Source organism: Garra rufa, chromosome 14 (genome assembly GCF_049309525.1).
Source record: "Garra rufa chromosome 14, GarRuf1.0, whole genome shotgun sequence".
Lineage (NCBI taxonomy): Eukaryota > Metazoa > Chordata > Actinopteri > Cypriniformes > Cyprinidae > Garra > Garra rufa.
The window spans coordinates 32,319,841-32,391,929 of NC_133374.1; the positions used below are offsets into that span (position 1 = coordinate 32,319,841).

Sequence of the window (72,089 nt, forward strand, 5' to 3'; positions counted from 1 at the left end):
AAAGGTTCTTCTATGGCATCGTGAAGCATCTTTAATTATAAGAGCAATGTGCAATTGCTACCTCAAGGAGCTGGATTTACCTGAGTTGACTGTTAAAATGTATTTCGTTTTTGCAAAAGAATGTCCTAAGGTTTATTCAGTCATATAAAATATTTGAAAATCCAAATTATCCAAACACATGCTCTCTACAATGAAGATACCTTTCTGTGAAAACACATCTGCCACTAACAAGCAATAGCAAACTAAACAGCTATGAATTAAAATAAAGCCTACAGGCTATTTAAAACAGTAGACAATGTATGCTGCTCTAATTTCCTGTTTTGATATGAATACATTTGCACAGGAAAAGAAGAAAAGTGATAATCAGATGCTTCATTGAACAACTCTGGGTGGGGTCTGTGATAGACATATTGATTCTGAAGAAATGCTTTCTGTTTTTTCAGATTCTCTGAGAAAAGAAACTGCAAGTCTTTCACAATAGACAAAGTCGCTATTGCCCGATCCCTGTGCTTGAGCTCAGGGTTCAAGGGCAGGACCGTCTGAACATGCTTTCCAACAAGTCATGCGAGAACATCACCAATATCGATGTGAACGGGAATCCGGTGATGAGCACTGTGATGTTCATCGCTGGGGTGGTTGGCAACCTAATAGCCTTGGCTATCCTGGGAGTCCATCAGAAAGAGCGTCGGACCAAGTCTTCAGTTTTCTGCATTCTCGTCACAGGCCTGGCTTTGACAGATCTGCTAGGAACGTGTTTACTCAGTCCACCGGTTTTCATTTGCTACGCCCAGCGAAAATCACTGGTAGGTCTTACGGGAGATTTGTGGCTGTGCGAAGTCTTCGCCTTCGCCATGACGTTCTTCGGCTTGGCCTCTATGCTCATACTGTGCGCCATGGCAGTGGAGCGATGCCTCGCCATCAGTCACCCGTATTTCTACTCCAAACACGTACGGCGCAGCTTCGCTAAGATCGTCCTTTTCCTCATCTATCTCTTTACCTTCATTTTCTGCTTGCTGCCGTTCTTTGGATACGGACGGCACAAGCAGTACTGCCCAGGCACGTGGTGCTTCATCAAGATGGAGGCGGAAGGAGAGGGTGAGGATGAAGAAAGGAGAACATTGCTCTTCTCGCTGTCCTACGCCGTGCTCATGGCACTGCTCATCGCCATTGTGTTCTTGTGCAACGGTTCGGTTATCGTCAGCCTGTGCCGTATGCACCGGAGCCAGCTGACGCGTCGGGGTTCGGTGGTGTCGGCTGGACGAAAGAGGAGGCTGAGCACCTGGTTTGGACAAGGAGAAGAGGAAATGGACCATTTACTTCTGTTGGCCTGCATGACCTTCATCTTCGTCATTTGCTCCTTGCCACTGACTGTGAGTATGACACTTTTTCTAGTGTTTTATATCACTCTGTTTTAGCTCAAAGCTTTTCCAGAGACTTATTTTACAGTGGTTCGGGTCTTCTTAATTTTATTGGTCAAGCGCTTTCCAAGGGTGCGGATCTTTAATAAAACGGTCCAGACCAGAGTATGTGAGTGGTATGTGTTCTCATTTTCATTTTTAGGAAATCTTTCGGTCCCACTTTATATTAGGTGGCCTCAACTACTACACTGTACTTACATTTAAATGAATCTTTTAATATGAATACATGTTTTTACATTGTACTTGTATTTTAAAGAATGCCTGCATGCAGTTACATATGTAATTAATTTCTGTTATAACATTTATAATTACACTGTTGACCCATCCCTTAAACCTCTTAAAAATACACTCTTAAAAATAAAAGTTCCAAAAGGGTGTTTTTGCCGTGATGCCATAGAAGAACCTTTTTTGGTTCCCCAAAGAACCTTTCAGTGAACAGTTCTTAAAAGAACCATTTTGAAGGACATTTTAAAAATCTAAAGAACCGTTTTCGACTATAAAGAACCTTTCTGCATTTGAAAGGCTCCATGGATGTTTATGGTTCTTCATGGAACCATTGATGGCAATAAAGAATCTTTATTTTTCGCCAAACCTGTCCCTAACCTTACCAGTATCCCACCTCAGTAGCAGCAAAAGTGTTTTGCGATAAAATAAGAAGATTGTACTTATTTTTTGATGTAAGTTAAGGTCACCTAATATAAAGTGGGACCAATATTTCTGTCCTGTGAGGCTTTACAGCGCTCATAGTCCAAAATTTGACAACATTGTGCAATAAAGATTCTATGTCAGAAACCACAGAAGAGCATTCCTGAAGTCAAACAACATCAGGTTGGTTAAAACATGGGAGAAAATAAGCTTTACGAAATTTTGAATCTGCTCGCCAAATGATTCATTGTTTTGAAGTATAAAACTGCTGCTGGTTAAAACAGTGTAAATGCAACAAAAAAAAAAAAAAAAACCTAAACATGTTTAACTATACCTTTTACAAACCGATTACAAATGATTTATACTATTATACTACAAGTATTGAAATGAACGTTTAAGTATAATAAAAATGAACCTTAATAAAAAAAAAAAAAAACTGGCACAATTTTTGGTTAAAAACCATTAGCCTTTTTTACTTTTCCAGAGACTTTTTTTTTTTTTTTTACAGCAATTAGGTTCTGGTCCTCTTAATTTTATTGGTCAAGTGCTTTCCAAGGGTGCAGATCTTTAATAAAATGGTCCAGACCAGTGTTTGTGAGTGGTATGAGTTCAAATTTTCTCGAGAGTAAATAAACTAACTGCTTACCAAATGGTTCAGTGGTTTGAAGCACTTAAAACACCTGCTGGTTAAAACGGTGTAAATGCAGCCAAAAAAAACAAAAAAACAACCTAAACATGTTTAACTATACCTTTTACAAACCGATTACAAATGATTTATACTATTATACTACAAGTTTTGAAATTAAAATTTAAGTATAATAAAAATGAACCTTAATAAAAACTGGCACAATTTTTGGTTAAAAACCATTAGCCTTTTTTACTTTTCCAGGGACTTTTTTTTTTTTACAACAATTAGGTTCTGGTCCTCTTAATTTTATTGGTCAAGTGCTTTCCAAGGGTGCAGATCTTTAATAAAATGGTCCAGACCAGAGTTTGTGAGTGGTATGGTTTCTCATTTCCTCTATAGTAAATAAACTAACAGTGTTGTAAGAAAATCTTTCTGTCCTGTAAAGTTTTACAGCGCTCATAATCTAAAATTTGACAACATTGTGCCATGAAGCTATTATGTCAAAAACCACAGGAGAGCATTATGGGCAATGCCAGTTTTAGTTCCTTTTTTCTGAAGTCAAACAACATATGGTTGGTTAAAAAATGGGAGAAACTGAGCTTTTCAAAACTTTGAAACAACTGAACCATTTGCTTACCAAATGATTCAGTGTTTTGAAGCACTTAAAACACCTGCTGGTTAAAACGGTGTAAATGCAGCCAAAGAAAAAAGCAACCCAAACATGTATAACTAACACAGTTAGGTTCTGGTCCTCTTAATTTTGTTGGTCAAGTGCTTTCCAAGAGTGTGGATCTTTAAAAAAATGGTCCAGACCAGAGTATGTGAGTGGTATGGTTTCTCATTTCCTCTATAGTAAAGAAACTAACAGCGTTTTAGGAAAATCTTTCTGTCCTGTGAGGCTTTACAGCGCTCATAATCCAATATTTGACAACATTGTGTCATAAAGCGTTTATGTAAAAACCCACAGAAGAGCATTTTGGGCAATGTTAACTAGTCAATTACACACAAATGCTTTTTATTAAATTAAAATGTAATTAAAATAAAAAAAAATAACTCTTAATTAATAAACTGACACATTTTTGGCTAAAAACGATTAGCACTCTTCCATCAGTTTACCAGATCAATGCCATCTGAACGTTTTGAACCATCAAAGTTCGAAACTGACATGACAAAGCCTCATTTGCTAAAATCATGTTACTTGGCAATTCTGAAACAAACTTCAAAACACAAATTTAAAACAAAAGACTTGTAAATGTTTTGAAGCTTCGTGAAGCATTGTTTTGAAAACGCCCATCACTACAAAAGGCATTCTTTAATGATGATACATGACGAGGTAGAATAAGCTGTTGTTATAATAATAACCATTACTGATATATTCCAACACATACTTAAAACAACCATTACCATGCACAGACTCTGTTCATGATGTCACTAGATTCGACCCTGGACCACAAAACCAGTCCTAAAGGTCAGTTTGACCTTTGGCCGAGATACAACTATTTGAAAATCTGGAATCTGAGGGTGCAAAACAATCAAAATATTGAGAAATTCACCTTTAAAGCTGTCTAAAAGTTCTTAGAAATGCATATTGCCAATCAAAAATAAAGCTTTGACATATTTGCTGTAGGCGATATACAAAGTATCTTCAAGGAACATAATCTTATTTAATATCCTAATGATTTTTGGCATAAAAGAAAAATCTATAATTTTGACCCACTGCAACAAATATACCCATGCTACTTATGACTAGTTTTGTGGTACAGGGTCACATATGTGACCTTGGACCACAAAACCAGTCTTAAGTCGCTGGGGTATATTTGTAGCAATAACCAAAAATACATGGTGTGGGTCAAAATTATTGATTTTCCTTTTATGCCAAAAATCATTAGGAAATTAAGTAAAGATCATGTTCCATGAAGATTTTTTATAAAATTCCTACTGTAAACCTATCCAAATGTAATTTTTGATTAGTAATATGCATTGTTAAGAACTTAATTTGGACAACTTTAAAGGTGATTTTCTCAGTATTTTGATTTTTTTGCACCCTCAGATTCCAGATTTTCAAATAGATGTATCTCGGCCAAATATTGTCCTATCCTAACAAACCATATATCAATAGAAAGCTTATTTATTGAGCGTTCATATGATGTATATATCTCAGTTTTGTAAAATTTTACCTTATGACTGGTTTTGTGGTCCAGGGTCACATATTCTAACACACATCATGGAAAATTTTGTTTCCTTTTTTTTTTTAAGCTTTTGTTTTCAAAAAAACATTTTGAGTGACCTTTCAATGAGTCACTTTGCTGGTGACTTTGAGCCAATGCATGCATTTAAGCATTTCCAGCAAATGCATTTAAGTCAACTAGATGCAAATTGCATTGGTAGTTATTGCATTTATGTCACTGCTCATTTGCATAAAGTTGAACTTTGATTAACTTTGTCACATCACCAATAGTCGTGTGGTGTTGGAAATCAGCACCTCATTAAAATGATGATGTCTGCTGTCTTTGTTGCTGTAAATCTCTGTCCATGTGAATGCACTTTCCCAGCCCTTGTCATCATTTTAAATGGATGCGGTAGATTGCAAATAGTCATGCTTGAGCTGTAATTGCTTTTAAAACAAATGATTCTGCTTTAAAAGGTCATGTAGGCTATCTTTGCAATTTAGCAGCAAAGTATTCACAGTTGTTTAGTCTAAGCTCTCAGAGTTAAAGATCCCCATAAGACACAAAATCTTTTGCCTTTACATCGCCTCATGCTATCACATACTAATCATTTATTTTATGTGAGTGACTAAACAAGAGTCTGCATTTTACAAATCAGCCACCTGCAGTGAAACATAACACATATTTACCTTCTTTAACCCATTCATTGAGCTGTAGGTGAGGTTTTGTTGTAGTCTTTGAATTGCCTCTAGCAATTACTGGGCGTGTACCTGCTGCGGGGGAGCTGGGACATGTATTACATAACAAAGGCTATTATTTTTGGATTGTATTCCAAATGCCGGTTGATGTGTTATTTTACCAGTTGTCGTCGTTGGCTTTTAATTTTGATGCACGTTTCGAACTTGACAACCCTGGAAGACTGGATTAGACTAACCCTGTTTTTTTCTCTACAGCAGTTTAAAATAGATTGGTAGTGTTTTTTGAATAGACAAAATCAGTTTTGTTTTTCTAAATCGTTTTAGGTATAATACCCTAATTATCTGTATTTTAGTAAGTGATGCTAGCTTGCTCATATTTGCATTAGGATTTACAAAGATTACCTCTAATGAAAGTTATAGCTAAGGCTGTCAAGCGATGGCCAGAGAATATTATTAAAGGAACACTCCACTTTTTTTGGAAATAGGCTCATTCTCCAACTCCCCCCGAGTTAATAAGTTGAGTTTTACCGTTTTGAAATCCATTCAGCCGTTCTCCTGTTCTGGCGATATCACTTTTAGCATAGCTTAGCATAGATCATTGAATCCTATTAGACCAATAGCATCGCGTTCAAAAATGACCAACGAGTTTCGATATTTGTCCTATTTAAAACTTGACTCTTCTGTAGTTATATCGTGTACTAAGACCAATGGAGATGCAAAGCTTCAATTTTCTAGGCTGATAAGATTAGGAACTACACTCCCATTCCGGCGTAATAGTCATATGGCTGAATATGGCTGAAGCAGGAGCAGTAATACCACGCAGCACATGTGCAAATGCTAAACTAGCTCCTTGACTATTACGCCGGAATGGAAGTGTAGTTCCTAATCTTATCAGCCTAGAAACTCGCAGCTTTGCATTTCCACCGGTCTTAGTACACGATATAACTACAGAAGAGTCAAGTTTTAAATAGAACAAATATGGAAACTCGTTGGTCATTTTTGAGCGCGATGCTACTGGTCTAATAGGATTCAATGATCTATGCTAAGCTATGCTAAAAGTGATATCGCCAGAACAGGAGAACGGCTGAATGGATTTCAAAACGGTAAAACTCAACTTATTAACTCGGGGGGAGTTGGAGAATGAGCCTATTTCCAAAAAAAGTGGAGTGTTCCTTTAAATGTATGCATTTTTTTTTATAATTAATCACATTATGAGCCAGATTTACTAACAGATTGTGTCATCGCAAACCTGTTTGGCATTAAAAAACTGCTTTTAGGATTTACTGAACACACTATTAAAAATTTGCGATGAAAAGGCATGGACAGAGTTATTTTTACAGCTGACCTTATCACAAATGCATTTGTAAGAGATTCCTGTTAGATGCTAAATACAGTGGCATGCAAAAGTTTGGGAACCCCTTGTGAAAATGTGAATAATTTAAAATAAGAGAGATCATACAAAATGCATGTTATTTTTTATTTAGTACTGTCCTGAGTAAGATATTTTACATAAAAGATGTTTACATATAGTCCACAAGACAAAAAAAAATAGCTGAAATTTTTAAAACAACGCCCTTCAAAAGTTTGGGAACCCTTGGTTCTTAATACTGTGTGTGGTTGCCTGGATGATCTACAACTGTTTTTTGTTTTGTTTTGTTTTGTTTTGTTTTGTGATGGTTGTTTGTTCTGAACAGTTAAACTGAGCACTGTTCTTCAGAAAAAGCCTCCAGGTCCTGCAGATTCTTCAGCTTTCCAGCATCTTTTGCATATTTAAACCCTTTCCAGCAGTGACTATATGATTTTGAGATCCATCTTTTCAAACTGAGGACAACTAAGAGACTCAAACACTATTAAAAAAGGTTCAAACATTCACTGATGCTCCAAAAGAAAACACAATGTACAAATGGAAGTACAATTTAAATATATTGTACTTAATTTGTCTTCTGGGAAACTTGCAAGTATCTTCCAAAGGGCAGTACTAAATGGAAAAAAAAAAATTTCAACAAAATAAGAAAAATTTTGGCATCTTCATCCTGTTCAAAAGTTTTCACCCCTGGCTCTTAATGCATTGTGATTTTTTCTGGAGCATCAGTGAATGTTTGAACCTTTTTTAATAGTTATGTTTGAGTCCCTTATGCCGAGTTCAGACTGCATGATTTTAGCCCCGATTTTGACTCGCCGACAGGTTTTGAGAAATCGCCGACAAATGCCCGAAATCACAGGCAAATCGGTGCTCGTTCACGTGAGTGACAATCACACAGAGTGAACTATCAAAGACGCGATCTGAGAGAATCATGCCGTGTGAAAGGTGATCTGACTGAAAATCACATGGGCGATTACCTACAGCCAATGAGACAGCAACATCCAGGCCAGCGGGAAGTTGGGGGAGGAGTTACGAAGGTATTAGACCACAATATCAACAAGCATAGCTTCGCTTCTTTTCTTTTCGCTGCAAATGAGTGCACATGCAATTTGTATGACAAGCTTCTTGCGGGCTACCATTTTTTTATATAATAATCCCAGTCTCACGTGAGAACTTGCACGCCTGACCTCGCGTTGTTTCTATGTCACTTCTCGCGTGTGTTTGGTTGTGAGACGTAGTTTGCAGAACGGGACAAAGTTGTCGGCGATTCTTCCTATTGTAAAGTCCATCACAGCAGTGAACACAGCAGTGACGGAATGCTACCCCAGATAGTCATGCAGTGTGAAAACATCTGTGACGCCATTGCTTTGAAAATCGTGCAGTCTGAGCTCGGCATTAGTTGTCATCAGTGTGAAAAGATGGATCTAAAAATCACACAGTCACTGCTAGAAAGGGTTCAAATATGCAAAATATGCTGGAAAACGGAAGAATCTGCAGGACCTGGAGGATTTTTCTGAAGAAAAGTGCTCAGGTGAACTGTTCAGAACAAACAAGGGACTCATGAACAACCATCACAAAACAAAAAAACAGTCATAGATCATCCAGGTAACCACACCTGCAGTTTTAAGAACCAAGGGTTCACAAACTTTTGGGTTTGTGAAAGGGGGTTATTTTAATAATTTCAGCTTCTTGTAGACTATATGTAAACAGATTTTATGTAAAATATCTTACCCAGGACAATACTAAATAAAAAATAACATGCATATTGTATGATCACTCTAATCTTTTTTTTTAATTATTCAAATTTTCACAGATTCTTTCGCATGCAAATGTATGGTAGGGGAGTATTTAAATAAAGCATGCAATTTACTGGTATTTGTGCCAAAATTGAATGGCCAAAAAAGCATTTATAGTTGACATGGCTTCAATAGTTGCTTATATGCACTGCTCTTGGTAGATTGCGTTGATTATTATGGAAAAGCGCTGGCTGCGTCTGTTTTCTTTCTTTTGCGCATTGTCACTAAATCAATCACCCATAGAAATTTCCACTCCCATCGGCACTTCTATGGGATTACGATCTCAGGCTAATTTGCCCTGTTTAGTAAATTTGGCCCTAATGCATTAAATTGACAGCCCACTTTAAACTCTTTTTCTCTTGTATTTTGCATCTTTGTCGTGACCTCCCAGCCGTTTTGTAGACTTCGGCATACACTCTCTGCAGTATATTGAAAGATGACAGATCACACTAATGGTATTTCCTTTATCTCATGAGATGCTTTGTTTGTCGCCTGAAATAAACACTAGATACTTTATCCAAAGCAAATAGTTTACACAACCCGACCATTGTGATTTTCTTTCCATACACACAGACTCAGAATGACATGTATTTGCACCCACCCAAATGTCATATATAACCTCTGTAACATTAAACGGCAATGCACGTCTCAATTCAAAACAAGCACAGGGTACAGCTGGACATTTTCTGTTAGAGAGGCTGCATGCAGAAGGAGATAAAGGAGGAAGGAACTGTCACAATATCGGACAAGAGCTGGTTGATGTATTTTGCTGATTTAGTAGACGACAAGGGCCAGTGTGTATGGGTTTATATGATATTTTATTTATATAGATTATATATTAGAACATTTAAACCCTAATAAGTGGGAGTTTTTCAACTGCAGACACTTATATTTCAGAGGGAAACTAAAAGATATCAAATATTTTTTCTAATTGCTACACACAGCTGCCTTTATATATATATATATATATATATATATATATATATATATATATATATATGTGACCCTGGACCACAAAACCAGTCTTAAGTCGCTGGGGTATATTTGTAGCAATAGCCAAAAATACATTGCATGGGTCAAAATTTTTGATTTTTCTTTTATGCCAAAAATCATTAAGAAATTAAGTAAAGTTCATGTTCCATGAAGATTTTTTGTAAAATTCCAACTGTACACATATCAAAATGTAATTTTTGATTTGTAATATGCATTGTTAAGAACCTAATTTGGACAACTTTAACGGTGATTTTCTCAGTCTTTATGATTTTTTTGCATCCTCAGATTTCTGATTTCAAATAGATGTATCTCGACCAAATATTGTCCTATCCTAACAAACCATACATCAATAGAAAGCTTATTTATTGAGCGTTCATATGATGTATAAATCTCAGTTTTGTCAAATTTAACCTTATGACTGGTTTTGTGGTCCAGGGTCACACTCCATACACCATAATAATGACAAAGATTACAATAAAAACAGATTGGCAAATTTTACAAATTTATTAAAAATAAAACACTGAAATAAGTACATTGCATAAGTATTCATACCCTTAACTCAGTGCATAGTTGAAGCACCTTTACAGCCTCAAGTGTTTTTGGGTATGATGTGACAAGCTTTGCACATCTGCATTTGGCAATTATCTGCCATTCTTTGCCTCACCTTTTCACCTCTCAAGCTCTGTCAGCTTGGATGGGGGCTGGCAGACATTTTCTAGAGTCCTAGTTGTTCCAATCGTCTTCCATTATGGATAATGGAGGCGACATGCTTCTGTGAACCTTCAGTGCAGCAGATTTTTTTCTGAACTCTTCTCTAGATCATTGCCTTAACGCAAGTCTGTCAATGAGCTCTACAGGCAGTTATCTTGACCTCAGGACTTGGTTTTTGCTCTGATATGCATTTTCAGCTGTTAGACCTTTTCTGAGAGGTGTGTGCCTTTCTAAATCATACTCATTCAAATGAATTTGCCACAGTTTAACTCCACTCGAAGTGTAGTAACATCTAGAAGCAATATGAATGCTCCTGAGCTAAATTTCGAGTGTCCCAGAAATACTTGGGTATGAATACTTATGCAACGGTATTTTTTCAGTTTTTTATTTCTAATAAATTTGCAAAGTTGTTTTGTGCTTTGTCATTATGGTGTGTGAAATGTAGATTGATGTGGAAAAAAAGTAATTTAAAGCAGTTTAACATAATGCTGCAACAAAACAAAATGTGAAAAAAATGAAGGGGTATGAATATTTTTGCAAGGCACTGTATATATATATATATATATGCCATTCAAAACTTTGGGATCAGTAAAATTTTTACATTTTTTAAGAAGTTTTTTCTGCTCTGCTGGATTTATTTGATTAAAAAATCTAAAATTAAAAATAGCGATTTTCCATTTTAAAATATAATTCTGATATGCTGATTTTTTTATCAGTGTTGGAAACAGTTGTGCTGCTTAATATATATTTTTTGGAGCATGTGATGCTTTTTTTTAGGATTCTTTGATGAACAAAAAATGAAAAAGAACAGCATTTATTTAAAATAGAAATCTTTTGTAACAATATACACTACTGTCTTTGAAAGAAATCAATACCTTTATTCAGCAAGGATGTATTAAATTGATAAAAAGTGATAGTAAAGTGATTTCTACAGTATTTTGAATAAACGCTGTTCTTTTTAACATGCTAATTATCAAAGAATCCTGAAAAAGTATTACAGGTTCCAAAAAATATTAAGCAGCACAACTGTTTCCAATATTAATAATATATCAGCATATTAGAATGATTTCTGAAGAATTACGTGATCACTTTTTGTATTTTTGATCAAATAAACTTGATGAGCATAAGATACTTTTTTAATAAGCATTAAAAATATTACTGATGCCAAACTTTTTAACAACAGTGTATATATCTGTCATTTCCAAAAAAAAGCAATAATTTGTTGGCTGCATAAAAGTCTAGCTAGAAAATTAGCTAGAAAATTTATTTTACTGTTTTACTGTAAAATTTCCATCAGTGCATATAAACTCATTTATAAACGGTTGAATATTGTTAGTGTTAAAATTAAATGTGAAAGTGTAAAGAGTGTGTTTAAAAGGGGTTTATTTTCTAAAAGTACAAAAGGTCACATAGTAGAAGAAACCCCCACGTGTGTCTATATGAGCAGTTTTAACAGTAATCTAGTCGTGGCATTGGGCATTGCCAAAGCTGGTGATATCTACCACATCACACAGAACAGGAAATGACACGCTGCCTTTGATCACTCTGTCATCTGAATTTAATTTATTGTGCAACTGCTGTCAGACCTAAGTGTTTGCTCAATAAAGATACAGTAGACCTTGAATTTCATTTACACGCAATATTTCAGCACTGTAACTGTAAGCCACCACCTGTTTAAAAGGTTTAGGCTCAAGTATGTTTTTTTCCCTCTTTTATCGTTTATAGCTTTTGCAGTCATCATCAGTCTTATTGCATTATTGCGTGACTCATTATTGTGTGCAGAAATGTCACGAAGTTAAACAGACAAACTGTGTTTGTTTGAGTTCTCTTTGACCTTTATCCAATGTGCTTTTAAAACTCCAGTAGGAGGAAATTTTGGATCTGGCTGAGTAATTGTATATTTTATTATACAGAGGTACTATAATTTCCCTTCCTTTTATGAGAAAAGAATTAATTTCGATTTTATTAAATATAAGGCCATGTGCTCAATCTGTCTTTCTTGAACCGTGTGCAGATGGAGCTGCTCAAAATGTGTCTGCAAGCGCATTGTTATGACCGTTTTTGGGTATGACACAAGTGGGTTTGTCAATAAACATTCACGTTTGATATCTCAAGAGGAACGATAACACTTTTCAATAACAGTACATAATTAATCATGAACTAATACCTAAATTAAATATTACTGTTAATATGACCTAATGGTGAGTACTAATCAAAAACAAACCATACTATGACATGAGTAAGATGAATTCATGTGGGAAAACTTTCCCCTAAGTGTTAAATGGTACATTACATAACAAACATGTAGTCAAGGTGGGTGTTATTCTCACATAAATTCATATGATTCTTGATTAGCACATACCTTAAATCATTATTAGTTCATAAAAAAGTAATATTTGATTTAGCTATTAGTACATGATTATTCACATACTGTTATTGTAAGGTGCTACCAAGAAAAGACAATAAAATAAGACAATGTGACAACTTTTTTTTAAATATTTTAGAATAATCAGTACAGTAGGACTTGAAACCTGTATTCTGAAAGTAAGTTAAATTGATTTTAATGTCATGTTGACCTTAAAGCAATATTGCTGGTTCAATTCTAGTTAAGCTGAATTGACAGCACTTACAATGTTGATTACCACAAAACTTAATTTTCACTGATTCCTCTTTTGGGTTACAAATTTAACCTTTGAATCTTTCAAATAAAGCATTGTTTCCATCCCATGTGTTCAAGAGAACAATACCATCAAAGAATCAATAATAAAAATTAAAGTTGCTGGAACTGCGAAGGCTGCTGTGACTGTTTTTTCCAACATAATAAATTACTTGCGCCTCAAAGAAAACAGATGAAGCGCATTGACAAATGCAGTCATGTTATCTAGCATTTGGAGACAGATATTTGATGTTTGGGAATAGGGTTGGGCTCTATTCCCGCCACCTGCCAAATCCGAATACCACATTAGGAAAGAAAATGACATGCACTGTACTTCGGAACCCCTAAAAGGAATAAATACCAGATGGCAGAAAAATATATATACTTATATTTAATACTTTCTCTCACAATTATATCATTGGGTAATTACACTGTATATAAATTGTGGGCATCAGGGAGCCGCTATTAAAGCGTCATATGACACTTCTAAAAAGGACATTATTTTGTGTATTTGGTTTAATTCAATGCGTTTAAGCAGTTTGAGGTTCAAAAAACAATATTTTCCACATACGTACATTATTGTTGCTACTCTATGCCATGCCTTTCTGAAATGCGCTTTTAAAAGCTCACCGTTTTGAAAAGCACAGTGTGCTCTGATTGGCCAGCTATCCAGTGCATTGTGATTGGTCAAATACCTCAAGCGTGTGCCGGAAATGTTACGCCCCTAACCCATATTTGGAATATCAGCTTCCAAAGCAATACTGACAACCATTATAAACAAGAAATTTGTTGCATCCAGTAGAAACATAATTACTGATATTAATGACTTATACTGTCATTTTACGCATTGCGTCGTGTCGCGGTGACAATACTATGTAAACATAACATTATGGCCCTGTTTACACTGCAGGTCTTGATGCCCAATTCTGATTTGATGTCTATATCCGATTTTTTGGGCTGTCCGTTTACAAGTTCTTTCAGTTGTAACCCATATGCGATTCATGCGTTTACACTTGCCATACCATCTTAAACATCGCGCATGCGTTGTTGTCGTTTACCTCCTTCGCACGTGCTTCCTCCTGAGAATAATACGTGATCAGTGCTGATCAAACGAGTCACAATTAACACATTTTTAAAAATATGATGCATGATTTGTTGGACTACGCTACACCCGTTTGAACACTGCAAAAAATGCTTTTCTAGCTTAGATTTTTTGTCTTGTTTCCAGCCAAAATATCTAAAAATTCTTAAATCAAGAAGGATTTTTTAGATGAATAAAAATAATGGTCTTATTTTCAGAAAAAAAAGTCAAAATTAAGTGCATTTTTGCTTGAAACAAGAAGTGCAGCGAGCGATTCTCTCTTACTTTTATGGTTAGATTAACATTAATGAGAGCGACTACTGTACAGATATACTGTAATGCACGAATCTGGTGTATAGTGGAGGGGCTTTGCGTATACCCACTTCTAAATCCCCTCTGATGTGTATCATTCAGTAGTGTCCTGCATTAGTCAAAATCATGACAGTCCACCACATCCGGTCATATGTGAATACATGTAAATATTCGCTAAAAACATACAATAAAAACAGTGATGATGCAGTCAGGACCGTGGCGCCGGCTTGCTTTGAAATATATTTGATGATTGCGCTTGATGCGCATGTGTTCGCTCCGTCTCCCGCACCCCATCATAATAACGGAAACAATACCTTACAAATAAAAAGAACAGATTATGTTTTTAATTCTGATTATGTTTGCGCGCCGTCAGAAGCACGTTATGCGCACACTTTGGATGACAGTCAGCGCAAGAAGTGAGCAGAGAAAAGGTAATCCTCTCAGTAATTGTACAAACAAAGAAATATTTAAATGTCTAATCACTATCTGGAGCACTTGGGATCACTAGACGGGGGCTTATTAAACTAATTTTTGTAAAAAACCTCAACAGATATTTTTCACTTTTTCACGATTTTGCCTGTACCTAAAAATATCCTGTGCGTATTAATACACTCATTTTTGCCAGCAAGGATAACATAAGACGTCATTAAACCGTGGAGAATTACCAAATTGTAGCAATTTTAATGACGTACAGAACGCAATGCCTCAGAAGATCCGATCTGCCTGTTTACATGACAGTCACATTGGCACATATCAGATTTATATCCGATTTATTTCCACATATGAATGAGGCCTGAAACCGATCTCTAAATATCCAAATGCATGCGTTTTTTACCCTTTACACTGTCATAGAACAGATCCGATCTGTGTCACATATGAGCAAAAAATCGGAATTGGGTCGCATTTTACTGACAGTGTAAACAGGGCCTATGTCTGCATTCGTGATAGCAGAAATGATAAACAACAAGTGCTACACTACACTGCTCAAAACATGCGTTTGAATAGTCACTTGCAAATTCTTTAAACATGAAAAAGTACTTACAGGTTGCGAGTCAGAAGTGCCAGACTGCCCTTGCAAATTGGAATTGCCTCACTTTTTAGAAACAACCTTTGTGCACAGCCAGCATTGTACTCTCCTAAGTTCAGGAAACAGTCCTCCGAAAAATGTGCTGCACACACTCAAATATTTGGGTTGTATGTTCTGGATAGGGGTGGGAATCTTTCGGTACCTCACGATTTGATTCAAACCAATTCTTGGGGTCACAGTTTGATTAAAAATCTGGTCACGATTTTTACATTTTCAACCACGATTCACAATTTTTCAACTTTTTTATTGCATGCTAGACATCAAACGCACCAGTATTTTAATACAAACAACAAACCAGTCTGTAGTATGGATTAGTGTTGCTTTCATCAACGAAAATTATGACTAAATATCGTCGTCAACGAACCTTTGTCACGTGACGAAAACTAGACGAGATGAAACGAAAATGCTGGTCATGTGACGATGACTATAATTAAATGTTTAATGCAATATCTTTGATGAATAAAAACGAGACTAAATGTGGTTTACAAAATAAAAACAATGCTAAAATGTCTCTTCATTTTTGTTGATGAAAACGAGACGAAACGAAATGTTATATCGTTAGATTGATGTGTGCATGCCCAGTAGCCAGAGCTGTATCCCTTCTAGCCTAAACCGCAGGCGACGTCACTTTCTCAAGCCCCACTCGCGTAATTATCTAGAAGACGACTACAAACAAAGTTAAGTCTGACACAGATAAACGGACCGATGGCCGGCCAGCTGGGGTTAGTTTTTGGGATAAAAAGAAGAAACGACATTTCTTCGAAGCGTTGTGACTAAATGTAATCAGTTTTCGTCGACTAAAACTAGACTAAAATGTCATCAGTTTTCGTCGACTAAAACTAGACGAAAATAGTCATGGGTAATTCTGACTAAAATAAGACTAAAATGCTCAGACTTTTAGTTGACTAAAACTTGACTAGACTAAAAAGAGTATGAACGTGACTAAAACTAATAAAAACTAAAATGACAGCTTCACACAAAGACAAGACTAAAACTAAAATTAAAACCGGCCGCCAAAAACAACACTATATGGATAGTCCTGACTCAAGAAATCAGTGTTTCCTATTAACTATTAACTTCCTAATAAATCAAAAATATTTACACTTCCAATTAGAGATGTGTCCGTATCATACCATGTTTATAAAGGAAATGACATGTACTATGCTCTTAAAAATAAAGGTTCTTTATTGGCATCAGTGGAACATACATGGAACGTTTCAAATGCAGAAAAGCATTTAGATTTTTAGATCTTTAGATTTTTTAAATTCTCTTCAAAATGGTTCTTTTAGGAACTGCTCACTGAAAGGTTCTTTGGGGAACCAAAAATGTTTTTTTTCTATGGCATCACTGCAAAAACACTCCTTTGGAACCTTTACTTTTAAAAGTGTACAAAACCCCTAAATACAAGATGGGAAAATATATTTCAATGCTTTCTCTCACAATTATATCGCTGGGTAATTATACAGTACATAAATTGTGATCATCAGGGATCCGTTAAAACATCCCAAAATGCCTGTCATTGGAATCTTGTCGCTTCGTGTGTATTTAGGACACTGCGTAACACTTTCGAAGACAAAGGAAAACGTGAAATCGTGTCATATGACCGCTTTAAGATTATGTGCGCTGCACAATGCAATATCCTAAAATTCACACAAAAATTTAAGAATTGAGACATTGTTACTGTAACCTCCTTTCAAAAAAACAGAGACAAGTGCTAATCATGTTTTGTGTTCATCAACATTATCAAGTGCTCTCATTTGTGCAGTCAATAAATTGTATTGAACCAGGAATATTCCTTTAAGGTCAACAGACATCAACATTGATTCAGTTTTCTTTTAATGGGTTTAATGTGATTGCATAAGCGACAGGAATGTCTTTACAGCTCATACTGTATATAGCTTTGTAACCCTTTTAATGACTTTTCAACCCCATTAATGTAAGTGCTTTTAGAAAACTCTAAGCTTCACATTTCTGCTTTTACGTCCTCCAAAAATTGGCCACATTCACTTCCTTTGTAATAACCGTTACAAAGCAAATGAGGGATGAGCCAAAATACATTTTTGTGGTTATCAACAATATGCTGATGATTGAGCTTACCTTGTACTGAACCAGGAATATTTCTTATAATATGTTTTGTCTGTGGTTTGCATTCTTGGGCTGTTTGCTGCTTTTGGACACATGTTGTCCAGGCATTTAAAGTGATGGATTATAATTGCTGGAAGTCCCACTTTTCCTAATTAGTAATTACCATCTTTAAACCATCTTTGAATTCTTCTCGGCTCTTGATTATCTGAGCTGAAGGAAGTAAAGGCCACCTGATCAATACTGAGATCAATAGTGAGGTAAACTTGTACATTACTGAGTCTCCAGAGTTGCTGATCTGGAGTCAGTGAAGAACACGATGATACCTGAAACTAACTGTGGAATCAAAATCAAATAATGTCAGCATGTCTATGCAGACCAAACAGGGTCATATGAAACCCACGTTATCATGGTTATTCATGGATCGCAGATATTCAACCAGGCCTGAGATAGAACCATTAAGTACAAGCCCAGTGATAAATTACACAAATCTTTGTCAAGATTATCGACTGAAACCTTTGAAGGAAAGGTGACCCAAACACAATGCTCAAGTCTCCTTTGGGAAAAGGTCTAGATTTAATAGCCAAACCAACTTTTGGATTACTTTGTAGGCACTGTTGTTGCTTTTTATCCAAGAATAATTCTCTCTCAAGCTCTTGGAAAGAAGTTGTTTAGAAATCCCCATGTATTTGGGCGTGCCCATGTTCCACAGGAAGCTTTTGATTGCAGTTTGGGTTGTGTAAGTACTTTATGGAGAGAGTTTGATGAAAAGCGGGATGCCTTTTTGCTCCGGCCAATAATGCCGTCAGGACAGATTTATGTATTACTGGTTTTCATTGCACCACAACCCATAATACACAGATGGGCGATGAGAAATGAATACTGTTGCATGGCTGAATTGGTCTGGGTATTCCTGTTTGTCTCTTCAGGCCTTCAAACCAGCCATTTTATTAATAATCAATTATTAAAGTACCACCGGTATTAGTTACCATGAGCTTATCTGGCTCCCTTTGGTCTGAGGGATATATCGGGATGAGCTGTTCATTAAAGATAAACTATAAGTACAGCCCTAATTAGACAAGGAGAAACGAGATGTTTTAAGATCATACACTGTAAAAAGTGACGTTGGACACTTTTTGTTAAAGTTGTAATTTATATACCCAGTTGTTTAAATTTTCTTAGGTAGCTAGGGTCCTATTATGCTCTTTTACAAAGTCTTTATTTTGTTTTGGGTGCACTAGAACATGCTCTCATGCTTGGTGGTTCGAAAAACGCATTTTTTTTTTTTCACATAATTTACATTATTACAATAGCTTTCTCCCCAGGCTGGCACAAATGGCTCGATTAGTTCCCGGTTTGATGGAGGTCCGCCTTAGGAAAAACAAAATGTGTTGTGATTCCATGTAAGTTCCATGTACAGCTGCGCAAGCTAGGTTAAAGTGATTCTTACGTTTTAAATATGGATATTTTTCTTACAAAAACACATCGGATGACTAAAGAAGGCTTTTTACTTACTGAGAATGTCTTATTTGGAAGGTATATACCAATTAACATTTTGAGAAAGTGGACCATCTTTGATTTACCAAAAATGGTTAGATATTTCAGAAACTTGTAATATAAAACAATTGCCTTAATAATATATAAGTTAAAAGTTTCACCCAACCAAAGTGCAATCGTAATTGTAATATTTACTATAATTACACCGGAAACACATTTTTACATTTTGAATGTGTATTAGCAAACAAACATGTTCAACAACATATCTAACAAACCCAAAAAAGCAACTAATAAAGTGACATGTTGTTTTGACATTAAATTTGAAATTGTTTACTACAAATGGAAAATGCGTGCGCAGATGAAAAAACTGAGGAACATTTCAAATGTAATGTCTTGTAAATGTTTTCTTTAAATTAACTTTCGTTTTTCATTCTAAAGCTTACCTTCCTTTCATATTTAAACATAATATTTCAGTAAACATACTGTATACAACAATGGTCTTTTTTCCATGGTGTCTTTCCTTAATAAAATAAAAGCAATGCTTTTTTTTTGTGTAATTACTTTACTTAATTATCTCTTATCTTATCTCTTGACCGAACTTGATGATTCAAAACATTCTATGTAAATTGTTCCCATTTAGATTTAAATGATTTGTTTCCTCTGAAAAATGTACTTTACATGTCTGAGAGGAAAATGTCTAATAGTCAAACACTTATTCATGCCCCTTTGCATGCTGGGTAGAGGGGAAGTGAAAGTCAAAACCACAAAACCATTTTTCAGTTTTTCAGTTGTTTGAACTTAAACAAAAGCATTAATCCAGCTCACCTGCTGATCTGAACGTTGTAAGTTCTAGAAACTTTCAAAGTGTGTAGTACATGAAACAAAATTGCATTTTCTTGATTTTTTCTCAACATTTACTTGAGGAGCTTATTTACAGTACGATGGATGCTCCATGTAAAAGAATGAAACATTAACGTCAGCTTATGATTAATGGTCATATTTTCAAAAGATGTGTTTCCTGTCCTCCCCAGCTGAAAGAATCGCAAAGTAAACTTTATTGTACTCTGATTGCTTGTGATTTTCAAATATTGTGGCTTGTGGTGTTGTGGCTCAATGCTCAATGCCTGAATGCTCTAAAGTCTTGAAGGATGAGTCTCGAAGGCTTCATAAAGTGCTTTCAATTACTGCCAAACCCAGAGCCAACTAAACATATGTCCAACTCCAGATCACTTGAGTATCTATAGTTATTTTGATGAGACTTATTTTGTTTGTAGACACCAGAGACCTGCAAATCTTCAAAGACCCTAAAAATGAGTGTCTTTGCCAAGAAAAGCTATTAATGTATGTAATTATGTCCTTGCTTGCGTACAAAATGAAAACATTCAAGTGGCTTAACGGATAAGCAAATTCAAGAAATGCATCAGTGGTAAAATTAATAGCAACAAATAGGATATTCATTTGGTTAGCAAACTGTTACTTGTGTTTGAAACCCTTAAGGGCATCCGAAGTGTACATATCTCTGCGTGAGTCTCACAGTACACAGGAAAAGCAGGTCTGTGGCCTTATCTTCGACAAAGATCATGAGCTGACTCTCATTGTAATTCAAATGATTTATCAAATTAAAAATCTGACTCTATAGCCAGCAGCCTTGTGTACCTACAACAGACTTTCCAAATTTATAGTCTCTTGTGGCACTGCACCAGCTGTTGTTACAAACCACAACAACAAAACTGAATAATGTGCTCTTGCTGTCTTATGCAAATATGTTTCTCATGAATTTTGATGGAGTGATCTCAAATGTTAGATATTTGTCTTGGATTCTGTGAGGAGGATTAATTCATTCATTTTTTTTAATTAATGTGTTTCTGTTTAGGACTCTGTGTGTGGTGCGCTTGACCTCATGATCACGACCCCTGTAAGATCACGAATGCATGAAACTAGAAGAGAACCTCTTGGGAGTTGAAACATTTATTATTTTTCCTAATCTTTTATGATTTAAAATATAAAGACCTATAAATTAAATGTTACATTTGAAAGGTTTATGTTCTGCCCTACATTTATCTGAAATACTGCCCACAGCCCAGTACTCCCTGATCTTTATCAGGATGCAGTTTTTTCTTTCAGAATGACAGTCTCAGTAGTTTGCAGAAACAAAAATAGCCATGAGAAACCATACTGAGGGAGGTTGTGGACTTTTTTAATATTTAAATCAAAGGCGATAGCTTTAGAGGAAATCCATTTGCTACTGAAACTCTATCCTGCAAGATAGATTTCGTCATTTAAATTATCTAAACTTTCTACTCCCTCACACATTGTTTTACTTTGCATTGTAGCATATCTTTCTAAAAACAGTTGGCAGAGCTTTCATCTGCTTTGGCTACTATTATAACAACCAACTAAGAGAGAAATAAACATTAGAATTTGAACATATACTAAGCAGACGCAACATTAAAACCACCTGCTCAATATTGTGTAGATCCTCCTTGTGCTGCCAAAACAGCTTTAATGCATTGAGACATGGACTCCGCAAGACCTCTCAAGACATTAGCAGCAGATCTTCTAAAGGTCTAAAGATCTTCACTTTCAGAACAAAAATGTACAGATAATGTACACTTTTCATCCAAGATGTTCATGTCTTTCTTTTTTTCAGTCGTAAAGAAATTCTAGAAATCTCCATATAATGGATATATGGTGCCCCCAAGTTTGAACTTCCAAAATGCAGTTTAAATGCAGCTTTAAAGGGCTCTAAACAATCCCAGTCGAGAAAGAAGGGTCTTATCTAGCAAAACGATTGGTTATTTTCAAAACAAATTGATGCTTTTTAACCTCAAATGCTCGTCTTGTCTCGTCTCTGCGATGCGCATGTGTAGTCTCTGTGATCCGGGTCAATACAGTTAGGGTATATTGAAAAACTCCCATCTTGTTTTTTCCCCAACTTCAAAATCACCCTACACCGCTGCAGAAGTGCTGACCCAGTGTTTACAAAGTGAACATACAAAGAAGATCAACGCCCTTTAAAAAAAAAAAAAAAAACAGCATTGTAGAATGATTTTAAAGTTGAAGTTGAAGACGAAAACGAGATGGAAGTTTTTCGACATACCCTAACTGTATTGACCTGAATCACACAGACCGCATGCGCATCACAAAGACGAGACTTGAGGTTAAAAAGTATATAAATTGTCAATTTGTTTAGAAAATAACCAATCATTTCACAAGATAAGACCTTTCTTTCTTGGCTGGGATCATTTAGAGCCCTTTGAAGCTGTGTTTTTGAACTGCATTTTGGAAGTTCAAACTTAAGGGGCATCATAGAAGTCCATTATATTGAGAGAAATCCTGAAATGTTTTCCTCGACAACAAAAAAAAAAAAAAATCTTTACAACTGAAGAAAGAAAGACAAGAACATTTTGGAAGACAAGGGGGTGAGTACATTATCTGTACATTTTTGTTCTGGAATCCTTTAAATCCTGTAAGTTGCGAGGTGTGGCCTGTCAAAGTAATATCCACATGAATGACATGACTCAAGGTTTCTCAGCAGAACATTGAAGAGAGCATTACTGTATACTGCCTTCGCCGGCCTGCCATCTTCTTCCCATGATGCCATCTCTTCTCTACGAAAACAACGCACATGCACCTGGCCATCCACTAGGTCTACAAGCTCACGCAGTTCATCGGGCAATCTTTTTCCAGGTTCCATGTTCCAACTCTGAAGCTCATGTGCCCAATGTAGCCACTTTCTGTGGTGGACAAGGGTCATCATGGACACTCTGATGGTCTACAGCAGGGATCCTCAAATCTGGCCCACGAGATCCACTTTCCTGTTAAGAGTTTAACTCTAACCCTAATCAAACACACCTGAGAATGCTAATCAATGTCTTCAGGATCATTAGAGTTTGAACTCTAGCACATTGGCCCTCCAGAGTAAGATTTGAGGAACCCTGGTCCCAAGTCCATACACTGTCTTCGGACACCTTTCTATCAGGGCCAGCTTTATGTTTTTCAGCAATTCGAGCTATAATATCTCTTCTGTGTGATCAGTCACATGTGCATCGGTGTTAGCACTGCTGTTGACCTATTTTGCACTGCATTGGGTACTAACCAAATCAAACTGGAAACACTTCAGAGACAAGTCATTTTGGCTAACCAACTGACCTAGTTGGCAAACTCAAGCCAAGTTCAAATCAAAAATCAAATCAAAATTTATTTGTTAAAAAAACATAGATAATAATAATATAGAAAAGCAGATAAAACGCAATGAAATAAGATAAAACAGAATAAAATACAAAATCGACAAAAATAAAAATATAGGAAAGCAGATAGAAGTAGATCAAAAACTAAATATATCTCATTTGAATTAATAGTCCTTACTCAGCCGTCAAACAGATAAGTCTTAAGACGGATTTTAAACACGCTAACAGAGGTAGACAGTCTGATAGATGCTGGTAATGCATTCCACAACTTTGGAGCAGCCACGGAGAAGGCACGATCTCCGTTAGTTTTTAGACGTGACCGAGGAATTTCAAGGAGCAGCTGGCCTTGAGATCTTAAAGATCTCTGTGGATAATGAAAATTTATGAGTTCAGAAATATTGAGGAACCCTGGTCTACAGCTACGCAAGTTTTGATCTACTTCTAAGTCGGCAAACTCAAGCTTGAGTGCTTAGAACAAAGCAGAAAAGCGCTTTGTCAGAGTCACTCAAATCAGATCTTTTCCGTCTGCTTTCAACACATGAAATTCAAGAACTGACTGTTCGCTGGCTACCTAATATATTCCACCCATTCATGGGTGCCATTATCCAATATGATCTCATGAGAATTTGTATGTATTTTATGTATAATGTGGTTGTACAGACACTAAAACGTACATATTTACAGCATCTTAACATACAATACTGACATATTTTCAGAATTTTAACGTACAATACTGACATACTGACAACACCTAAAATTATTTACATAAGAACAACTTTAATGACTTAATCCTTATGAATATTGAAATTGCGGCATTCATTTTATTATTATTATATTTAGTTGTCAAATCAATGGCATTATGTCATTAGCATCAAAACCCATGCTGACAGACTCATTACATATTCAAAATTTTGCCTCTTCAAGAAACTTTATGACAGGGTTTACCTGCTTCATCACAGATTGCGACATGCCATGTTTCTGGTGACGTGTGTTTAAATGAGAAATGCATGCCTTCAAGGTGTGGATCGCGATAATAATCTGGATTATATTTTTAGTGATTAACAATTTAAATCGTGCTCTGCACCTCCTGCAGAACTATTGTATTCGAATAGAGAGGACTAATGCTGCAACACATTGTCATTTGGATTACTTTTGGTGGGGTACAACAGGCCTAAAGGCACCCCCTAAGAAACAAATGTGCTTTTCACTGTGCCCAAAGTGTATGATTGCAAAAATATACATACGTTTGTATTGAACATTTATGGAGCAAGATTACAAGTTGTTTATTTTGCTTAATGCTTTTACCCCCCACACAGAGTAAAGGGCACAAAGTATTGATACAAATACTTTAGCTAAAATAATGTTTTTTTAATAATGCATAAGTTAATACTTGTTCAAAACTAATCACTTTAGCAAAGTTTGTACTATTTTCTGCTTATTTTGATAAATAAAATTAGTTTTTGTTCAATAAAATATGCTAATATAAAACATATTTTAAAATACAGAAACTAAATCATTTTAAAATGTAAAGATTCTGAAAGCACTGAAGGAGATCCCATAGCAATTTAATATAGATTTACAGTAGTAACAACAAATGATATTTTATTATATGATATGATTAATAGCTTGTTTTTAAAGATGATGGTTTCATTCCAAACGCGGTGATTATCTTTAAGATGGACACCCAACATAATATATGATATTTACCATCTAAATCTAACAATGTCATGTCAACAAATGGAAAAGTCAGCCTTCTATTAATTAATATGTTAATTATTGTGCCTTTTAGCCCCAACAGCAGGGCGCTTTTTACCCCAAATACCATACTTTTACATATCATTTTGCAATTTAAAAACTGCTGTTTTATCTTAAACAAAACTGAAAATCATTAAGAAGACCTTTGTCTCAAGATATATTGAATAATTTTAGCGATTTAGCTACTTAAATTCACATTTTTAAAAACGTCAAATAGGATCAGATAAATTTGCATGTGTATGTTGAAAAGCGGATGTTTTGGAAAGTGCTACGCCACAATTTTCTGCCATCTAGAGGTTTAGAGGAAAATAATATCAAAGGCGCCTTTTACCCTGGTGCGCCTTTAGCCCCGTTCTACCCTACTGCTTTTGACATTTTTGCAATAAATAAACTATTGTGATTGCACTTTATACTGTACAGAAATAGTTGGGTTAAGTTTAGAGGTAGGAGTGGGATTAGCAACTATAAAAAATATCTTTTTAATTCTATATTGTTATTGTTATCTTTTTATATTCACTAAAATGGGTAGCTTTAGGAGTCAGTTAAGGGGTGTAAAAACAAAATTGCTCAATACCAATAAAATTCTAAAAGTGCATTGATTCAAATATCTTAGTGATATAAAAGATTCGTAAATATTTAGTTTTTTAGCTAAAAATACATAGCCATTTGACGATTTAAACATTTAAATACGTCCAAATTGTACGTTTGAGCATCAATAAAAACTTCTAAACTTTACGTACTAAAACCTATGTATAAACAATGAGACCAGGCTGCATTATCACAATATAATCAATGTTATTCAGCTCATTTGTCAGCGGTTTTAATCTTGTGGCTGATTAGTGTCCACTATAGCGCACCCTGTGGCGACACTGAGCATGCAAAGCATACTTGCGTTGGATTGTAAATTGCAACCTGACACGTTTCAAAACACAAGAACGCATGGAATTGAAAGCCTGTTTCAGGTCAACAGCAACAGTTTCTCTGATCTCTCATTCTCTGGAAAAAAATAAACATACATACAGCCATAAATTCTGTAGGTGTGACTGCATACTTGCTTTGATCTGATGTGTCAGCTGCGCTAAACAGTCTTCAGTGCGCACGATTCAAGACATTCATACTTCAGGAACACTAATAACATAAAATAAAAAAGGAAAGTTCATCTAAACAGACTTTGAATTTTGGCTTGCCTGAACGTTACAAAAGACTGAAAGCTGAACATTAAAGGTTTGTGTGTGATGCAGATGCATGGATAGATGAATGTGCATAGTGTAGTTCCGATTATTTGGTCTATTACTCACATTTGCGACTGCAAACTACTGCGTGCGACTATGAAAAAAAATATTTAGGAGCACTATGTGTTTGCGCTAAGGGGAGCTTCAAAGGTTTCTACGTGTTTTTGCAACGTTGAGTAATGTATCACGGACATATCTCACAAATCCTTTTATAAACAAAGTGTAGAGAGAGTGTAAATAAGAGTTTCATTGTGCAGTGTAGAGAGCTTTGTTGATTTATAATAGAACTTTATGAGATCGCAATGAACTAAGAATAAGAAGAGTGACAGCTTTTAATCATTTTTAAGGGACTTTGTAAATGAGATATTGATTTAATACAAAAGTTAAATAAACAAGAAGTTTTATTAAGTAACTAACATTGTCTGACTATAACACTATTATCTCTATTTTATTGTCTGAAACAAGTCACAACTGATCCGCTGTGCATTTCGTTGAAACAGTGGTGTTTTGTTTATGAATGAATGTGCATTTTTAAACAAATCTAGTGAAATGATTAAATTTCCCATTTATAAAGACTGAATGAATCAGCCGTTCGAATCAAATGAATGTGACTTGGCGCCATCTACTGGCAGATTTTGTTTCATTTTTAAAGTATCTTTTCAGTTATTTAAATCATTTCATATTTCAGTATTCAAATTTTTATATTTAAAACATTAACATTTGATTGCACTCATGCCACCTCTTTAATTCATTAAACATTTAAATACACCTACAAGCCACTTTTGTTTATTTGGTAACTTATTCTTATCCTACTTGTTCGTATTCTGTTGTTTTAATTCAAAATTTTAAAAAGCTCCAAAAATATAATTTGTTAAATATTTGACATAGAGGGGACATACTTTTTTAAAGTTAAAAAAAGCCATTGCGGAGGTAAAAGCAAAATTCCTCTTAAATCGTTTTAAGGAGTCAATTATCACCTCGTAATAGGAAGGCAAATTTTTTTAGCAAATTCTTTGATTAATGGTTAGAATGTGCTCCTGAAATTTGGACTGTGCTACTGCATTTTTAAAGTAAGGAGCACAAGTGCTCCTAAAAAAAAAAGTAAGCGTAGAGCCCTGTATTGCAATGTGTTTTTTTTATTTATTTTTTTACATTTGAGCACAGTTTGAGATCTCTAGACACTAAAAGTATCTTGCATTGCTATCAGGAAAAAAAAAAAAACAGCCGAGAGATCTCATTTGTTTTTTTTTTTACTTTCCTACGGGAACCTTTTATTTTTGGGGAGGGGTGAGGGTATATAAAACACACTATGCAAGTTTAATGCTGATTTATTTTGGCATGCGGTTAGTATATAATACAGCTTGACTGACCAAAAAAAAGTTGAATTGCATCAACAGAACTGTTTTGAAGTGCGCGTCAGTGCATCCCTAGACATTTGGGGCCTGTGGTATGCTTTCTGTGGAAGTTTGCAAATCTTGTATTTACTGTACATCAGAAAGAAAAGTTCATCCTTAAAGTGTATTGCGATATATTCCTGTATTTGTTTTCTTAGGAGTGACAAAACATTCTTGGGAACTTAGAGTTTTCCAAAATACACTATTTCACCTACAACCTTTGGGAGTTTTTGCAGTTTTTAGGGTTTCAAAATATGTTTTTGATCAGACAATAGAATACCATGTGTGCTGTTCGAGAAAGTTCAGTTGGCTGTGGCTACATGCAAATTCTCATGCTTTCAGAAAATGTTGGCTGTGGCTACATGCAAATTCGCATGCTTTCAGAAAATAGTGAAGGCAACTTTTCAGAAGTGTTCACTGATGTACAGATTTTTGCATAATGTGCATGAAAGCATGAATATTTGTATATTGTGTGCATGTTTTGTTCTCATGACTTATCTCAGGTGTTGTATATCAAATGGAAACTAGATGAATAGTCAATGGATTTCGAAACCCAGGTCTCATTCTCTTTAAGTACATACAAAGAGATTTAATTAACTTTCTCTGAAGCCACCTAAACTTCAGCCATTTAATTTCACTTCCATGTCAAACAAAACATCCACCACACAGGACAATGTTATTGCTCTTTCATAGCTTAAAGGATCACTTCCAAAACAAACATTTACAGATAATGTACTCCCACCCTTGTCATCCAAGATGTTCATGTCTTTCTTTTTTTTTCAGTCATATAGAAATTGTTGTTGTTGTTTTTTTTTCGAGGAAAACATTTCAGGATTTTTCTCTATATAGTGGACTTCTATGGTGCCCCCAAGTTTGAACTTCCAAAATGCAGTTTAATTGTAGGTTCAAAGGGCTCTAAATGATCCCAGCCGAGGAAGAAGGGTCTTATCTAGCGAAACGATCGGTTATTTTCTAAAAACATTTACAATTTCTAAACCTCTTTATCTCTACACAGAGTACACATAGAGCTAGACAAGATTAGCATTTGAGATTAAAAAGAATATAATTTTTTTTTTTTTTTTTTTTTTTTTTGAGAAAATAACAGATCGTTTTGCTAGATAAGACCCTTCTTTCCTCTGCTGTGATTCTTTAGAGCCATTTGAAGCTGCATTTTGGAAGGTCAAACTCGGGCGCACCATATAAGTCCATTATATCCAGAGAACTCCTGAAATGTTTTCCTCAAAAGACATAATTTCCTTACGACTGAGGAAAAAAGACATGAACATCTTGGATGACAAGGGGGTGAGTACATTATCTGTAAATGTTTGTTCTGAAAGTGAACTACTCTTAAGTAAACTCCTTTTGACAATGTTGTCTTTTTTAAAAATGCAATGGAAAAACATTTATTTTTAGCACAAACATTGGCGTATAAATGTACCCTCAGTTGCATCTCACTTACACATAAACTTTAACACGTTTCTCCTAAATAAGGAAGGTTTGAGCTCATATTGAGATCTTTGACAGTTCCAAACTTCTTGGCAAGTTTGAGACATTATTGAGATCTCTTCTGAAACGCTAGAAGACATGAGAGAAATACCTAGTTCTGCCATGAAACTCTAGATGATGCAGGCTGATGGGTTGTTAACGTAACTGATGATATCACTTCAGACTTGGCACAAGCTGATTGGTTCATGTTGCATATGCAACCAATGAGCTTGCAGCTATTTAATTGCCTGGTAGCATTCACTTGGGAATTTCACAGCACGCTTTCAGAGTTCCTCTGAAACCCTCCACCTTCCCCAGCTCCACCTGTATAGATCTGCTATGGGTTATTTTATGCTATTTGTGCAGCAGCTGTATGTCTTAAATACTCAGCACAGTATCGCCATATGTTTTGGCAGTAGCAAGTTCTGTACTTGCTTGCAGCAGCAGCAATAATCTACAACTACAGCAATAACCAACAGCAGTGTATCAGATCTATTCTGCCAAGACCGAATACAACTTTTTCGAGAGTTATCATGACAGAACTGTTTTTTTTTTTTTCAGGAGATTTGATTCATCTATTCTACTTCATGTCTGAAATTCAAACTGTTGAATGTTCTAGTGCATCTCATTACGTCCAAGCTTCTGTTCAGAACATGTTGAGAATAATGATAGTGTTGTTTTTCTCTTGTTTGCTACAGTCATGGCCAAACGTTTTGAGATTTACATAAATATTGGAAATTGGAAAAGTTGCTGCTTAAGTTTTTATAATAGCAATCTGCATATACTCCAGAATGTTATGAAGAGTGATCAGATGAATTGCATAGTCCTTCTTTTCCATGAAAATGTACTTAATCCCGAAAAAAACTTGGGTGGACAAACAAAAACCCTCTAATTCTGAGAAACTCCAAGAAGTGATTATGAAAGAATGGGTTGCTATCAGTCAGGATTTGGCCCAGAAGTTGATTGAGAGCATGCCCAGTCGAATTGCAGAGGGGCCAACACTGCAAACACTGACTCTTTGCATAAATGTCAACTGAAACAAAGATCTAAAAGCAGTTTAGCAGCAAACTTTGTGAAAACTAATATTTGTGTCATTCTCAAAACTTTTGGCCACGACTGTACATTTTCGTCTTGGCTTGATTTAAGCAGATTTGTTTGATGTTCTCACACAGAGTCAGGTTTCTCCTGCAGACGCTTCAGCTTGTTTGGTGATGAACTTCTCTTATGTGAGTGCTGGATAAGTTTGTTTATCTGCTGCACTGCGGCTGGAATTTCTATCGAATCAGGTCACGTTAAACCTCTGTGCTCGTCTTCTTTCGTTTACTGAAACGGATAATGTGGGTTAAACTGCTTTACTCATTTCCTGCCTGAATTGTATGTGTAGTGTGTCACAAGTCAGCTTCTACTCTTGCCCACATCTGTGAGATTTCACAGTGATATTGGCAGTCAAATAGCATACTATGTTACAATCAAGATAAGAATCTGTTTTATTTTTCTTTACATACATACAAACACAACCTACAGAAGCTGGTTTCCGCTTCATAGTTAAAAAAAAAAATGTGATAAAGGTTGTCTTCATTTGTGACATTCAAATTGTAAAATGTAGCCTTATAGTAACAATGTGACTTTTTTTCATGTAATTTAACCTTAATTTCTCATAATTGGCACTTTGTTTTTCATTGTGACCTTATATTTCAGAAAAGTACATTTATCTCACAATGTGCCTTTAAATCCTGCAATGTGGCCAAATTTCTTAATATTGCGACTAGTTCTAATAATGTATTTTTCACAACTGAAACCCTGACCTGAAAATCCTAAAAACTTCTCTATTTTAACTCTGAGGTAAAAATGAGATTCCATTATGAACTCTTTTTTTCTTCTTCGTATCTTTGCAGTTGTCTTGTCAAAACCACGGATTTTTCAAAGATGTGTAAACCACTTTTACTTAGGTCTACTTATTTATAATGCATTAAAGGTTCTGCATTTAAAGTCTTTTCATGATGCGAGAACAAAGAAACCACATGGAAATTTGTGTTCAGGTACATGCTAATTGGTAATGTTGATCCGAAACCACGCTCATGGTTGAGGTTTGTTTGTCTTGAGGTGAACTGTTAGTCATAGACCATGGTGTTTTCTGACGATCATCTGTTATGAGTTTTTTCCAGCCTCCTTTTCTAATATTTTATAGATTACAGTAAAGCAAATAAGCACCTACAGATCGATCTGCTCACATTAATGATTCAGAAGTGCTTGTTTGTGTGTTCAACATTTCCATCCTTTAATTCTTGTTTTCTGGAGATTATTTCTTAGCTGACACTTTGCCTAATTGGAGTCCCTTGTGTAAAAGGTTCAGAGCTGACCTTTGAATTCAGTTTCCTAATACATTGGAAGTTCATCTACACTTAAATGAAAAACATTAATAGTTCTCAGAGCAGTGTTTTATTTCTCAGAAGTATCAAAAATGTTATTCGCTAATTATTAAAAAAGAGCTCGTTTCAGTTCATCAGTAATCGTTAACAGTTTAAAATGTATGCGTTTTTTCTTCCAAAGTGACATCAAGATGTTTTTTCTTTGTGTTGGTTCACGTCTTGCCAAATCTGATGATTGTTATAAATCACTTGCGTTAGCTGTTGAGAGTTTTAATTAAAACAACATTTACAGCCCTAAAATATTGCAACACAAACATTGCAAACTATTTACTATTAACATTTTGCTTGTTTTTCAGGTCAAAGACTGCAAAATGTATGTATATACAGTCAAGCCCGACATTATTTATACCCCTGGCAAATTCTGACTTAAAGTTACTTTTATTCAACCAGCAAGTTTTTTTTTGACCGGTAATGACACAGGCTTCTCCCAGAAGATAATAAGGCGATGTACAAGAGGCATCATTTTGGAAAAAAATATTACTCATCTTTTATTTACATTTGAACAAAAAGTTGCATGTCCAAAATTATTCATACCCTTCTCAATAATCAATAGAAAAGCCTTATTTTGGCTATTACAGCAATCAAACACTTCCTATAATTGCTGACCAGCTTTTTGCATGTCTCCACTGGTATTTTTGCTCATTCATATTTAGCGATGAGCTCCAACTCTTTAAGGTTGGAGGGTCTCCTTGCCATCACCCTGATCTTTTGCTCCCTCCACAGATTCTCAATTGGATTTAAGTCAGGACTCTGGCTGGGCCACTGCAAAACGTTAATGTTTTGTCTGCCAACCATTTCGTCACCACTTTTGCTGTGTGTTTTGGGTCGTTCGTGTTCTGACCATGCCCTCTGAGATTTTTCACAGTGCGGAACATCTTGTATTTTTTTAATAATACTTTGCACTGTAGCCACTGGAACTTCAAAACATTTAGATATGGTCTTATAGCCCTTTCCTGACTTGTGAGCAGCCACAATGCGCAGCCGCAGATCCTCAGTGAGCTCCTTTGTCTTAGACTTAACTGTTCACAAACCAACAGCAGAGAGCTTCTGTTTTTCACCTGTTGAGTTGATCAAAACAGCTGTTCCCAATGAATCAGGGCAATTAGGATGCTTTAGAACAGCTTGGACTATTTGGAATGGTATAGAACTTTGGATTTTACCATAGACTGTGACAGTTTGCAAAGGGTATGAATAATTTTGGACATGCCACTTTTTGTTCAAATGTAAATAAAAGCTTTTTTTCCACAATGATGCCTCTTGTATCATCTTATTATCTTTTGGGAGAAGCCTGTGTCATTTCCAGTCAAAAAAAAAAAAACTTCCTGGCTAAATAAAAGTAACTTTAAGTCAGAATTTGCCAGGGGTATGAATAATTTCGGGCTTGACTGTATCAGTGGTGTGTGGTGGTGTTCTGAAATGAGGAAGCAAAATCCTCAGTACTTTATTTTTAAATGTAAATTAATGTCCCAGTCACATTTTCTTGGTTAAATAAACTTTACTTTAGAAAAATCAAAAAATAAAACGATTCTATTTTATATTTTTGTAACAATGTAATCAATATTCTATTTATTAAAGCCATTCTTTTTAGTAGTTGACTTTTAACTATTTTTGAATTTTTTTTTAGGCTTGTCGCAAACCATTTTTTTGTCCAAAAAATCCTCTATTGTGTGCCGTCATTACAATTATTTGACTGCTCCTGATCGAGAATGAAGTGTCCCCGAAGTCAAACACATTTGATATTAAGCCAATAAGAGCAAGCAAATGTCACCAACTGGACATTGCATGCTTTTATAGCTGAAACTTGGCAGCCACAAAAATGCCACAAAAGCAGAGTACTGAGAAAGAACATCACCCATATATATTCTTTTTTATACTTTGTTTTCCACTGTGAAACAGAATGCATGCCAGGAGAGCCAGCTGACAACGCTGATTGTCCTCCATGTGTTTTTCTTCTCTGGTCACGTTTGGTTCTGGTTTTCTGATGTACATCATCGCTGTTTATAACAGAATTCTGGGCAAGATTCTCACTAGATCTTGCAGCAACTTTATTTATTGTGCAGTGAATTCAAATACTTTTCACTAGATCTTGCAGCAGTAACAGCGTCACGAAATCAATTGGATCCCGAATAAAGCTGTTCTGGGCTCATGCAAGTTTGTTTGCGTTGCGGTCCGAGCTGATAAACGGTCAGCGGTGCACAGCTCAAGCGATGCACGGTTTAGTTTTGCTTTCGTTTCGTTTGCCGTTTGATGTTTCTCATATGTAACAGAAATGGCAGCGCTTATGAGTTGAACAACGTGGTGGTCGTGAAAAAAAAATGGATGCAGTCTGGAGTCCTGTAATGTTACCGAAAGTGTCACATGCGCTTTAGTACAAGTAGTAAACAAACCAACATCTGAGCCATTCACTAACACAGAGACAAGCAGAATTCATATTTAAAGGTTGTATCAGCGATTTCTAGCCTAAAACATAAAGTGTCAATTTCAGCTGACCTTTCTTCACGATCCGCTCGCTGCCTGCCCCATAAATTGTCTGGGGCAGGCAGCGAACGGATCGTGATGAAAGGTCAGCTGAATTTGACACTTTATGTTTCAGGCTAGAAATCGCTGATACAACCTTTAAATAGTCGTTTTGTGGCTTAATATTTACAAATATTAGTCCATATCGTGATTTGATTTAAGTGTAATGACCTACTTTTGATTAATTCATCCAACTTTGACAAATTCCAAAACATTCCGCAATAAACTGTAAATTCCTTTTTTATGACTGGATTCTGTGATTCCATCTGCGTTTTTCTCATTGCGGAAATCATAGGGCCCTACATGAGGCATGCCGCAGTTTTACTGGCTGGTTGCTCCAGTCTGAAATACTGCCAAACCGCAGACATACTGCTAGCACGTTTGTATTTCTTCTTCGCTACCCTAAACAGTGGTTGCTTGTGGCAACACAGCACAACTTCCTGTGTTTGCATTCTGAGCAGCGAATAATTGATTTCCATTTTGCATTTTTGAACGCGATGCTATTGGTCTAATAGGATTCAATGATCTATGCTAAGCTATAGGGTTGTGCCAATAGACGATACTATCGTGTATCGACGATAGTCAGAGCTATCGCCTGTTGCTGAAACCTTTGACCATAGTAAGACGATTATTATTAATATCCGTCACAAAGGCACCTAACTTTAGCGATGCAGAGCGGAGAGTCGGTTCTAGGATGCTTCAGAAATTTGCCGCGGAATAAATGCAAGCATACAGTGGCCGCGTCGCGCCGCAGATGTGTGCAGTGAAAATAGGTAAGAGATTTATTCATCATACATGCTAGACCTCTACCGGGGCACAGGTCCCCCATTACTCGTTAATTCAGTTGTTGCATGTAGTTTAATGTCTTTATTTTGGGATTATCAACGTAAATTATAAATAAAATTTGAGATTTCTCTGGGGCACAGCATAATTTTACTGGGGCACGTGCCCCAAGTAAAAAGGGTCTAGCAACGCCCCTGGACTGGACCCTTTTCTATTCTGAAATGCCTACATGTATAATGCAAGGTTCGAAAAGAAACACACAATTCCCTAGAATATACACATGCTTATTCCATGGCATGTCTGGATGCTGGATTCTGATTGGCTGGCAGGTGTGCAGTAAAACCGTTTAATGCACAGGTAGTTCCAAGTCAGTTTAATCACGGTTCTATATTAATGCGCTGCTTTAATTGATGCATGCAAACGCAGAGAGAGAGAGAGAGAGAGAGAGAGAGAGAGAGAGAGAGAGCAAGAGGTCGGAGATCGCATTGTGATGCGCACATACATAAACTTCTTGTCAGCGCTTGCCCGCGATTCTTATTAAAACAGCCTAGACACTAGATCACTACATTATATTCCTCAACAACGAGGTGGTAAAACTGCTGTTTTTGAATGAATTCATTGTTGGTAGAGAGACGCACATCATGCAGGCAGGTACGCACATATTCACATACACACACAACTGTCATCTCTCTCGCCTTCACTCTCTCTCTCTGTCGATCGATAATTTACTGAAACAAATGCTATAATTCATTCAAATAAATGTGATATTACCGGACTATTTCATCTCTGTGTATGATTTGAAGCGGCCAGAATGCTAGAGCTGCGTGTCATAACTGACGGAAATGACTGTCTTTTTTATCCATACGGTTAAATTTTGCGCTGCAAATATCACGTTTTAACTTGGCTATAACTTGGCAAATGACCATGGAATAAGTGGGATAATCAAGGGTTTGCCGTGCATTAAAGGATTTAAAATGCACTTCGCGGAGGGTGGTTATTAGCCTCCACGTCGTGCATTTAAAATCCTTTAATGCACAGCAAACCGTTGATTATCCCTTAGGTATATTGCAGTACGTGTCGATTTTAAATGCAAGCGTGAACAAACAGCATGCCAACTACTGGCCTGGCATACGTAATATAGGGTTTTGGGCAGTTTTCATGGATATGTGTAAACGTGAATCGTTTTAAAAATGGCAGGGAAAAACTTTTTGGTTTTTGACTACATTGTTGTCGTGTAAACGTAGCCTAAGACTGATCCGCGAACACGGAACGTGCACAAACACAACAGGCATGAACCAATCACAGCTGAATATAACCAGTCATATCCAAACATATCGCTTCCTCTCGCATGACTTTCCCCCATTCATTCTCAATTACCCCCCACCAAACTCACCGCACAGTTTAGGGAGTCTGTTAAAACTCAATGGGCTCAGGGGAGGCGAGAGAGACACAGACTTTACCTGCTGGTGTCACTGTTAAACAATGTTTCTTTAGAAAAACAAGTGATTTATACACTTTTTAAACGTGATATTTTGTGATATTGACACTTGCAGTACAATTTATTTTTCTTATCCAAAATGTTTTGTTCAGTACCTTGGCCAACGATTTAGTCATCTCTTTGTGATAATCATGAGTGCCTGGGTGCTATTAATGGAACTCTGTTTTTTTTTTTTTCTTTTCTTTTTTTCTTCAGCAAATTAAATACAATTAAAAGTGTGTCCTCTTGATTTGGGCTCCAGGTTTTTTCTAAACACTTCACATTGCTTGCAGTGAAAGCGACTCACCCTGACACAGAAATAGAAATGTATTTCACTTTGTAACGATGCCAGGAAAGGCTTGGTACGTATGGACTGACAAAAAAGTGAAGGAACAAAAGAGAAGAAGGCAAAATTGTGCAAGGAGTCATAGACGGAGAGGGTTGTGAAATGAATGGTTGTCCCTTTCTTCTATTTTTTTTTGTTTTAAGTGGTCAAACAGGCCTGGGAGGATATGAGAGTTTGACACGTTCCTGTTTTGCCGATGGCTGTTATTGAAGTGTGCACAGCCCTTTATCTACCTTCATTTGTGTCAGTGTTACCCGAATTGACTCTGCAGTAAACTTAATTCATTTTATAGTGAAGCTCAATCAAATTATCAAGGAGAGAAAAACTTAATGTGTTACCAACCAGCTGCTATTTAGGGAACTGTGAGATGCACACGGGTTAGATGTTATCTCATATTGAACCTGTGAAATTTCTCATGACTTCTAGGATGTTCTGTGTGCGTCAGTGGTGTAGCATGAGGCTTGTGCACTTCCAGGCAGTCAACACTTACAGTACACAGAAACACTTGTGGTTCCAGTGACACTGACTTGTCTCTTTTTTCTAGTTTTTTTTTCCACACACTGCTACCTGCTGTTTCATTATGCCTGAGGCTTTTCAAGAATAGATGTAACACTGAAGCAAAACATGTGCAGTCCCAGGTAAAAAAAAAAGTGCACTAAAATACACTTTATTTAAGTATACTTAGTACACTTTTCAGTAATGTACTAAAAGTGCTCTATTTTCGCACACTAATTTTGTACTTATTGTACTAAAAAATAGTATTAAGTATATGTTAAGATAAACTTAATACCATCTAAGTGTACTCAACTGTGCTATTTTGAGACACCATGAAATTGAAATAAATGTGCTTTTAACATACTATATCTGTATTTTAAAAAACAGATTTAGTTACAACTAGAAATACACTTGAACCCTACTTTTAAACATTTATAAATATATTTATGACTAATTTAAAGTATAACAATAATATATTAAAAGAATATACAAAGTGTGAAAAAAGTGTGCTAAAATACAATTTAAGTACACTTAGTGCACTTCTCTAATGTACTTAAAGTGCTCTATTTTCGGGCACTGATTTTGTACTTAATATACTAAAAGTTATTCTTAAGTATATGTTAAGATAAACTTAAGATCATCTAAGTGTACTCAACTGTGCTATTTTGAGACACCATGAAGATGAACTAAAACGTGCTTTTAACATACTATCTCAGCATTTCCAAAAATGTATTTTGTTACCACTTATAATACAATTGAAACATATTTCATAAACCTTTAAATATACTAATTATACATAAAAAAATAAACTTACTGATTATTTAAAATACAATAATAATATATAACAAATGTATACAAGGCGTATTTATAATGTATTGGCCACATATATTCATTAATAAAAAATACATTTGTTGATTATTTAAAATACATGAATAATATATGACAAATGTATACAAAGCGTATTTATAATGTATTGCCCACATATTTTTATCAATAAAAAATACACTTGTTGATTATTTAAAATACATGAATAATATATAATAAATGTATACATAGCGTATTTATAATGTATTTTTTATTAATAAAAATATGTGGGCAAGACATTATAATTACGCTTTGTATAAATTTATTATATATAATTCATATATTTTAATTAATTATTAAGTGTATTATAATGAATAAAAATGTATGGGCAATACATTATAAATACTTTGTCACGAAACGTGTAGGAAAGCAAAAAATAACGTCTTCAATAAAAAGTCTTCAATAAATCCTCAGGCAGAGTAACAATAGACAGGAATGGCTGGAGAAGATGTGCACACAACGAAGGAACATAGGTGTAACGCTTGTAGCCGGACAAAGAAACAAGGAAATCAAACAAACTTATAAAGGGGAGATAATTACAACAACAGGTGGAGGAGATCACACTAATGAGCAGGAAGACCAAAAAAGGGCATGGGAGAAACCAAACAGACAGTCCAATGGGGGAAACACTGGGAAAAACCAAGACAAACAGTCCAAGGGCGTGACATACACTTTGTATACATTTATCATATATTATTCATGTATTTTAAATAATTAAGAAGTGTATTTTTTATTAATAAACATATGTGGGCAATACATTATAAATATGCTTTGTATACATTTATTATATATTATTCATGTATTTTAAATAATCAACAAGTGTATTTTTTTTTGTAATAAAAATATGTGGGAAATACATTATAAATACGCCTTGCATACATTTGTTATATATTTATGTATTTTAAATAATCAACAAGTGTATTTTTTATTGATAAAAATATCTGGGCAATACATTATAAATACGCTTTGTATACATTTGTTATATATTATTCATGTATTTTAAATAATCAGTAAGTTTATTTTTTATGTATAATTAGTATATTTAAAGGTTTATGAAATATGTTTCAATTCTATTAGAAGTGGTAACAAAATACATTTTTTGGAAATGCTGAGATAGTATGTTAAAAGCACGTTTTAGTTCATCTTCATGGTGTCTCAAAATAGCACAGTTGAGTACACTTAGATGATCTTAAGTTTATCTTAACATATACTTAAGAATAACTTTTAGTATATCGAGTACAAAATTAGTTGCCGAAAATAGAGCACTTTAAGTACATTAGGGAAGTGCACTAAGTGTACTTAAATTGTATTTTAGCACACCTTTTTCACAATTTGTATATTCTTTTAATATATTATTGCTATACTTTAAATTAGTCATAAATATATTTATAAATGTTCAAAAGTAGGGTTCAAGTGTATTTCTAGTTGTAACTAAATATATATTTTTAAATACAGATATAGGGCGAATTCCAAACGGCTATTTTGCGCCCTTCAAGGGCACTTCTAGAAGGGGACGCCATTTGTAGGGACGTTCCAAACGAAAGTGAGCAACTTAATCCCTTCACGAAGGGCCCTTCCAGAAGGCCGTTAGCGAAGGGAACATTCCATGGTCACTTCACGGAAGTGATTTCCGTTAGTGATCACGTTTGCGCAGCGTTGTCAAGGTAACATTTCGTCAGTCATTCCCTTCGCCAAGGGAGTTCCAAACGGTTAAAAGAGACAGAAATGCCCTACTCCCTTAAAAGAACTCACTTCAAAGGGATCTGCCCTTCGGAGGGAGTAGGGCGTAGGGATGCGCACTTCCATTTGGAATTTGCCCATAGTATGTTAAAAGCACATTTTAGTTCAATTTCATGGTGTCTCAAAATAGCACAGTTGAGTACACTTAGATGGTATTAATTTTATCTTAACATATACTTAATACTATTTTTTAGTACAATAAGTACAAAATTAGTGTGCAAAAATAGAGCACTTTTAGTACATTACTGAAAAGTGTACTAAGTATACTTAAATAAAGTGTATTTTAGTGCACTTTTTTTTAACCTGGGAGAATTACCACACTCAAAATCAGTTTAAGTGTTAGTGCTAATAATGCATTCATATTAGGTGTACTTTAGTACAACTTTTGAGAAAATGTACTTCTACTACAATACATTACTAATAGATTTTTAATAAAATCAATTTAATATAACTTAAAATTACCACACTCAAAATCAATGTAAGTGTTAATGCTTATAGTGCATTCATATTAAGTGTACTTAAGTTTTAGGATTAGTATGTAAACAGTCTACTAATAATCAACTAATGTTTAAAGCATTTAAAGCACACTTTTGAAAAACACACTAATAAAACTCTTTTGCATGTTTTTTCTGTAGTATACTTTATTTTAGTACACTAAAAATTTATTTAAGTATTACTGGTATTTAGTATACTTTTTTTAAGTGTACTTAAGTCCTACTGAAGTATAAACCACACTTTTTTAACACAAAAAATAACAATGTACTAAAAATGTATTTGCGGGTATTTAAGTGCATTTTCATTGCATTTATGTATTTTTTTTTTCACCTGGGGTCACCTTTGCCTTGTGAACAGTAAAGCAAAGGTGCTCAAGGGCCGGAAATTGATTGATGGCTGGGGGCCAAAAGTAGATGTCGCTTTATATCCAACTATAATGTATTACAATTTTGAGAGTTTATGACAATTCTAAATCCCTCAAACTGTATATGCATTGCAGTAATTAAGTTGTCTTGAGAAAGCCAACTTACTGAAATGCTATTTAACTAAATATTCTTCTTCTGAAACAAAAATTTCTGACTGCTCCTCTTCCTAGAGCTTTAACTCTACAAACTCCAAACTCAGCCCAGATCTTCAGACTGATCTGACTCAAGTTGCTTTATCTTTTCTAAATGATCGGACTTACAGTTTTCCTAAAAATAACAAATAAAACTGGGAAAATCCTATAGACTTACATTGACGAACCTTAATCAAACTAACTTGCTAATTATGCTAGAAACTTGCTAGTAACTTGCTAATCATGCTAGAATCATGCTAACAACATGCTAGTAACTTGTAATCATGCGAACATGCTAGTAACATGCTAATCATGCTAGAATCATGCTAAAACATGTTAATCATGTTAGAAACATGTTAATTATGTTAGAATCATGCTACCAACATGCTAATAACATGCTAATCATGCTAGCAACATGCTAGTAACTGACTAATCATGCTATCAATATGCTAGCAACATGCTTATCATGATAAAATAATGCTAGCAACATACTAGTAACATGCTAATCGTGCTAGTAACTTGCAAATTATGCTAGCAACATGCTAATAACATGCTAATTGTGATAAAATCATGCTACCAACTTGCCAATGATGCTAACAAAATGTTAGTAAAAGTCACATGCTACTCACGCTAGAAATGTGCTAACAACATGTTAGTAGCTTGCTAATCATGTTAGCAACATGTTGGGAACTTGCAAATGATGTTAGCAACATGCTAATAACATGTTAATCGTGATAAAATCATGCTAGCAACATGCTAATCATGTTAGAATCATGCTAACAACATGTTAGTAACATGTTAATCATTCTAGCAACATGCTAGAAACATGCTGATAACATGCTAATAAATTGCTACTCATGCTAGTAACATACTAATCATGCTAGCAACATGCTAATCATGATAAAACCATGACAGTAACATGCTAAGCATGCTAGAATCATGCTACAAACTTGCAAATGATGCTAAAATATGCTAGTAACACGCAGCATGCTAGTAACATGCAAATCATGCTAGAAATGTGCTAACAACGTTAATCACGCAAGCATCACGCTAGTGACATTTTAATCATGCTAGCAACATGCTAGTAACATGCTAATAATGCGAGAAACCTGCTAACAACCTGCTAGTAACATGTTAATCATGCTGTAAACATGCTAGTCATGCTAGAAACATGCTAGTAACTTGCTATCTACATATCTATATTTCTATCTATCAAACTTTAAGCTTTTAAAACTACTTTAAACTTCAAACTATTTCAGACTGAAAACCGTCAAACTTAATTACATTTTTTTTATAAACTTTCTGGTCTGGCTTTCTCAAGCCAACTTGCCCTTGACAAACATTTTGATCTAGTTTTGTATAAAGCATTAAGTGCCTCAGTATTGCAGTATACAGTATATTATATCATGTGCATCACTCTATGTTTGGCATGGCATACCTGTTTTTCATTGTGTTGTCAGGTCTGCTACTGACACATTTTTAATGACTCATAGAGTACCAGGAAAATAACACAGATGCCAGAAGGCCGTTGCAGAAGAGAGTGGAGCGAAATGATGATATCTAATGCGAGTGATGGAAAAACACTCCTCAAAACTGGGCGAGTTGATGGATGACTCTGGAAGTGCTGATGGAGAGCTCTGTTCATATGTGGAGTGGTAAAAACCCTAAGGAATTTGCATTTTTGAATTATCTTTGGCAATCCCAATAAGCAAAGCATTTCAACTCTCAGTATTAGGGAAATTCAGAGTTGACTTGCTCACAATGCTTACACTTTCAGAACTGCTTATTCGCGCTTGTGAAATGCTGATGCCCTACAGTCTAAGTTCACAAGTCCATAGGTGAAACACAAGCCATGTAGTTGTTTAAAGTAGGTCATGAATATATAAAAACAGGAAATAATCACTCGTGGGTGTTTTCTGTTTCTTGGGTTTTTTCAGCGAAATGAGCAGATTCATGTCTGTCTTGAGAAGAGTTTAGATGAGGTCAGACGCCTTTGTTTGAAATGGTCTGATCTTTTACTAAACTCCTTGTGGGAAATTGTTCTTCCTTTACAGTCTGTGCACTTCACAATTGTTTTACGCACTGATAAACAGATCTGATGCTGCCACGCTCATCCCTTTATAAATGTGCACGCCAAATACCTGAAACTCAAGTAGTGGATAAATAAATAAGTCTGGTAACAAAGCACTGTGGAGGAGTAAAGTGTTGCAGCTGTTAACCTCATGGGTCTGAGAGAGGGCTGTGTTTCCTATTATTGGATTCTCTCATGTAAGCGATATTCGTCCTGAGGGATTTATATGAATAGATCACTAAAATATGAAAATTCTGTCATCATTTACTCACTTTCATGTTTTTGTACGACGTCCTTTGTTTATCACTATATAATGTATGAACGTATGAAATATTTCTGTCAAATAAATGCTGTCCTTTTAAACTTTTTATTCATCAAATAATCCTGAAAATCCATAATTTTCTCGAAAATAGCATTAAAAATAGCAGCACAACTTTTTAAAAATAATAATAATCAGAAATGTTGTTGAGCAGCAAATCAGCCTATTAGAATGATTTCGTAAGAATCATTTGAAACTGAAGACTGAGGTAACATTTTAATATTTTATTGTTAAACTAGTGCTTTATTTGTTTTTTTGGATTAAGAGTGACACTGATTTATCTCCACAGTAGTGGATGTGCCTGTATGCATGTTTCATATGGATTACATAATCTGAGAATATTTGCTTTTCATTTGAATTGGTTCATTTGAAAGTAGACATTTCGCTCTCTATAGACATATTTGTCATGTCTGTAAGGCAAGTATCACAGAGTTTTGAAGTTTCGCACTCAAGTTTACAGAGACTGAGACGGCAGAAGAGCGCATCCTGTTTGCTTTCATTATTTTACAAAAGCGCAATGTTTTGTTGTTATTGTGAGTGCACACAAATAAACAGAGTCTTTACAGATTCGAAAGTTGCATTACTTTTATCTGTATGACCAAAAATGGAAACATCGGTAGGCACCCAAACAAAATCTTACTAAGGTTCATTTTTAAAGATATCAACCTCAAATTTGTAACACAACTTGTTTAGATTTATAGCTTTGATTTTAATGCAGATTTAGAGTAACACGTGTTTTGTAAAATACAGTTGAGGTCAAAAGTTTACATACACCTTGCAGAATCTGCAAATCGTTAATTATTTGATCACAATAGGAGGGATCATGCAAAATACATGTTGTTTTTTATTTAGTACTGACCTGAGTAAAGTATTTCACATAAAAGATGTTTACATATAGTCCACAAGAGAAAATAATAGTTACATTTATAAAAATGACCCTTTTCAAAAGTTTGATTCTTAATACTGTGTTGTTACCTGAATGGGTATTTTTATTTTTTTAGTGATAGTTGTTCATGAGTCCCTTGTTTGTCCTGAACAGTTAAACTGCCTGCTGTTCTTTAGAAAAATCCTTCAGGTCCCACAATTTTTTTTTTTTTTTTTTTTTTTTTAGCATTTTTGTGTATTTAAACCCTTTCCAACAATGACTGTATGATTTCATCAAGATCCACCTTTTCACACTGAGGACAACTGACAGACTCACATGCAACTATTACAGAAGGTTCAAATGCTCAGAGATACATCAGAAGGAAACGAAATACATTAAGAGCCGAGGGGTGAAAACTTTTTGAATTTAAAGAGTAAGGTAACTTATTTTGTCTTCTGGGAAACTAAGCATCTTCTTTAGCTTCTGAAGGGCAGTACTAAATGAAAAAAATATACTGTAATACTCAGGCAAAATATAAAAAATGTACAATCTTCATTCTGTTCAAAAGTTTACACCCCTGGCTCTTTATGCATAATTTTTCCTTCTGAAGCATCAGTGAGTGTTTGAACCTTCTGTAATAGTTGCATACGAGTCCCTCAGTTGTCCTCAGTTTGAAAAGGTGGATCTCAATCATTGTTGGAAAGAAAATGCTGAAAAACCAAAGAATTTGTGGGACCTAAAGGATTTTTTTTGAAGAACAGCAGGTAGTTTAACTGTTCAGGACAAACAAGGGACTCATGAACAACTATCACTAAACAAAAACAAACAAAAAAAAAAACAGCTGTGGATCATTCAGGTAACAACACAGTATTAAGAATAAAGAATCATTATTGGATCATAACTCTTCCATAAATATAATGTAGTGACATAAAATCCACTAAAATACAAAATAATACATCAAAGTCATTATCAAACCTAAATACTATATTCATTTCTTTGAAATTAAATAAAATAGGTCATTTTTGACTGCCACGTGAGAACTAGAGGGTTATGTAATATTTCACAATGTTACATAAATGCAGGTTTGGTAAGCATAAGACTTCTTCCTAAAACACTCAACAAAAAAAATCTAACCCCAAACATTTGAATAGCAGTGATGCAGACCTGAGTCGGTTTTGTTGTTTGTTTTGGGTGCAGTTCATGTGAAGTTCTTGTAAAACAAATTAACCACTACCGGCTCATTTAATTTGCATGCTCCCGGCCGCACTTTTCTCCAAATAAATTGCCTTTGGAGAGCAACTCGCATTCTCACAAACACAAATGCCACAGTGTGTGTTTGAAAGTTTGGGTGGTAAATCCAAAGCGACAGACACTTCAATAGCACAGTCCACGTTGTGATTTGCGACCTACCGGGACGAGTATCACCGTGGTGGAGGACCATATGAGGTCCTAAGGACATGTAGGGAAATGTTGCGGGGTGTGTTTGCTGAGGTGTTTTGACAACGACTGATGCTGACGAGTGATGACATCCAGAGCTGGTGGTAGCGGGTGGCAATTTATGTGCCCGACGACTTAACCTAACTTAACTGTTTGACTCATCAGTGACAGGGTCATTAGCATCACTCATGGCTTGCTAATGTTTTATACCATAATCGCTGGATGAAACGGCACATAGAGCCGCCAATGTGCTAATCTATCAAGGATTTTTGGCTCAGGACTCTGTACTTCAGTGTATCAGGTGTCAGTGTTGAGTCTCAACACATCTGGATGATGGAATATAAACAATGACATCACAGCGCTGCAGCTGTAGACCGTGATCAAGATTTCTTCTAAACACAAAGAACAGTAGCAGCTCTCGCCAGTAGAGAAACTATGCAGGTTTGCCCAGATCTGCTTGTCTCGTATATCTGGTTCAGATATGATGTCTGTTAAAAGTTTACAGCTTTTTACACTTAACCTAGTGTCACCGGGATGCACAGATGTTAAAATGACACTGATTAATTATTTTCATGTTACAGCCAAAAAAACTATGGCCTGGTTTTTAATAGACAGGGCTTAGACTAAGCCAGGAATAGGCCATAGTTCAATTAGGAAATTTAAGTAATTTTTTAAATGTGACTTAGAAAACAAAAACATTTCTGTTGTGCATCTTCAGACAAAACAAAGGTACTGATATATTTTAAGTTCAGTCAGTGCAAGTTTCTTTCAGTTGGAACAGCTCAGACTTACATTTTAGTCTAGGACTAGTTTTAAGCCTTGTCTCGGAAACCGGGGTATAAGTTTACACTTGTAAATTGAGAGTAACTTTGTTTTTTGTTTTTTGTTTAAAAAAAAAAAAAACTAATGTGACCCTGGACCACAAAACCACTAAATAAACTTTCCATTGATGTTTGGTTAGTTAGGATAGGACGATATTTGGAAGAGATACAACTATTTGAAAATCTAGAATCTGAGGGTGCAAAAAATTTCAAATGTTGAGAAAATCACCTTTAAAGCTGTCTAAATTAAGTTCTTAGCAATGCATATTACTATTCAAAAATTACGTTTTTATATATTTGCAGTAGGAAATATCTGAAATATCTGAAATGGAATATGATCTTAACTTAAAAGAAAAATCAATAATTTTGACCCATACGATGTATTTTTGGCTATTGCTACAAATATACACATGCTACTTAAGACTGGCTTTGTGGTCCAGAGTCACAAATAACCTAGGAAAGCCATCTTTTCATATTTACTTAAAGAACGAAATAAACATGAATGAACATCTGAACGTATTTTATTGCAGCTGAGGAAAGATGTCAATACTAAAAATTCTGCCCTTGACTAAAGATTTTTCATCAAGTCAACTAGTAGTCATTTATTTTAAGCATTAGGCGACTATTAGTCGCACATTTATTAATAAACCATATAAATCTTGTTAATGAACCTTACATTATATGTATACATAGCCTAATAAGCACTCAAGTGCACACAAAAAAAAAGCTAGCCAAAGTGCACCGGCAGATATATTATATTAATAATATATAATATATATTTTGTCTTTGTTTTCTTTATAGTAAAAGTAGATATTGTTTGTGAGTGTACACAAATAAACGTAGACCCTTTACAGTTACGAATAATGTATTACTCTTACCTTTACAAGCAAAAAAGTCGGCGTATTTTAAGATGTTTGCAATGCAATTGATCGCGCTGGCACCTCCATTCCTGTAAAGCTCGCGTTAGCCTCCACTCTCCACACAAACGATAGGATATATAGGTTAAACGTTTAAACTAATATTTTGATATGCTTGAACTGTTTAATATCTATAGATTTTATTTTTGGCAAGTCATGATGATTTTAAAAGGGCTAAATTGATCAACTCTGCCACTGGCCGCTTGGTTGTTAAAAATAAAATAAAAAACTTATATTTAGCAGAAAAAAAATGGTCCAAACGTTTTTCTAAATTAACTTAATAAAAAACTGAAACGAAATATAATTACATTGCCATTTGGCCTATAACTGAACTATTTTAATAGCTGAAAAAGTAGTAAAATAAGCTGTTTTGGGGGGAAGTGGCCAAAAACGATCTTGGGTCGGAGTCTGGCCAGACTCTTGCCAAGTTTTTTGATAAGCTGTTCGACAAGAGCTGGGCTAGGGCCTATATTTTAGGCCTATTCAGGGCTCTACACAAGACGACGAAAAAAACTTTTTACATGCAAAGGAAAGACTTCAAAACTGGACAGCACCATGCATTCCGTGAGACTGGGTTGTGCGCTCAACATTTACACAATTCATATGAATGCGTAATCAGAACTGTGCATACTTTACACTTAAATTAAACATTAAACGAACACTACATCTCAATCTTAGTGATTATGTAATGGATTAAATGTAGCCTAATGCAGGAAATTGCGCTCACATGACGCGTGTGGCAGATTACTGTGACAGATATATGTGCTAACAGCACAGGACAGCACTCTTCTATCTCAGCTGCTTGGGGGCTACACCGGGGCTATTCAAAATTCTGAAGGGGCTATAGACCCCCTAGCCCCTGTGTAGCACCGTCCCTGTCTGCAGGTGCGTGACACGTCATTCGTGGAAGTCACGAGCACATGCGCACTCTGGTCAAAGCAGCAATACTGCGATTAAGGTGTTTACATGCCTGTATATTTCGATTAAAATCGGCGTGCGCCACCTATGTTAATACGATTATGCTTGCTGCGATTAATCGCATTATTATAATCGAAGTATTGCGTTTACATGAAGAAAAGTTTAATCGCAATATTGCCAAAATCTCATTATAATCGCATTAAGAGGGTTCATGTAAACGCACTCATTGTGTGACTCGGGTGTTCTGTTGTTGGATGTAATGATGAACATAGCAGTAGTCATTTACTCCTCATAACTGAGCCGCTTAAGAGGTAGAGGCCTGCGTTACTTTCATTTTTAAAAGGATTAAAAGGCCGATCCCGATCTGCATATGCGTCTATGTCCGTGTGAATCATTCGTGATGCAGCTTCACCCACAACAGAAGTGAGTATAAGGGTTTTTTATGCATCTTCGCAAATGGCCTTTCTTAATAATGTGCTTGTTGGCAAGCTTCGCCGATAAATGCGGCTAAATGCAGCAAAACACGGCTAAAGTAAACATTACAGCTTGTAATCCCTCAGCAGAGAGGGGAGGGGCGAGCAGAGCTCATCTGCATTTAAAGGGCCCATGGAATAAAATTAGCTGATATTTTGCAGAGATGATTTTGAAAAGGTAAAAGGGTGTTTTTTTACACTACTATTGAGAATTTTTAACCAAAGTATATTAGAGACTTTTCATTAATACCCTAAAGCAGGAGTTCTCAACTCTAGAGTTTAGCTCCAACTAGTGTTGTCAAAAGTCCCGGTACTTCGGTACCAAGTCGGTACTTAAAAAATTAAAACGTTACGGTACCAAGTTTTCTTAGGTACCGGTGGTACCGACTACCCGGTCAACCCGGTTCTTGATACGCGTTACAAAAGGTGCGCAGTTGCGCTCTCTTCATTAATTCACCGGCGCTGCGGCTGATGCCGCGGCTCTGACTCCACTTGTTGACAAAGAAGAGCCAGGCTTGCTCCAAATATTTTCGATTTGCGGCTGAACAAGGCGAACATCATAGATCATCAAAAACTATTAAACAACTATTTGCAAAGGAAGTCGTCTAGGTTCTCTCGAAGGAAACACATCAAACTTAAAACGCCTCAAAGACCAACTCCGGGATCAAATGAAAGAGTTCAAGTAAGGTAAGTTTCATTTTAATTTCATATTTAGAGCTTCTGTCACGAACATTATTGCACATTTTAATTTGAATGTCAGACTGAAATAAACATCACCGTTTGTGTAGTGAATCGTTAGCATAAATGCGGCTAACGCTAATATGCTGGGACTTAATCCATTTCAAATATTTACCGCTCCTATAACTTTTGTTGGAGTAAAAAAAAATAAGGACATGATGTATTTACTATTTTTTACACACAAATGACCTGTGTATCCAAAATATGTGTGTTAGATAATGTACAAATGTGTCGTTAACAATGTTTATGTCCTTAATATCAGTCTGTCAGAAAACGTTCTAGACTTATTCTTGGCTGGATAACTCTAGCAGGTTTAAAAAGCTTTTTAATAATAAATATGAATGCAGTTTGGATTGAATAAAAGTACAATCAAATAAAACACGTTTTATCCCCTGTTTAGTTTGGTAATATTTTAGAAATAAGATCAAATTCATGAATCGTCTAACATAAACTTAGAGTAAGTGAACAATATATTTTTACAACATTAATTCATGTTTGTGAATGTTATTTAATACAAACACATAATCATTCATGTTTGTTCATGTATAACAGATTAACATGATTTTATGCATTAGTAAATGTTGAAATTAGCCTAACCTTATGAAGAATAATTGCCATGTAACTACTGTTTATTGTTAGGCGATGTTATCTAACAAATGAAAATTATAAAGTGTTTTTAATACGGCAGTTTTCATCTGTGATAGACACTGGTTTTAATATATGTAATCTTATCTAAATTTATTATAACAACTGAGGTTTACTGAAAATTCATATTTTTGCTGGTGTCAATGATCTAATGTCACATCTGGTCAGACTTAGCACACTGCTTTACTTATATATTATATTTTCTTTTTACAGCTGCAGATTGAGGAAGATCATGAAACACCCCAGCGAACTCTAAAACAGACAACGGCTACAGATGTTTTTCAGCAGCAGCAGAAATATGACAAAAACTATTGGGAGACGCTTGTTTACATTTTTATGCCTGTAATTTATTTAGATTACGATTACTACTACTACTATAGATTAATTACTAAAATGTTTATAATCCTTGAAATACTTTTTTAACCTGTGGAAAAACTTTTAAGTAAAACTAAATTTTACGTAAGTATAAAGAATGGCACTGTTTTTTTGTACATTTTATTTGTTTAACTTTATTAATAAAAAATAGTGTGTTGCTCAATTAATATGTTATTGTGTTTTGCTTTGGTACCGAAATTGGTACCGAGAACCGTGGATTTTCAATGGTATTGGTACCGAATACTGAAATTTTGGTACCGTGACAACACTAGCTCCAACCCTAATCAAACACACCTGAACAAGCTAATCAAGCTCTTCATCATTACTTGAAAGTTACAGGCAGGTAAGTTTGATCAAGGTTGAAGGTAAACTCTGCAGGAAAGTGGACCTCGAGGGCCAGAGTTGAGAACCTCTGCCCTAAAGAATCATATGAACTTGTGGAAAATGGGCATCCGATGACCCCTTTAAGAGTAAGTGACTGCACTGTAATGCACTACTGTTCAGCTTCCACACTCCTCACAGACACTTCAATAGCGCACATTTTTCTAAAGTTGCTACTATTTACATATTTCAGATGAAAAGCCATATTTGAGGTCGTTGAATGATTGGTGAGTGTTTGGATGTCCTGCCAGATTACCAAATAGACCAGTCATTAACGATCTGTCCACCACTTCCTTTGGATTATTTTTCTAAGCGACTTTTCTGTGGCTAAAGTGATTAAAAAAATTGTCGACCAAGCATCTTCTCATCGACTAACGGTTAGTCGACTATTAGGGAGCAGTCCTAGTCAATACACACAATTTTGTAAGTTTAAGTCTATTTAAGTTAGTCCACTCTTCTGTCTGAGGTTTGTTGGACAAATTGCCAATATGATTAGTCATATTTTCAATCAAGCTATTTGCGCAGGTTCAATTTCACTTTTTTGTGTGAAAGGGCCTTTACAGTTCCCAAAAACATATCCTTTGCGTTTTTCCTTATAAAAAAAAACAAAAAACCAAGTTCTGTTAAAAAGCACATAATTTAATGTAATGCATTACTTTCCAAAAACAAGTAACTAAGTAACAAAATTAGTTACCTTTTTTATGAACTAATGCGATATTGTAATGCACTACTTTGCGTTACTTTCAAAAATAACTTTCCCCAACTAGTATTTACAATTAGATGTTCTTAAGACTTTTTTTTTTACTTGGGGTTAAACAAAGTTCTTAATCCAGGGTTCAGTGTGCTATGAGAAGGCACAGGTGTTACCTGAGAAAAACAATCAGTGCAATCAGTTTTATCTGGCTGTGTATTAAAGCTCTGAAGCAAGATGTTGTCTCACTAAGAGGAAGGCAGCATCTGGACCTTAAATATTAGCTGATACTTTAGCGTCTCTGATCTAGATATTTCATCAGCACCAAAGCCACATATGGGAAATGAAATGAATTGCCAGGATATCATTTGCTATCAATCTTTTGGCAAGAAAAGAAGAACAACAAAGTGTTCAGAAGGCTAACGACCATTTAGAGTGTCTAAACACTTTTTTTCTTGGCATTGATGGTTGACGCTTGTGTTCAAAATTCTACTCTATTGGCTAACCATTATTGTTAGCCAATAATAGTAATTATTTCTATTGGACATTTGCCATTTATGTCAGAAAAAACAATCAGTCGATTATGTACAACAGTTTAAAGGCAGTGGGAAAAAACTTTAAGTGAGAAATTTCTTTGGCAGAGTTGCAAAATGAAAAACAATATACTTTAAAGTCTGAATAAATTATACACACAAAGTGAATAATGTGACAATACTAGACTATTAAGCACTTTTATTTTCCATATTTTAGATAATCTTTTTTTTTTTTCATAATGAAGTCGGTGTGTTTTGAGAAATGTTTTAGAATGAATGTAAATCTTATTAGAGCAGTTGTATTTTTCAGTAGTAGTTTTAGCTGGTCTCCCAGTATGATGATGAAAATTTGTGTTTAAAATCATGGCATTTCCACAATGACCACATTTTGACATTACTTTTCTATTTTCTGTGTCATGGATGTTATGCTTGAAGCAAAGGTGTATTTAATTTGGTTGAATGTGAAATCTAATGTAAAACTGAGGAATGAGATGTCTGGAATTTGAAACGTCCCTTGATTTCGTCTCATAAAGAACACGTCAGATTTGAAGAAATTGATCACTTTCGTGCCAGTTCTGTGCCAAAGGTTTAACGACTGCTGTTTAGCACTTACGGAACAATTAAAATCCATTTTTTCATGCCGGTGGTACTCATTTTTGTGCTTGGTCGCACTGGCGCGACCGCTGCGTTGTTCAACTCATAACTGCTGCCATTTCTGTTGCATATGAGAAACATCTAATGACAAACAAAACGAAAGCGGAACTAAACCACGCTACTAAATTGCACCTGACCAGCTAAGACCAGCTAAAACCAGCCAACCAGCCTAGGCTGGTTCAGGAGCTCAGACCGCAAAGCAAACAAACTTGTCCGAGCTTAAAACAGCTTTACTGCACAGTGCTGCGAGATCCAATAAGAAGTGTTTGAATTTGCCGCACAATGAAAACAGTTGTGAGAATCATTCGAATTCTGCCTAGAATTCTCTGTTATAAACAGCACTGACTTACATCAGAAAAGTATTAATGCTAACTATAACCATGGTGTTGTGGTAGAAATAATAATACATTAATGATTTCAGGGTTACTACAACTTTTGAGAGAGAAATTCAAGCACCTTTTTAATGACTTTCCAGTATTTAACATAACTATTTCCAGCACTTTAAAGATCTAAAATGATTAGGGATGTAACGGTATCAAAACTTCACGGTACGGTAATACCTCGGTATGAATGGCACGGTACGGTATTTATTGAATCATTTTCAGGAAAAACAAAACTAATGAAGAGACACGAAAAAAGTGCCAGAAGTGTTTATTAAACAGTTTACATGAACACTGCACATATCAATGGCATACACATTTGCCATCTATCTGTAAACTTTGAAACAGAAACTTTAGTAACTATTTTAGTAACAAAAAATTATTAAAGCATGTAAAAAACAGTCAAATCAGTTTAGCTGAATGAGTTGTCTGAATCTAGTTGTCTGCTTGAAATAAGATTTTTTTTCTTACCCCATTGACAGATTATTTAGCTTGTTTTAAACCAAAAATTACTTAATTTTGACTTGTTTTTACTAAAAACAAGACAATAATTTTTACTTGTCTAGAAAATCCTTCTTGATTTAACAATATTTAGATATTTTGGCTGGAAACAAGACAAAATTCTAAGTAAGAAAAGCATTTTTTTGCAGTGCAGTAGGCTCTCAAGTCTTTCTTTTGCATTAAATCTTTATTAAAAACAATCCTTTAAAAAACTTTTCTATCTGGACAAGTGCATCTATTATGTTGCCTAGTTTATTTAAAACTGCACCTTTCCTTATTTTAAACCTAGCCAAAAAGCCACGTGTTGACTGTGAAATTTATATGCATTTATGGTACATTTCCGTGTCAATCCATGTTAATTTTTACAGCGAACAATGCACTGTAACATTAATTCAGCGCAGACAGCGCAGCCAAAAATAGACTCGGTCACGGTGGCGAAACGATCGCAGCACTGCTGCAAAGGCACCGCTTCTAGGACGTACTGCCGGACAGCAACCGCGTGCAGTGTGAACGCTCTAATCCGTTAACATGGGTGCTGAAAAGAATACGTGACGCATACGCACTTCAGACGGAGCAGGTTCGACCATTTCCATCTCTGTTCCTTGCTGCTACAGTCTATAGCGACAACAGACCGCAATGGATGATGGCCACGCCTGGGCTGATGGGAAATGTAGTTCCCGCTGCTACCTCCCGTTCGCTCCATTCGCCTGAGCAAACTTTTCTCAGAAGACCTATTGTTTTATCGAGTCATGCGACCACGATAGTATCGAAAAAATTTGTTATTGCGGTACGACGGTATTTACAATACCGTTACATCCCTAAAAATGATACAATTTGACTTTTCACTTACACATAATAAAGTGAGAAGGGGTTATGCGTATTTGGCGTGCTGTCGGAGGGAAGGGCTCCCCATACACTGTAAAAAGTTTTCACCAGATTCAACTTAAAAACATAAGTTCAGCAGCTGCCTTACAATTTTAAGTTAAATCCGCTTAAAACTACAAGTCATTTGAACTTTTTACAATAAAAATGAGTTGATTTAACTTGTGAGTTGAAATGACTTAAGTTGATCTAACATTTTAAGGCAGCTGCTAAACTTAAGTTTTTAAGTTTAAACTGGTGAAAACTTTTTACAGTGTTGGTCAGGACGAAATAGTTGTAAGTGTGGAGAAGGGGTGGCAGAGGGATGCTAAAGAACTGTCAAGGAACACACTGTAAAAAGTTTTTAAGTTCAGCAGCTGCCTTAACATTTAAAACAACTTAAAAGTCATTTTAACAAATTTTATTGTTGTGGGTTGAAATGACTTTAGTTGAAACTGGTGAAATCTTTTTACAGTGCAGAGGTAAGGCTGCGGTGTATAAATACACATCTGTTAATTAGGTAATCACTGATTGTGCTCCTTTGTTAATAAAACATAATTTATTTTTAATAGGATGACCAAAATATACTTTGCGGTAAACAAAGTAAAATTTGTTTTGCCGGGATAACATGACTAAACATGACTAAAACGGTTTGCAAAGTAACCCAATTATCGTGATAGTATTAAATCAGGAGGTAGGTGTATCGTCCCATCCCTACTATTCATACTACTTAGTGCAAATACTGTCAGACGTCTGTACCTTAGTACTGTGGTACATTATAATACACAATAATAACGTACTGAGTGTAAATTATAATTTTTATTAGAATTATCAAATGGATGCCGATTTGGGACAATAAAACTGTCCCTACACCTATCCGTAACCGATAAACTCCCGCGAGGCACGCTATTTTCAACTTTTCAATTATTTCCTTTATTTTTATTGAAAATAAAATGCCTTTCTGATGTGATATCTGGCATGAAAAGGGAGTAGAACGACTTCAGCAAAAGGTGGATTTGAACTCGGGTCGATCTGCGCTTTAATATGTCACTGGAACTGCAGTTTAACAGCCATTTTTTTGCAATGTTGTCTAACCCTACCACGCTTTGGTGAGGCGAAGCTAGTGTAAATAGCCTTTGCTAACAATGCAGGCTATTTGCACTTAGTGTAAATAGACACTCCATAATTTATTATATGATAATACATTGCAGTTGTGCAACTGATATTGTTTTAAAACAAGGTGAGAGAAAAAAAAAAAAAAGCAAAACAATACTGGTATGAGCGGATGTTGTTCTGCTTTCGGTATGATGATGAAAAATTGTGTTTAAATTCCTTCCACAATGACCACATTTTGACATTTCTTTTCTATTTCCAGTGCCGTGTCATGGGTGTTATGCTTGTAGCAAAGGTGTATTTAATTTGGTTGGATGTGAAATTTACGGAATTTGAAACATCCCTTAAAGAACACGTCAGATTTGAAGAAATTGATTACTTTCGTGCAAGTTCTGTGCCAAAGGTTTAACAACTGCTGTTTAGCACTTGATAGATGATCTTTCTACATCCTACGCAACAATTAAAATCCTAGCTGGTGAAGTGTGGGAATTGGATCTCTTGAGAACAGTGGAAAGGGGCGCTCCCCATCTGCTCTGTTTCCTCTCATCCACAGCAATAGCGTTGGATTGTGAGATTTAGTCCAAACACTTACGACCCGTGCCAGCAGACATGTTTTTCCAGAGCACAGCCTTAATCACAAAACGAATCTGCTGAATATTTATTGCAGGAAATGTGGAACTGATAATAGTTTCTGCAGGGAGGTTGTGCCATTCCTCGTGGTTTGTTTTGTTTTGTCTCGAAATTGTGTACTTTTGACAGTTCCAGACAGCACAAACCATGCTACGAAAAAAGAAGAAAGATGTTTTCTATATCTACTCCCTGAAATCATGTGGTTATTATTATACAGTGTATAGTGTAAATAGTTATTGTGTTGTGTGTAACGATTTAAAAATCAACCATTTAGACAATAGGACACAACATATGCCATCTATTATAAGTAAATAGTGTCAAAACACAATTACACACACATTAGTTTGGCTTCTACTTGCGCAAATTATAATACTGTGACTGGAAACAGATTTGATGCATTATTTAGACTTGCAACTTGACTTCAGAGACTTGCAAATATCCGATATCACAAGTCCAACTTCGACAAATTATTTTCCATTCTGATCTGTCATTTTAAATGCGAAACATTTCAGATTGCAACAAATACTAAAGTGCTCGCAGCTGTTTGGGTGTAAGGCACTGAATTACGTTATAATTCTGTTAAATACATGATAGTTGGCAATGTTCTTGTTTATCTCCCTCTGTTCTAATTGCTCTCTCTCTCTCCTCCTCAGATCTGTGGTTTTGTGAACGCTATTAGTCCGGTTGGGAATGATCAGCAGAACCTAATGGCTTTCCGCTTCTCCGCATTTAACCCCATCTTGGACCCCTGGATCTTCATCATCTTCCGTAAGGCGGTCTTCCACCACATCCGGGCATTCTTCCACTGCTGCTTCCCCAGAGAAGCAGTGAAGACCACAGCTCAAAACTCCCTGGCCCTCCCTATGGAGGCTGAAGATGCTAAACACAGCTCCAGCATCCAGTCTAAAATCTACTGCAGCCTCCCCCAGTGAGGCCTTGATGAGCGACGATGCACTTGATGACGGCATGCACTGAGGTATATCTACAAGACGATGAGACTTAGAAGCCTGAAAAGACTGCCTTGTGGTACTAAGAACCAAACAGAAAAGCATGGATGTCGAAGGACCTGTTTTCTTTCCAGTGGCGATGGAGGGGAAATATATTGTAAATATGTTAAGTAATGCACATCACTAAACAGACTCTTTCATGCAAGTAAACCACATTATTTGGAGCACAAATGGGAAGCAAAGTAAAGACACAAACAACCAATGTCCATATGGGGAACTGGCACATACCACAAGTTTACCAATAATCACCAAGCATGGAACATCATGAACTTCAAGAAGATGAAGCTGACCACCAACTTACAGCTTAGTAATAGACCAATGGAAGGAGAAGTCTTAATAATTTATAGCAGAGCCATTGGATATATTAGCAGAAGTTGTTAACTATATGCAACGATGATATAGGGTGGAAAATACTTCTCGGCAAGGCACCTCTATATCAATTTGAGGTCAAATATTAGTCAAGACTTGGTCAAGATGCTGTAGCATCATTTTAAAATCAGACTGGATGGCAATTTACATCAAATCAACGTTTTGATGTCAGTTTGATGTCTTTTGGGTTAGCATATATCACTTTAAAACTTTAAAGGGTAACGTCCTTCTGAAATTGACACCCTTTTTTGTAAACCCAAACTGCGGTGTCAAAAGTGAACAATGTGACAATATGTGCTAGACTGTTACAGCAAGTTGTTTAATAGCTGACAACCAAACATTTTGTCACATTAAATATTCACACAGCTTGGTTAGTTTTCAGAACCTGAGGGAAGCAGTTAAGCGTCAAACAGTGAAGGCACATCAAATAACAAAAATACATTTTCACAGAAGTTATTAATCGGTTTATTAATTATTATTAATTTATTTTTAAAGAGAACCCCGGGTTATTAAGACTTCTAGAGCATTATATACTGTAAATGATGTCTCAAAGCAGAAAACCAATGAAAGATTAATGTTATTTAAAAAATCCACATTGTTTTATACCACTATTGTGATTACGCAGAACAGTTGCACTCGGTGAGCTACTGGCACTGAGCTACGCTATTTTTTACCACAACACAACTGAGAATGCACAAATAAAATAAAAATAATACAAATAAAACACTGATACGATGACTACAGCTACTGAAAGAGCTTAGAGGTGGCGATGGAGCTTAGGCTCAAACCAATTGCCGCGCCACGTCCCCGGATATCAAGTAAAATCCGCGCTGAGAAACTCTTTCAGTGGCAGCGTCGTCATGACAAGCGTCAGCATGTTTACATTGTTTGTAAGCTCTTTTAGTAGCTGTGGTCTGCTAAAAGTCTGAAAGGCATCAGGACTAAAGTAGAGAGAACACAGACGCGGGTATTTAGGAAGTTTTATTCGTCCACAGGCATCTTCCCCTTACTTTTCTCTTATTCTCTTATTACTAGGAAAGCAGTAAAGACTCACAAAAGTGAGTACACCCCTCACATTTCAGCAACCATTTTAGTATATCTTCTCAAGGGACAATACTATAGAAATAAAACTTGGATATATTGTGTGCTTCAAGTACAATTCTCTCATACTGACCACTGGATGTTCAACATGGCATTTAATGGCAAAGAACTCTCTGAGGATTTGAGAATTAGAATTGTTGCTCTCCACAAAGATGGCCAAGGCTATTAGAGGTTCAGTAACCCCCTGAAACCGAGTTACACCATGGTTTTCCAAGATGGGTTCTATTCGGAACAGGCCTTGCAGGGGTCGATCAACAAAGTTGAGCACTCGTTCTGTGCGTCAGGTGCACCTGGCTTCAAAAAACAGATGCATGAGTGCTGCTAGTATTGCTTTAAAGGTTGCAGAAGTACAAGGTCAGCTTGTCAGTGCTCAGACCATACGCTGCACACTGCAACAAGTCGGTTTGCACAGGCGTCGTCCCAGAAGGAAGCCTCATCTAAAGCTGGCTCACAAGGAATCCCGCAAACAGTTTGCTGAAGACAACCTTTCTAGAGCATGAATTACTGGAACCATGTCCTGTGGTCTGATGAGACTATAAGATAAACTTGTTTGGCTCAAATGGTGTCCAGCATGTGTGGCGATGAAAATTGTGTCTTGCTACAGTCAAGTATGGTGGTGGTAGCATCATGGTCTGGGGCTGCATGAGTGCTGCTGGTACTGGGGAGCTGCAGTTCATTGAGGGAAACATGGATTCCATTATGATTCCAGAAAACAATGGTGCTAACACAAAACTTGACAAAAATACACTTTGGACGAGTTCACTTAGGGTGTACTCACTTTTTTTGTCAGCTATTTTGACAATATTGACTGTATGTTGAGTAATTTTCAGGGGACACTAAATCTACAATGCACATTGACTACTCTTAAATATGTCCAAGTTGTATTTCTATAGTATTGTCCCTTGAGAAGATATACTAAAATGGTTGCTAAAATGTGAGGGGTGTACTCACTTTTGTGAGAAACAGTTCATTGCTTATCTTTATGCCCGTTGACTGAAAATTTCAACCAATAGCCGAGTTATAGTGTATTCCAAGTTGTGTTGAGGTAAAAATAGCAACAGATAGTGCTAGTAGCTCACCGAGTGCAACCGTTATACCTAATCAAAACAATGGTAATTTTCTTACAAGTTTGATCACAGCACATAATCATTGCAATTAGTGTTCATCATCTGTTTGATTACACAGTTACTGATTTTAACATTTATATCATATGTACATCGACTTGACATACAGTATTCACCACTAAATACTAAAATTACTAAATATATTGTAGTAGCCTAAACTTTTGTACAGCGCTTTGCAACGATTCGTATTGTGAAAAGCGCTATACAAATAAACTTGAATTGAATTGAATTGAATACCCCAAAACAACAAATCTTTCATAGGTTTTCTACTACATATTTTAGTAAGAGACATCATTTATGTTATATTAAGCCAAACTAGTTTTAATACCCAGGTTTAAAAGAATTCAGATAAGGATAAGATAACAAAACAAAAACCAGGTTAACAGTTTCAGATGTTAAAAGACTATTTGGTATTAACTCATACTAGTTATAATACCAAAATAGTTTTTGGGTGTTGTTACGATGGAAGAGCGGCTTTTTGTTGAACATTTAAAACTTACATTTCACTTATTTTATAGTGGTACGTGAGAATACATAATTTAATTTAACTGTAATAATTGAATGTAAATAATATAAAAAAAACAAGTAGGTTTGTGATTTTAAATGAATAGTTGTGTCGTACAGGAGTTTGGACCAATAAGATTGCACTGTGGGCGGGGCTACCCAATCACCAAGAAGCAAACCGAGCGGTTGGCTTGATTAGAACAAAATATTACGTAGACGGCTTTTATCTCTTGAAAGGCTTCTGTATAGTGTAAATAATTTTTGACCATACAGTATGTTTCCAATTCAGCTAATGTATACAAACTAACACAATGCATGTCTTCTCTTATACCTTCTCTTGAAGCTACTGATATGACTTTAAATGTTTTATTCAAAAACATAGATGTCTGTCACATTTGCAAATACATTTGCTTTTACTAAATACAGCGTATGGTTATCGTAAACATTTATAGACTCTGTTTAAAGCTAAAACTGTAGCTGTAGTCCACTGGTGTGTTATAAAACATGGATAGCAAAAACAGACATTATATGCTTTACTAAGGACATTCTCAGGATCAGTCCAAGACAATCAATTATTTCATTTGAAAATGTTACTGTGACCCCTTAAAGAAACCATATTTTCCCACCTTAGGCCCAAAATTTAACCCCAACTGGGGGATGCCAAGTACTAGTTGTCTTGAGAAAGCCAACTTACTGAAATGCTATTTAAACTTAATATTCTACTTCTTTCTCTGAGACTAAAATTTCTGACTGCTCCTCCTCCTAGAGCTTTAACTCTACAAACTTTAAACTCAGCCCAGATCTTCAGACTGATCTGACTCAGGTTACTCTATGTTTTCTACCTGATCGGACTTACGGTTTTCCTAAAAATAATTATAAATCTGGGAAAAATCCCATAGACTTACATTGACGGAATATTCAAATGAGCCAAGATTATTCAAACTCCAACTGTCAAAACTCCCAGAATCCCTTGAGACTCAGTCAAACTAACTGCTAATCATGCTAGAATCATGGGGCGAATTCCAAACGGCTATTTTGCGCCCTTCAAGGGCACTTCTAGAAGGGGACGCCATTTGTAGGGACGTTCCAAACGAAAGTGAGCAACTTAATCCCTTCACGAAGGGCCCTTCCAGAAGGCCGTTAGCGAAGGGAACATTCCATGGTCACTTCACGGAAGTGATTTCCGTTAGTGATCACGTTTGCGCAGCGTTGTCAAGGTAACATTTCGTCAGTCATTCCCTTCGCCAAGGGAGTTCCAAACGGTTAAAAGAGACAGAAATGCCCTACTCCCTTAAAAGAACTCACTTCAAAGGGATCTGCCCTTCGGAGGGAGTAGGGCGTAGGGATGCGCACTTCCATTTGGAATTTGCCCATGGTAACCACATGCTAGTAACATGCTACTCATGTTAAAAACATGCTAATTATGTTAGAATCATGCTACAAACATGCTAGTAACTTGACAATCATGCTAGTAACTCACTAATTATGCTAACAACATGCTAACAACATGCTAGTAACATGCTAATCATGTTAGAAAAATGCTTGTAACATTAATCATGTTAGAAACATGCTAATGTTAGAATCATGCTACAAACATGCTAGTAACACGCTAATCATGCTAGTAACTGACTAATTATGCTACAACTTGTTAATCATGTTAACAACATGCTAATCGAGATAAAATCAAGCTAGCAACATGCTAGTAACATGCTAATTATGGTAACAACATGCTAGCAACATGCAAATGATGCTAAAAATGGTAGAAACATGTTAACAACATCTTAATCGTGATAAAATCATGCTAGCATCATGTTAGTAACATGCTAATCATGCTAGAAATGTGCTTACAACATGTTAGTAACTTGCTAATCATGCTACAACATGCTAGTAACTTGCAAATGATGCTTACAATATGATAGTAACATGCAGCATGCTAGTAACATGCTAATTATGATAACAACATGCTAGCAACAGGCTGATCCGATAAAATCACGCAGGTAACATGCTAATCATACTAGCAACATGCTAGTAACTGACTAATTATGGTAACAACATGCTAGTAACATGTTAATCGTGATAAAATCATGCTAGCAACATGTTAGTAACATGCTAATTATGGTAACAACATGCTAGCAACATGCTGATCACGATAAAATCATGCTATTAACATGCTAATCATGCTAGCAAAATGCTAGTAACTTGCAAATTATGCTAAAAATGCTAGAAACATGTTAACAACATCTTAATCGTGATAAAATCATGCTAGCATCATGTTAGTAACGTTAATTATGCTAGAAACATACTAGCAACATGCTAGTAGCATGTTAATCATGTTACAACATGACTTGCAAATGATGTTAACAATATGCTAGTAGCATGCAGCATGCTAGTAACATGCTAATCATGCTAGAAATGTGCTTACAACATGTTAGTAACTTGCCAATCATGCTACAACATGCTAGTAACTTGCAAATGATGCTAACAATATGCTAGTAACATGCCAATAATGCTAAAAATGTGCTTACAACATGTTAGTAACTTGCTAATCATGATGACAACATGAAAGTAACTTACTAATCATGGTGGCAACATGCTAGTAACATGCTAATCATGCTAAAAAACCTGCTAACAACATGTTAGTAACATGCTAACCATACTAGTAACTTTTTAATCATGCTAGAAACCTGCTAGTAACATGCTAATCATGCTAGAAACATGGTAATCATGTTAGAAACCTGCTAACAACATGCTAGTAACATGCTAATCATGCTAGTAACATGTTAATCATGCTAGAAACCTGCTAGTAACATGCTAATCATGCTAGAAACCTGCTAGTAACATGGTAATCATGTTAGAAACCTGCTAACAGCATGCTAGTAACATGTTAATCATGCTAGAAACCTGGTAGTAACATGCTAATCATGCCAGAAACCTGCTAGTAACATGCTAATCATGCTAGAAACCTGCTAACAACATGCTAATCATGCTGTAAACATGCTAGTCATGCTAGAAACATGCTATCTATCTATCTATCTATCAAACTTTACGCTTTTAAGACTACTTTAAACTTCAAACTATTTCAGACTGAAAACCGTCAAACTTAAGTAAAACTTTTAAAACTTTCTGCTCTGGCTTTCTTAAGCCAACTTAAAGTTTGTCTTGACAAACTTTTTTATCTAGTTTATCATTACTAGCCCAAAGGCTAACCATAAAGTGCAACTTTATTTCAACCAGGTGACAGAAAGTTTGTATTTTATTTAAATAACTGAATATATTACTTTAGTTGTGCCTTGAAAAAACAATACATTACAGTGAGGGAAAAAAAAGAATAACCCACATGAATATTCTTGATAAAAGCAAAAGGTTCACATTCACATTTAGAATCATATTTATCTCATAAATGGCTGTTTTTTTTCTGAGAATGGCCTATTAATAGTCTGTATAGTGTTAAGTGGGATCAGTATGTTTAACTAACTAAACAAACTAACTGAGGTTGTACAGCATTGATGTACAAAGCATAACAAGTCTGTAGAGTGGCAGTGTAAATTCACTTTCTCACCCTGTTTGGTAAAAGTGTGCGGTGTCTGCATGCGTTCCGTGAATCTGATGCCCTGTCGTGATGTGATATTGTGTGTTTTAATGTGTTGTTCCACAGTGTTGGACAGTGTTTAGGGTAAATTGGGTTTGTTCATGCAGTGTTGACTCAAGGTAGAAACAATTGACACGCAGTAAAGAACACAACACCCTGTCTAAACATACATTGGTCTTCGTCTCTTTCTTCAGGCATGAAATTGAGATAATCAATACACCCTTTTATTAAAAACAGAGTTTGGTACACAGTTGCTGATTTCGAAATGAGGTTTAGTAAGAAATGAAACACAATCTCCAATATAAGCACTTCTGTGGTTCATATCACATGATCACTGAAATGTCCAAATAAAACCAGAACTGATCCTACAGTATTGGCTTAAAATTGGAGAAATACCAAGCCAATGATTTAACAGATGAGCACAAATGAGCTCAAACTACTGTATATTTTCACCCAGTTGTTGTTGAAAGTACTTGCTGCAAAAAAAACGTCTAGGTTACGTAGGTAACCCTCGTTCCCTGAAGGAGGGAACGGAGACGTTACATGGGAATTCGCTTAGAATCCAATCATATCTGAGCCTTATACAAAAGGCCAATGACAATTGGCGAGTGGCATTTGCATGATGCGCCACGCCCCGTACATACGGGTATAAATAGCGACGTCATGCGCCAGTCAGACAGGTTCTTCGCTGAGGAGCCGGGTTGAGCCGGCGTCAGCGCGACGACAGGGACGTGGCAGGGGATGTAACGTCTCCGTTCCCTCCTTCAGGGAACGAGGGTTACCTACGTAACCTAGACGTTCCCCTTCAGTCGAATCACTTCGACGTTACATGGGAACTGACCCTATGGAACAAGCCACGTCCCTGCGCCGCGTTACGCAACGACCACGTGCCGGCAGGCGGACGTGTCAACAGGCGGACGTTAACGTAACCTTCCCAACGCCCTGGGGCCCGAGAAGGGGGGGTCCCCAGGGATGCCAGAAACTGAAGCAGGGGTTGGGGGGGCGGAGACATGAATTCTGTCCATGTGAAAATAAGAAATTCAATATATCCATAAGGGGGTTTTAGGGATATACGAGGGAAACAGAGGCCTTCTGGTTGACCCCTGGAAAAATATAGAGAAAAATAGCCACAACCTGCGGGGCGAAGGAGACCCGGCAGGAGCACAGTCAAGAGCTACTCCGCGTCTAGCCCGGACTGAGGGGCATGGAGGACCCAGGTTCGCCGGAGGGAACAGACTGGGAGATAGCGCACAGATCCACGTGGGAAAGGCGCAGCAAGCCGACACTAGCCGTCCTCCCGGTCACCTGTCAGAACTCGGGAGGACACGGCCTCTAAGCGAAGGTTGTAAAACCTGGCAAAGGTATTTGGTGTCGCCCAGCCGGCAGCTCTGCAGATGTCCGCTAATGAGGCGCCATGTGCCAACGCGTAGGAAGATGCAACACTCCGTGTGGAGTGGGCATGCAAGCCTAAGGGGCAAGGCTCTCCCTGATACAAGTAAGACAGGGAGATGGCTTCTACCACCCAATGCGCCAACCTCTGTTTGGAGACAGCATTCCCTTTCTGCTGACCTCCGAAGCAGACAAAGAGCTGCTCAGTGCGTCTGAAGTGCCGAGTGCGGTCTACGTAAGTGCGCAGAGCACGGACTGGACACAACGATGCTATAGCTGGGTCTGCCTCCTCCAAGGGCAGAGCTTGCAGGTTCACCACCTGATCGCGGAAAGGCGTGGTGGGAACCTTGGGCACATAGCCGGGCCGGGGTCTCAGGATGACGTGAGAATCGCCGGGCCCGAACTCCAGGCACGCTTCGTCGACAGAGAAAGCTTGCAGATCCCCCACCCTCTTGATGGAGGCCAACGCAGTCAGGAGCGCTGTCTTCAATGACAGAAACTTAAGCTCAACTGAGGCGAGGGGCTCGAAGGGAGGTCCCCGCAGGCCCTGGAGGGCGACGGAGAGGTCCCAAGAGGGTACGAGGCGCGGTCTGGGAGGATTGATCCTCCTAGCGCCTCTGAGGAATCTCACGACCAGAGGGTGCTTACCTAGGGATGATCCATCCACTGCATCGTGATGTGCGGCAATAGCGGCAACATACACTTTGAGAGTCGAAGGGGACAGCCTGCGCTCCAACTTCTCTTGCAGGAAGGAAAGCACTACTGCAATCGTGCATCTCTGTGGGTCCTGTTCTCGTGAGGAACACCAGTCGACGAATAGACCCCACCTCAGTGCGTACGCCTGCCTTGTAGAGGGGGCTCGGGACTGAGTGATGGTTTCTACCACGGCCTGTGGAAGGCCGGCGAGGTCTGAAGCGTCCCGTCCAGGAGCCAGACGTGCAAGTTCCATAGATCGGGACGTGGGTGCCAAATAGTGCCCATCCCCTGAGAAAGAAGGTCCTTCCTCAAGGGGATTTTCCAGGGAGGGGCTGCCGCGAGGGAAATGAGTTCTGGGAACCAGGTCCTGGCAGGCCAGTATGGGGCGACCAGGAGAACCTGCTCCTCGTCCTCCCTGATCTTGCACAGGGTCTGTGCAAGGAGGCTCACTGGGGGAAAGGCGTACTTGGGCCCCGGAGGCCAGCTGTGGGCCAGAGCGTCCCTGCCGAGGGATACCTCGTTGAGGGAGAAGAACTGCTGGCAGTGGGAGGATTCGGGGGAGGCAAACAGATCTATCTGGGCCTCCCCGAAATGCCTCCAAATCAGCTGGACTGTCTCGGGGTGGAGTCGCCATTCTCCAGGGAGGGTGGACTGCCGTGAGAGCTGATCGGCTGCACGGTTGAGTTCCCCCGGAATGTGAATGGCACGTAGCGATTTTAGCCACGTTTGACTCCAGAGGAGCAGACGGCGGGCGAGTTGTGACATGCGACGGGAGCGGAGGCCGCCCTGGCGGTTGATATAAGCCACAGTCGCAGTGCTGTCGGTACGCACAAGTACGTGCTTCTGACGCAACGTCGGTCGGAAGCGACGAAGGGCCAGAAGCACAGCCAACAACTCGAGGCAATTGATGTGCCACTGCAGTCGAGGTCCTGTCCAGGAGCCCGAAGCTGCTTGCCCGTTGCACACAGCACCCCAACCCGTGGTGGAGGCATCCGTGTAAACCACGATATGCCTGGACACCTGCCCCAGGGGTACTCCGGCCTGGAGAAAGGCAGGGTCTGACCACGGGCTGAACAGGCGGCGACACTGCGGGGAAACGCCAATCCGGAGTGTGCCACGGTGCCATGCCCGTCTCGGGACTCGGTCGTGTAGCCAGTGCTGAAGCGGTCTCATATGAAGCAAGCCCAGCGGCGTTACCGCGGCCGCAGCTGCCATATGCCCCAGGAGCCTCTGAAAAGTTTTTAGAGGAACCGCTGTCTTGTGCCTGAATAAATCTAGACATCTCAGCACCGACTGAGCGCGCTCGTTGGTGAGACGGGCTGTCATGGAGACCGAGTCCAGCTCCACACCGAGAAAAGAGATCCTCTGCACTGGGGAGAGTTTGCTCTTTTCTCGGTTGACCTGAAGGCCCAGGCGGCTGAGGTGCTGAAGCACCAGGTCCCTCTGGTCGCAAAGCACCTCTCGAGAGTGGGCTATCAGAAGCCAGTCGTCGAGATAGTTGAGGATGCGGAAACCTGACAGCCAAAGAGGGGCCAGGGCCGCTTCCGCAACCTTGGTGAAAACGCGAGGAGAGAGGGACAGGCCGAATGGGAGAACTTTGTACTGGTATGCTCGACCCTCGAACGCAAACCGAAGAAAGGGCCTGTGGCGAGGAAGAATCGAGACATGGAAGTACGCGTCCTTCAGGTCGATGGCTGCAAACCAATCCTGGGAACGAATGCATGAGAGCATGCGCTTCGTCGTGAGCATCTTGAACGGCAGCCTGAGAAGGGACCGATTCAGGACTCTGAGATCCAGGATGGGTCTTAATCCACCACTCTTTTTGGGCACGATGAAGTAGGGACTGTAAAACCCTGACCTCATCTCGGCTGGAGGGACAAGCTCGATCGCATCCTTCGCCAGTAGGACTGCGACCTCTGCACGCAGGACAGCGGCGTGGGTGTCTGAGTGGACACGAGTGTGAAGGACACCTCTGTACCTGGGCGGAGCTTTGGCGAACTGAATCGCATAGCCGAGACGTACCGTCCGTATCAACCACCGCGAGGGGCTGGGGAGCTGAAGCCAGGCCCCCAAGCGCCTCGACAGGGGTGTCAAGGGAACGTTGACCGACGTGACCGTGGTGGGGCAGCCTAGGGGGGGAACAGGAAGGGGAGACAAGCTGCTCTGAGCAGGGCCTACCTTCTTCCCAGGTTCCCGCGCTGGCGAAAGACAGCTCCGAGTCCGGCTCCGAGAGGGCATCCTGGTGCCGCCCGGAACGGGAACACGGGGCCGAGGCCCCGGAGGTGAAGGAAATTGCTCTTTTATTGAAGTTGTGGGTACCGCCGACCCGTGGGCCGGCGGCAGCGTTAAAGTGCACAACAACCCCCGGCCCTCCAGCGGGAGCGGGGACGCAGATGTTCTCGTCCCCTGAAGAACAAACTTCTCCACCTCCGGGTTGCCCGCGTCAGGGACGTTTCGCGGCTCTCTTGCGGGTGTTCTTTGCAGGTCCCTGAGAGGCGGGCGGCGCCGCGCCCCCGCGGCCAGCTCGACGTCGGGCCGTCTCCTTCTTGGGTTCAGCAGGCGACGGAGCAGGTTTGGTGGGGGCCACGGGGGGGCGCCCTCGGCGACGAGCGGGGGGAGGCTGAGCCACCGGCGGCGGGATGGGTTTGGACTCGCGGCGGGGCAGGATGTGTTGAATGGCCTCCCTCTGCTTCTGGACTGCCGAGAACTGCTGGGCAAAGTCCTCGACAGTGTCGCCGAATAGGCCACTCTGGGAGATAGGAGCGTCAAGAAAGCGAGCTTTGTCGACGTCTGCCATCTGGGCCAGAGTGAGCCATAGGTGTCGCTCCTGGACCACGGCTGTGAACATCACCTGACCAAGGGAACGCGCCGTGACCTTCGTCGCCCGTAGGGCGAAGTCGGTGGCGGCGCGGAGTTCTTCCATAACCCCCTGGTCGGGACCACCCTCGTGCAGCTGTTTCAGGGCCTGGGCCTGATTTACTTGGAGGATCGCCATAGCATGCAGGGCGGTGGCGGCCTGTCCAGCGGCGTGGTAAACGCGGCCCGCAAGGGCGGACGAGCGCTCGCACGCCCTGGACGGGAGATGCGGACGATCCCTCCAGGTGGCAGCGCCGCGTGGGCACAAATGTACCGCCACAGCGCGCTCGACCCGGGGAATCGCTGCATACCCCCTGGCCGCCCCGCCATCGAGGGTGGTGAGGGGAGAGGAGCTGGGGCGGGGCCGTGATGAGAAGGGGGCCCGCCAGGATCTCGTCAGCTCCTCGTGCACCTCCGGGAAGAATGGGACCGAGGGGGGGCGAGGTGGAGCCGCGGGGGCCCTCCCCAGGAACCAATCATCCAGCCTAGAAGGATCGGCCGGGGGCGCCTGGGGCACCTCCAGACCGATCCCCCTGGCGGCCCGGAGGAGCATAGTCGATAGCTCAACGTCCACCTCAGACGGAGCGGCCACCTCTGGAGGGGGCCGCGCCGCCGAAGCGTCCGCCTCGCCGACCGACTCTCCCTCTGATGCTGCGGTCGACATCTCATCCTCCGCAGGAGCACCGAAGGAGACGCTCAGCCCGCTGGGCGGGGAAGCGTACTGCTCCGGGAACTCGACGGGACCACGCTGTGTGACAGAAGACCGCAGGGCTTTCTGGGCCGGCGGTGCGTTCTGCACGGTGACAGTTAAGTCCCCCCCGCGTCTCGCCGCGGTGGCCGAAAAGCATTGACGGCTTAACGACGGACCGCGAGAGGAAGACGGGGGGAGCCGCCTCGCGAACGAGCGGCGGGACTTCAGCGTGCTCATGGTCATGCATTCGCAATGAATGCATTCACCATCCATGAACGCTGCCTCAGCGTGCTCACTCCCCAAACACGTGAGGCAGTGATCATGTCCGTCCGCAGGAGGGAGGAAACTACCGCATCCTGAAGCGCACGGCCGAAAAGCCATTCTGAAAAGAACGTCTTACGGCCGCGAGAAATTGCTCTTTTAGCTCCCGGTCTGCCCAGGGAAAAAGCCGCGGGGCGGCTGTGCACTCAACGGGACTCTCTCGCTGGAAAGCAGAGCGGCTGTAGTGGCCGTGAAAACGGCAGCCCGCGGGAGATCGCTGACGGCTGCAGAAGGATAAGCTCTTTTAGTTGCAGCACGTCAGGAGAGAGAGCAGGAACTCTGGAAGAACTCTTTTGTTTTGAAGATTGTAGACTCTTTAGCAGAGAAAGCAGGCTCAACATTCAGACGGATCTGAAGCGAAGAAGCTGTCTGACTGGCGCATGACGTCGCTATTTATACCCGTATGTACGGGGCGTGGCGCATCATGCAAATGCCACTCGCCAATTTTCATTGGCCTTTTGTATAAGGCTCAGATATGATTGGATTCTAAGCGAATTCCCATGTAACGTCGAAGTGATTCGACTGAAGGGGAAAGGTCAACATAGTTTCATATCAACTTTAAACTGCCTGAAATACAATTGAGATCAAAAGTTTACACCCCCTTTCAGAGATTTGTAAAATGTTAATTATTTTACCAAAATAAGAGGGATCATACCAAATGCATGTTATTGCTTATTTAGTACTAACCTGAATAAGATATTTTACATGCATAAAGTCCACAAGAGAAAATAATATAAATGCTTTAGTCTGCTGTTTTGTACATCAATTGATCAAAATATATATAACTGTTCTCTGTTAAATAGTCTTAACCCACAAAGCATCAGGCATTAATTAATTGCATAATCATTAAATACAAAATGGTTCTATTAGTTCTAATAATGTGTCAAGCATATTTTTTTTTTAACATTTCTATTTCTGTCTTGTAAATATGTCTTGAATTGATCAATAGCACTGGTAAATCTTGGATTTCACTTCAATTAATGCATTGTAAGTGCAGGTTTATCAGCTAGCATGAAAGGCGCTGTACTAAATATCACCACATTTGACATTATTGCCATTTCATAACCCCAGGAACACACCTGTACACAATTATAAACCTCAAACCAACAAACTGACATTCACCAACCATTGTTCTTTTACAATGTGACGCATTTCAGAATAAAACAAATCTCTATAAACCGCCACTCGGTTGGATGGTGAAATATAACCCGAGAGAATGGAAGAGAGCAAACACTTTGTGATTCATGAGGAAAAAGATATTTGTTTCAGAGCAGGAACATGTTATTAGATTTTTAATAAAAGACAAAAGGATAAGTTAATCTAAAAAAGTGAGATGTTAAATTTTCATGTTAAATTCACTATTGTTTTATATAAAATTGTTTTATAGTATTTAAGGGGAGACACTGCAGGCAAAAACACAGTTTTTTCATGCACCAGTCAAGTTTTTCGTAAAGTGTTTTTTCTGACTAGTGGAAAGCTTCCAAGAGACACTGTTAAGTGCTTCTTTTATAGCACTTCATCTATTTGTGTAAATAGATTTCAATTACAATACATATTTTTAAACGCCGTTTTCTCAAAAAGTTTTTTTCTCCTTGACTGGGCCATAAATCTCCACTTCAGTAACACTTACACACACCAAACTTTTTTATTCTTGACTATATCCTGAAGGTTTTTACAGAGGGATTTGTTCATATATACTTTGTTTGAAGAACCTTCTTTTGCCACAAAACACCTTTTGTGAAACAGAAAGGTTCTTCAGATGTTTAAAGTTCTTTATGGAACCATTTAGACAAAAAAGGTTCTTCTATGGCATTGTGAAGAACCTTTATTTTTAAGAGTGTATATGGCTATTACTGTCATAGGAATGACAATAATATAACTAATAAATAAATAATATTATATTCTGGTTTGTTCAGCTTCCTAAAACTAAGACAGTATACCGCAAATAAAGGATGGTTGAGTCCCCTTAAAAGTTCAGGTACAGTACAAGTCAATTCACTTTTTTCTGACATAAGTCTTCTTAGTTATAAACATGGGTTGGAGCTTTTTATTTTCAACTAGAATAACTGAACTTAAAATGTACAAAATGTTTTTTTGTATTTTTTCAAGTCTTCATACCATGAGCTTCATATCGAGATATTAATGTATGTGAGATTTCGGTATTGTTACATCCCTACTGAATTCTTTTTTCATAATGCCATATTTCCAGGTGATACATGACTGCGT

At 37.6% G+C, this 72,089-nt stretch overlaps 1 protein-coding gene across 1 annotated transcript; it reads left to right on the top strand.

Moving 5' to 3' along the window:
• Positions 1-545: 545 nt before the first annotated feature.
• On the top strand, positions 546-57,148 carry ptgir (prostaglandin I2 receptor). The gene is made up of 2 exons (XM_073818482.1): positions 546-1,370; positions 56,870-57,148. Exons 1-2 carry the CDS (start codon positions 546-548, stop codon positions 57,146-57,148), a joined length of 1,104 nt encoding a protein of 367 aa, XP_073674583.1.
• Positions 57,149-72,089: the final 14,941 nt, after the last annotated feature.

What these genes read in the sequence shown, in the direction of transcription:
- ptgir (XM_073818482.1), top strand. Translation starts at nt 546, where the DNA reads ATGCTTTCCAACAAGTCATGCGAGAACATCACCAATATCGATGTGAAC. An exon ending in TTTGCTCCTTGCCACTGACT is followed by an intron (nt 1,371 to 56,869) that starts GTGAGTATGACA and finishes TCTCCTCCTCAG; the next exon opens with ATCTGTGGTTTTGTGAACGC.